This window comes from Glycine soja, chromosome 3, assembly GCF_004193775.1.
Source record: "Glycine soja cultivar W05 chromosome 3, ASM419377v2, whole genome shotgun sequence".
NCBI lineage: Eukaryota > Viridiplantae > Streptophyta > Magnoliopsida > Fabales > Fabaceae > Glycine > Glycine soja.
In genome coordinates, this window is record NC_041004.1 from 42,696,783 (window position 1) to 42,768,324 (window position 71,542).

The following is a 71,542-nucleotide window of genomic DNA, read 5'->3' on the forward strand; positions in this document are numbered from 1 at the left end:
TTAATACTTCGTCTAATGAATTTGACCACGATAACAAACACTATAATTACGTTTCAAATTTATTAATTACACAACAATTTATTAAATGCCAATATGAAACTCTTTTATGCTTACGTTATATAAAATTAAATTCTTCACTTAAATGAAGTTCTCTAATAATAATTATCCAATACTTACGTTATATAAAAAATAATTTTGAAAAAATGATTGTTTAACAAATACATAATATTTGTTTTCTAAAATGAGTAGAATTTTTTTAAGTAAAAAAAATTAGACAAACAAACTTAAACAGAAAATTATTTATTTTATTAAATAAGTGTTTTTTGAACAAATAAATTTATTAAGCAAATTGACCCAATGATCTCACAAGTAAGAAAAGGAACAAGCTTGTCGATCCCTCTTATTTTATATTTGTCAAGAAGAAGGTGTGTCTAAATTTCAAATTGAAAATTAATATGTTCAAATGATCGAAATATTGTAGAAATACTTTGAGATTCTATTAAAGAATCGAAGACTATATTAATCAGAGTTGTTAAAAAAAAGTGATAAGTGAGTTTTCTTTTTTTCTTTTTTCAAAGTCTTCCGATTTTTCAATTCAAATGAAAGGCACGATTGGTAAAATGGTTCAAACGGAGATACGCGTCCTTCTTATTTGTATGTCATCGATGAGATGCTGAACTTTAAAGAATGGGAGTGTCTATTTATAGTAAGTAGTAAAGCATCATTTAAAGAATGTTTCATGAACCCATGCCACGTTGACTAAAAAAATTCTACATAGAGAAAATAATACTGCCCTTTTACAATTGATTTTCTCTCTTCACCAGATTTCATTGTTTCCTTGACCTAGATTCAAAATAATGCCAAGATAATCACAAAAATTCACACGCAACCTTTCACGTTGTATCGTTTTAAACTGATAGTAACATTAACGTTTATTTGCTAGAGTATGAACAATGAAGAAATAAGGATGTGAAAAAAGAAATGGGTGAGAAATAAAACTGGAGTTATTTGATTCTACATAAGAATAGATGAGAAGGAAAAAATATATATAAAACTAACTTATTCTTATTTCCTCCCAAAACAGCGAAGAAATTTAACAGTAATGACATTTTAACTCAAACATAATCGTTTATGACAATTTTTTTATATATGAATTGATCCATTTTTCAAAAACCATTGATGTTCTTCATAATCGATTATTTAACTTTAAAATTGATTTTAATTTTTTTTTTATTTTAAACTAAACATTCTTATTTCTATATATTTCTCACATATTTTCATTGTAAAGGACAATTTTGATTTTGAATCTCAATGAGCTGTCACCTAAGAAAGCAAACCCACACAAGCTATTTAGAAGTAAATTGGTTATTAATTTATCCTAGCAGAATGGGTGAATTCATTTAATTAAACTCTCTTAATGTTTTTTTAATAAATAAAACTCATAAAAATTTTATGAAAACAATATTGGCACCAAGACTAATATTTTTTTTTAATTTCTATCATTTATTGCTTAAAATAAAACCATTTCTTCATTTTTATATTATTTAAAATTTTGTAATTTTGGTTCATCTTTAGTTTATCGTCAATTTTATAATACAAAATAATGAGTACACATCTAAGTAATGATATGACACTAATATGCTAATATGATAGATATTGTGAAAATTTAACACATGTGTTAACATAACATTAATAGTCTAAAATTTAGTTTCTATTGTAATATCAAGGCATTGTTACCATATTAACATATGTGTTAGACTTAGACTGTTATGCAAGCAGTTAGTGTTATGACATTACTTATGTCACGCCAACAATTTTTTTTGTTGAAAAAGTAATGACATATTAAATGTAAAATTAAAAATGCTAACTTTAAAAAACTTAGAATTAAATGTGTAATAAATTTTTGAAGAACTAAAATTACACTATCATAAAACTATACTAACCCAAATGTGAATTTAAGCTTCTTTTTTTAAATATTAAAAATTGTTTAAATACCTTTTTAATTCTTATAATTTAATGTTTTTTTCATCTTTATAAAAAAATTGTTTTTAAGCCTTATAAATTGTATTCATTTTATTTTTTCGTTATTTTAAAACTTTACATAACATTTTAAAAAATGATAAAAGTATTATTTAAAGCATTAAAAAAATAAAAAAATAAAATAAACATAATTTATCATAATTAAAAAAGTATAAGAACAAAAAAGTAAAAAAAATACTAAATTATAAGTACTCAGAAAATATTTAAATCTGTTAAAAGAATTAAAATGTCGGGTTCTTAGTATACAATTTAAAAAATAACTTGAAAATAATATCAGGGTTAAATGTTCCTTCGCGATCAATGTGAATCAACAGTGATCAATGAGTAAATGTTCCACAGCCCTCTTCCCGGCTCTGTCGTTGCTTTGTTAAATCACGAATCAAGATTCATGGCAGAAAACATTCTTTACTTTGTTTTAATGGTGACAATAATGTCTTCAGAAGAATCAATGGTGCCGTGACAATAACACCACGAGATCCTGTAATGTCTGTTGGACGATGGACATAGGTTGTACTTTCCAAAGTAGTAAGAGGGAACTTAGTCCACGGAAAAACCCTCAGGAACTCAGAACATGAGAAATTCTCTAGCAGAAGAATCATGATTCCTTCCATCGCTGGCCTTAGCCACAAGCCCACAACAACGTTTAAAGGAAAGGACCCCATACAAAAATCATTCCGTAACAACTCTATCCAAAAAATAAACATTTTAATTTTGATTTCCTTCGTGAAGATCATATTCAGATAAAGGGGTGCTGAAAGACCTAAATGGTAGACACGCATGCATTTTCTTCGAACATAAAAACTAGTATGAGGCTTGCTTTTGTATTCATTTCAGCTTGTGAGGGTGTCGTGCTGTCATTCAGATGAGATCCCATTGAACATTGTCATTTCATTTAATTTGCTTTCCTTTTCTCGGGGGGCACTGTTGAAGTATTTAAATTTGGGGCAAGGCTGTTACACTTGGTTTTAGTTTCATTGCTACGATTTAATAAATAAAATGGGGCTTATAATTACTACTACGTGATATTAAATTTTGTTGGTGAGGGGTTGGATTTTTAAATAAGGGGGGTTTAGCTTTAACAGTTGTTGGATTTTCTCTTGCGATTTGTTGCTCCAAGACTTAAAACACCGACTATCCCTTAAGCAATGAATGAAGAAAGACCATCCTTCTGCACTTTGTAATTGCAGTATTTACTCCAAATTTCCCCTTCCTGCATACTCCTTGGGATTTTTCCATTCAATTAATACATTTCCTGGCCTCAATTTACAATCTCCTTCTACCCAATACTTCAATTCAATTCAATCCCATCACTCTTTTTTTTTTCTCTCTCCTTCCACCCAATGGCTTCAATTTATACAATCTCCTTCTACCCAATATTTAAAATTGAGGCATGGCTGTTGCACACAGTGACACACTTGGTTTTAATTCCATTGTTACAGTACGATTTAATTAAACAAAAAGAAGAAGAAAAAAATAAATGGGACTTACTACTAGGTGTTATTAAATTTTGTTGGTGAGGGGTTGGATATTTAAAAAAGGGGTTTAGCTTTAAATTTCTCTTGCGCTGTGTTGCTCCGAGAGTCTTAAAACACCGACTCTCCTCCCTTAAGGCAATGAATGAAGAAAGGTCCTCCTTCTGCATTTTGTAATTGCGATATTTACTCCAAATTTCCCCTTCCTGCATACTTCTTGGGATTTTTCCAAACAATTAATACATTTCCTGGCCTCAATTTACACTCTCCTTCTACCCAATACTTCAATTCAATTCAATTCAATCTCTTTCTCTCTCTCCTCTCTCCTCTCTCTCTCTCTCTCTACACCCTACCCCCCTCCACCTCTCTCTCACAATTAATTTAAGCCTTAAATCACTCCCTTCGTTTTCCTTATATAAAATGGCCCTGATCCTTCACCAATTCTCGCAACAACAAAGATCACCAACACTTTGCTGGTGCCATTCTTTCTGACCTCTCTTCCAAAAACACTTCCTCCACCCACCTTAAAGTGAGTGATCAAAATCACCACCACCTCCTTCTTCTTCCAATTTTCTTTCTTTTTGATCATATGATTAGACCTTTTTGTTTATTATTTATATTTGCGTGCCTTATATATTTTTTTTGTTGTTTTGTTTTTCTTGTGTGGTTGCAGAAAACAGAGGACAGCCATGAGTCGCAGAAACGAAAGTGGTCCAAAGCTTGACTTGAAGCTGAACCTGTCCCCACCGAGGGCTGATCGGAGACTGGATTCGCCGACACGATCGGCGACGGCGTCTCCGACGTCACCGCCGAGCTCGTGCGTGTCTTCGGAGCTGAACCAAGAGGACAAGAGTTACTCTAACAGCCCTGAAGCCACTTCCATGGTTCTTGTGGGTTGCCCTCGCTGCCTCATGTATGTGATGCTCTCTGAGGATGATCCAAAGTGCCCCAAATGCAAAAGCACCGTTTTGCTTGATTTCCTCCATGACACCAAAAACCCCACCATAAGGAGGAGTTAGAGTAATAGAGTTAGGGTCCTCTGTTTGTAGCTCCGTTTTCATCTGTTCCTAATAGTAAGACATATTATATTAGCTTGCAATGCTTAGGAATTAATCTCCTTTTACTGTTTTTAACTATTCCCTCCTTTTATGAGTAGTGCTATGTGCGCTCCACTTTTACGCTCTTTCCCAACAATTTTGTCAAAGCAGGGGATGCAGAGATTGCAGAGACAGAAAGAGGCAGAGTGGAGCGTGAATAGCACTATTTTCAATCACCTATAGAAAGTTACTGGGAAATTCGGAAATGTTAGGTATCTATTATATAGGAGCTGGGTGCTCTTTAGCGGTTAAAAAAAAAGTGTTATAGGGGGCTTATAATCTCAGGTGCCCTCCCTCTTAGCTTGCTTGTTGAAATTTAAGGTGAAATCATCAAACCTTAGTTTCCCTTGACTCTCTTTTGCTCTGCATCAATGATGTTATGTTAATGTTACTGTTTCATTCAACGTGGCGCACATGCTGTTATTTTGTTAACGTTAGCCACCATAAAAAGTAAATATAGGCCAATTAAAATTATAAAAAAAGTTAGATGCAACAAAAGCAAAATTGTATGACAGAATGTAGATCCTCTGTACTTTGTAACAGTTGGAATGGTTTGAAACTTAAGAAGGCCCACCAAACCGGTGTTAACTGCAGCATCTACTGCACTTTGTGAACTTGAACCACTCATGTGCACATCAGCATGCTTGAAAAAAAATTAATTAAAAAAGGTTCAATTAGGTTGGCATCTAATTGAATTAGTTTAATATGCTAGTTGACTTTATTTTAGATTGCCTTCTAAAAATTGGGGATATGGTAGTACTAGTATCTAATATCAAATGGCTAGTAATAACAATATTTACATCATTGAAAATCTAGTTTTCTAATTTCATTCAGATCCCCTGACACGATCCAAGGTAGTAGTAGTCAATGGAAAGTTTTTGCATGCGATAATGACTTTATTTTATTTTATTTTTTTTTAAAAAAAGAAGGGATAGTTCCAACTTGCATGCTACAAATTTCAAGTGTCCACGAGCATAATGAGAGCAATGGCGTGAAAGTCGTATGTCGTGTAGTATAAGAAAATTATGTTGTGCTGTGGGTTAGGACGAGAAAGGATGAGTGAATCAAGGGATGGTGGAGGGTGGGTTGGGTAGTTCCGAGCATTGAAAAAAAAAGGCCATTCTATTAAGGCCATTTAAATCACATAAATGCAAGAGTAATTGAGACGGTTGAGAATAATGTGGGAGATATTACGTCAGATGATAAATGCTGAATTTTTATTTTATTTTTTTCCACCTATTTTTATCAATACTTGCTTCTAATCTGCTCATGATCTTTATCTTTGTTGCATTTCGCCTTACCTATTTCTCAACGAAAATTCCTTGTTCACACCTATCTGCAATTTTGCATCCATTTGTGTTTATATCTATTTTCCTACATAGTATATGCAGAGACCATTATTGCACCAATTAAGGCTCTCCTATTGTCAGCTTTGTTAGTAAATTGACCGTGAAGGTATGGCAGAGTATTAATCAGTAGTAGTAATTTATAACTATTAGATTGAAAACTTCAAAACAAAAATCAGAATCATTATTATTCAAATATGTAAATTTATAGGTTAAATCAGGTGAAAACATCGTGAGAAATGACAATAAATCGTCTGTATGTGTCATCAATAAAATATGGGCAAGTTGAACAAGGTACACAGCTCATGGATAGAGAGGGATTGATCATCAAAATGAGAGGCCAAATCAAAACCGTGGAAAAAGGACAAAATAAAGCAAAAAATAAGAAACGTTGAGTAAATTCGATTATCTTAAAATCAGGCCTAAGGAATATCCTGAAAGAAGGTTAGGCATTAGTGCATATCATCTCTCTCTTCTTCTTTTTTTTTCCTATTACATTATAGATATCTAAGGAATATTTATCAATTTTGTTGATAATTAATTTTTTTAAAAAAAATTAACCAACAATCTTTAGTGAAATTTTCTCATCTCAATCATGTTTTTTCATCAACAAAACTTAAATTCAAGACCTTACTTAATATTAAGTTTAATACCATTTGAACTAACAACTCATTCATAATTTCTGGGTTATACTCCAGACATAATATAACTAATATTTTTATATTTTTAACAGATTGTAATTAAAATATAAAATTCAAATTCTGCATTTGAGTGTACTTATCCTTTTTACATAGTAGTGATTCTCCGTTACTTGAACACCTGGACTTTTAGTGTGTATATGTATTTGAATTTATGTTGGACCATAAAAAATGTATTAAAATATTTGTTAACATAATTTTAGATAAATATTTATCTTTTTAGTTTTACATTGAGAATTGAGTTTAGGTCTAATGTTGATTATAAGTTGAAGTAATTTCAAGTATTGTATTTTTTTAAAAATTGAAAAAAATATTTAGACTTTTAAGTTTTACCACTAACTTTTTTAAAGAGAAATATTTAAATATAAATTGTTTCATTTCAAAATTGACTTTAATTAAAATCAGTTTTAACAACATTTATCCAAACAGATAAAATAATTGTGAGATAAAATTAAGAATATTATTCTTAAGCTTGCAGCAATAAAATGTTTTATTGATGTATGATACAACATTTATTATGATTATCACTTATCTTTTTGTTGTCTATCAATGCGATCCATATCTTCGCGTCATGTATTGCATTACATTGATCAAAGTAATCAATTAGTCATTATATCTATTTCTATTTTTCATTGTAGTTGACTATGTCCTCATCATATGGGATATGTATGCATTACATGTGTGCACACACTAAGTCTGTTTCAATCCAACCCTTGCCCTTCTAAAATAACCTAGGAGACAAAAAAAGAAAAGAACAAAAAAATGATTGTCTATTTGCTACAAGTCAACCAAGTAACCTAACTTGATGATTGATGAGTGAACCCTCCTATACTTTTGTTGGTCATACTATGATTTAGGTGAGTATAAAATAGGATAAACTTAAACTTACATAAACCATTTGATCTGATATGAACGGTAAGTCATTGTTGATTAGTGATTATCTTAAATACAACTTGTTATCTTTGTAGTAAAAAATGAATAGAAAATTTAAAGTCACTTAAATATTATTGATATAACGGTTGACCACATTTATATTAATAATATTTTTTTTATCGGTCAATGTTGATGGAGTGATGCAAAAAGATTTTTTTTTCATTACTTCATGCATATTCGGTACAATATGTGTTTATTAGTCTATTTTGGATGAATCACAATATCTCTTTATTCGTAATTAGATACTAATATTTTAAGGTACTAATATTTATTTAAAAAATTAATTTTTTCTAACAATACTCTTATATACAAAGAGATCTAAAGATCAAATCTTAGTCACACGCTTTAAAAAAATATGATTATTTATCAACTATACAACATGTTAATTATAAATAAACGTGACAATAGTCAACATCACTATTAATTTGTTTTAAAGCTGAAAAGATGAAAACTTAGATAAAAGTTAATAGTAAGTATTTTCTTCCACAGGGCCAACAATTATCCCACTTACAAATTATTTGAACAAAAGTCAAGCATGTAACACCCATTTATACAAAAATATTCCAATGAAAAGTTATTTTTCATGTTCTCGTCAATTTGTAAGCGTCAAACTAAATTAGAAGCACACCAAGCAAAGGGGATAAGATAGAAAGGAAAATTCGAGGCTATGTAGTGCTCTTTTTCAATTTATTGAAAGAGGAATTTTGCCAAACACGTAAAACACGTGTAGAGCCAACAATCTAAATCTAATGGAAAGCGTGATGCAACGCAGAGTTGAGATGTCTGTGTGATTTTTTTTATTAAACACAAATAATTAATCAATATCATATGGTGGAAGAACAAAAAATATTGATTTTAGATTAAAAAAAGATGAAAACAAAAAAAAAATAAAGATTAAAACCAAGACTTACTTATTCTACAAATACTAAATACATATTTAACCTAAAGATTAAAGTGTCATTGCATTTATTTTTACAAATAATTAAAATGACGATAAAAAATATAAATCATTTTGTATTTTTATATACTGATCAAGTGATCGGTAAAAAAGAAAAAAAAAACATCAAATGACTGATGTAATAATAATTTGTGAGAGTTTGAATTGGTGTAGGGGTTCGCTATTGGTCCAATTGTCTTTGCCTTTTCTTTAACTTGTTTTGATCCCTTGTCTAAAATAGGTAATTAATGAAATGAACCAAGTCATTATAAATGGAAATTAACTTTCCGGCAAAATGTTAGTTCACAATAAAATGAATTGTCAAAAGAATCAACATCAAGCCTTGCATTAATTAAGGTATTTTGTCTGAGTACATTTCAGTTTTGAACTTAATGTAATAAAAAAAATACAAATACAAATTCCTATTATTGAGAAATTGATTAAGAAACTAAAATAATAAAAAAATTAAAATGTATAAAGTTGTATTGTTCATAATTTTTTTTATGTTCTCTAGTAATTTTTACAATAATATTATTTTAATTTTTTAACCAATATCTTCGCTCTTAAGGGCATGTATCAGAAAATCCTAAAAAAACCATCATATTAATTTTTTTAAAACATCACGGCCTTCATATTAGTCTTTAAAATTTAAAAAATAAACAAACAATCAAACAAAACTTCACTTTTAGTAACATTACAATTAAATTTAATCGTGTAAATCTCATGGGTACTTGTCTGACTTGACTTTAATGTTTGAATTTTTTCATCATAAAAGGAAAATTCATTAATATCATATTTAATTTTTATGGATAAAAAAATTTGAAAGTTAAGGTTGGGTTGAATTGAGTTTAATCATCCCCAAAATTTTTAAAAGTGAGATTAAACTTTAAAAAACAACTTTTAACTCATAGAATTAACACAATGATATAAGATCTTATTATATTTATACGTGGGAGAACAATCTATTTAATAAAAAAATTTGTATTTAATTTTTTTTGTTTCCAAATTTTTTTTGAACTAATAATAGACATACGCCATAAACGAGATTAATCTCTAACTTAATAGGGTGAGAAACCCATGATATTTTTATCATAAACAAAACTTAAAAAGTAACTTATGTTAAATCAAACTCAAACTTTAAATAATTCAAGGTAAAGTCTTATGGGAGTTTATGTTAACTTAGTGAATATAAATAAGAAATAGTAGAGATAGAGATTTACTAAATTGAATTGTCTTCATAGTATGAATAGAGTGAAAATTTTAGTGACATTCACAATAGATCACATGACAAAGGATTTATATGGGGTTCTATTTCTGCAAGAAAATAGTGATTTATCGCATGATGAGTAATAAAAATCTTAGCACAATGCTTTACATCTATATCAAGAATAATGTCACTACTCACTACCATTCGAAATTAAGGTCACTCATTCAACCTTGCAAATTGTGGCAAACTTAAAAACACCAACCTACTTTTTTCGTTTATGAATGACAATACAAATAGAATTAGGTATATATATTAGTCTAGTTTCCATAAACTCAATTTGCATATAAGTCTACAAATAAACGAGCTTGCTACTTTTGGGCCCACATCTACACCATAGGCTTGTAAACTGGATTGTAGACCAGCATGTAATCCTTTTATTTTTTTAATTACTTTTTTCCCATTATTTATTTATTTTATTCAATTTTATCTCATTATTAATTTAAGGTTTAACATATAATTTTTAAAACCAAGTCATTTTACCCTTTGTTAGTTCAATTAGGTCCGTAATTTTTAAAATATGGTTACTTCGACGGAAAGAGTAACATTGACTTAATTTTAAAAATTATGACACCTATTTTTTTTTAAGGAAATTATGATACCTAATTGAAGTAACAAAGGGTAATATTAAATCGGGTTTAAAAAAATTGGGCATAAATAAAGCCTAGTTATATATAGAGTGACATTAAAGTCCTAGTTTAATAATAAATTATAAAAAAAAGGTTAACTACATTTTATCTTCATAATTTCACATTTTCATAATATGTTTCATAGTATTTTTTGTCATCAAATTGTTTACCATTTGGATTAAAGTAAAAAATATTATAATTAATTTTTCAATTATAATTAAATTAAGAAAATGTAAAAATTATTATTTTTTACTTTATCCTAAACATCAGGAAATCTCACCTAGAACTATTAAAAGAAATTAAAACTATGACATTTTTTAAGGGAAAAATTTCAATTTTTATTTAATCCTTACACTCATACAATATTTAGATTTTAGTTTTTATATTTTTATTTTGATTCTTATAGATATTTTTTTAATCTGTTCTAGTTTCACTAAAATATATTAAAAAACATATATGGATCGAGAGACTCAGGTAAGTAATTTCTAAGTATAAAAAGTATAATATAAAAACTATACAATCAAACTCGTATCTCAACTGATATAAAATTATTTTATTTAATCAGTAATTTTATGTTAGAAATCTGAATATATAATTACAGTAAATATTTAGAGAGAATAATTTATTATCTATAATAATCTTATGTTGTTGAAATAGGATTTTCTCTGGTAGATAATACTACCATAGTACATGTGCTCTAATCCAAAGAAACATGGAAATTGTGATGAATAATTAAAATTTCACCAAAAAATAATAATAATTAAAGTTAAAAGCATTTTTTTTTCCCACAGAAATGCGAAAGGACGTATCGATGCGTTTGGTCCTCATAGAAGAAGCGTCGACCGACGACCGAGACCGAGAGAACATGTGTGATTACGGTAATACCCTTCCCTATTACAGCAAATCGCTGTTGTGCCATTTTCTTTTTCTTGGTTATTCCAACATTAATTTTTGCAAACACACAGCGATTCCCCTCTTTCTGAGATATTTCGAATTTCGATACTTTGATCAGATCCACAACACTCCTTCATCCATGACGCTTGGCTCTTCAGGATCCAGTGTCGTGGGTTAGTCTCTCACCTATCACCGTCCTCTTCTAACATTTTTTTCAAAAACCGAAAATCATGCACATTTTTCTGTTACTTACTTGTTGCCTTGATCTATAGCACCGATGAGGTTAATAATCGTTTGTTTGCTTCGTTTTACCGTCGTATATTTTTTGTTGTGATTTTGATGATGGAAACGGCGTGGGGGTTTTCAACCCATAGCTGCGGTTTCGGATGATGAATTTTGCGTAAATGCTGTTTTTTTTTTGTTTTTGTTTTTTTAATACCCTAATTATAATTTAAATCACTTTGGCTTGCTTTCACCTGTGTTTAACTGTTTATCATTGTATTGTATGCTTCTTTGAAATTCGTATTTCATTTCTACTGCTGTTTGAATATGAAAGCCCAGGTGAGTTGTTTTAATTGTCTCTGTTTGGTACCTTTAGCTATGTCCTCTGCTATTTCTTGTTGTATTGGAGCTTAATCCAACATGTGGGTGGGTAAGCGTGTTCACTGTTCACGATAATTTCATAACACATTTTTGTTCCTAAGCATGGTTATCATATGACAAACCATGAAAGAACTAAGACTCTTTTTGACAATTCTAGGTTTAATATTCAAGTAAAAGTTTTGACATTCACAGTCTTGGTTTTGGCTTTTGAAATGTAAGCTAAGACCTTTCAGATTACATCTCTCCCTTCTTAGGGAATTCGGATAATAATTACCATTAGTAGTCTTTGGGACTTACAAATATGACACTAGAACTCTTTAACTAGTAGCATTAATCTGACATAACATACTGCTTATAAACAGAAGCTACAAAAATCAGATAAAATATCTTAAAATTATGAAGCTATAAGCCAACTAATTATTATTTTCTTTGGTACTGCTCATGCATGAAGATGCTCTGTGAACAAAGAAATGTGCCTTGCCATCTACTGGATAAAGTAATGTGGAACACTTTTGCTGGCTCTGGTCATAAAGTTGTGTTATGAAGCTAAAATAGAAAAGAAGTATTTTAGACAGAACTAAAGAGAGGAACATCTCCTTTAATGGTTTCCCCTTTCACACACAGCTAATACTAATGTTTACATTTGATACCTAACAGAATGATCCCCTTTCCCTTGCATCCTCTTATTTATATCAAATTAAGTGATTAACCCCTTTAATTAACTAACTATCAGTTCTAACTATTGCTAACTAATTTTTCCTTCCCTCCTAACTCCTAATATCATGACTAAAATTTGGTTGAAGGATTACATATGTAGCCATTCTTGATATTTATTGAAGATACAATGTTAGCATGAGTATGTAGTTAAAGGCATTTGTACTTTAATGCAGTTCCAAGGAACTTCAGATTGCTGGAGGAGCTTGAGAAGGGAGAAAAAGGAATCGGAGATGGAACAGTTAGCTATGGAATGGATGATGGTGACGACATTTACATGCGCTCTTGGACTGGAACCATTATTGGCCCCTATAATGTAAATATTTATCTATTACTGCCTTGATTTTTTTTTTCTATCAAATATGTGCATGCTAAATGAGCTGTATTTTATTTGAACCAGCGAATTTTCATGTATCGATGGAAGTTATGCATTCTAAAATGAAGTTTTTACTTTCTGGGTAATAGCAACTGAGCATGTTAATCTTTAAACAAACTTCTGTGTCTCTGTATGTACACCATCACCATCATAGTGTCCAAGTTCATGTCCAGACAGTTCAGTTTCAAGAATTAAGTTATATAACATAGCACAAACTTCCATATATTTATAAATGTACACTTATATTATTATACAACTTTACTGAGCATAGTATTGACAGCTATTAGAAATATAATTGGAAATGTTATTATGCTTCTGTGATTTATCTTGTGGTTATAATAATGGAAGCAATTTTGGCTTTTTTTTTATGTCCGTCCAATAGTCTGCTGAATCTTTACTTGACTTGATTTATGTAGCGTCTTTGCATCATTTTTGAAAAAATCTGAACTCTGAAGTATGAATTGCTCTACTTAAAACTGAAAGTTTAGACTTATTATCTCTTTTCCAGATAATGTGCTTGTTTTTTTATATGCTGCATGAATAACAGGCTATATGCAGGTTCAGTAATTTATGCTTTTTGTGTTTTTCTACCAGACTGTACATGAAGGAAGAATTTATCAATTGAAGTTGTTTTGTGATAAAGACTACCCAGAAAAGCCCCCAAGTGTTCGGTTTCATTCACGAATCAATATGACTTGTGTTAATCATGAAACTGGAGTGGTATGATTCTTAGTTTTTAACACGCTTTCAGCTATTTACATGTTTCAATTCATTGGGTGCTGTGGTAGGAGCCATGAGGGGGTATACACAATGCTAACTGCTGTGTTTTTCATTTTGCTTTCTCAATTGATGTGGGAAATAAATATGAGATGTATGCAAGAGTGTGTTGGGAACTCACGTTGACTTGTAATGTGGCCTAAATAGTGTATATAAGTAGGGAGTAACTGATTCGGGTTAGAATGAAGCTCCTTTCAAGTAGGAGTGAACTCCAGAAAAATAAGAGAGAAAAGGTAAATTAGAAGGCTAACTTTGCATGTAAATTCATTGCTCCCTTTCTATCATTCATTACAAGAGTATATATAACAGTATGCCACACCGTAGAACAAAAATGCAATAACAGAAAGCATATCAGAATGCTCAAATGCTTTCTAGAACCCTACTGACTTATATACTTGTGCCTAACAATAGACACAACTATTATAATACTCTATTGGGCCTAACAATAGAACTTGGGTCGTAACAGTAACTCTTACCCCGATGAACTAACTTTTGAAGATTAGTAACTCTCACCCCCATGAGTCTATCCTAGTGATTGTTGTTGGATGTAATGATCTATCAAGTCACTTGTAATCAGTTGTTATTGGACAACCTGCAGTGGCAGATGTTTAATCTTGCAAACTTCACGTTGCCCAGTTTTGACATGAGGAGTGTGTGTTGGAGATTCTACATTGATTAGTGATATGTCAAAATAATATATATAACCTTGTGAGCTAGTTTTTGGAATTGAGTTAGGCTCAAACCCTAATTCTAAGGGAGTAATTTGAACTCTAAGAAGGGAATAATATGTAGAGGGGTTTGAGGAACACTCTCTTGTTGGTTAAAATTATTGAAAACTTGGTTGATACACTCTTCCATGTTGGTTAAAATTTATTGAAAACTACAAAATCAAGAGAGGTTATTATCATTTCTCATGTATGTGTTGATTTCATCATGCCCTGATGAAAAAAAATACAGGTTGCTTCATCTACATACCATTGCCATCCTACTTTTCTTAATCATAACATAAAACTTGGTTGATACATCCTTATTCCAAGTCTACTAGAAATTTGGAACTTTGGAAGAGTAAGCATGGGTTGAACTTGAATGGGCCCAGAAATGTGGTTGGATCACTCTTATATTCAAGGAGTAATAAGGGAGAAATGTGGTTGGAAGGCTTGGGGAGATGGAGGGAGTAGGGATCTGCACCAGGACTTGGGACACAGATTATTGTTTGGGGAGATTGGGAGCAAAGGGTTGAGAAGTTAGGCAACAATTGAGTGCTCTGGCACTTGGAACCCCTTCTTATCTTTCTCCAGATCATTTCTTTTTTGTAGTTGTTAACATTGTTATGCATTTTCCCAGGTCTCCCTTGTATTCATGAACTAGTTTGCCAATACATATACTCCTATTATTAGTCCCTGATACAAACTTGATAATAAATTCCTAATTTAGATTTATGGATTTGTAATTGAAACAGGTTGAATCAAAGAAATTTGGTCTTCTTGCAAATTGGCAACGGAGGTTTACCATGGAAGATATACTGACCCAGCTGAAGAAGGAAATGGCGGCTTCACATAACCGCAAGCTTGTCCAACCTCCTGAAGGTACTCACTATTAGTGTCCAAGATCATACCGATATTGGATCATATTGCATTTGCAGTATGCAATATATAGTATGTATTACTCTTGATCCTTCTAAATTCAAGAACATAATGGGGAATGCTCAAAAGAGCTTCATCTTTACCTCCATTGAGTTGTTTTGTTGCAATACATTTTCAACTGTGTTGAAGGGATGCTCTTTGATTTGTCCTAATTATTGAAAGCAACTCTTAAAGTAGTGTTCTTTTCTTATTATAACAGTTTTTCCCGTTTTGACCTTGCTTCTTTCTTAATTCACTTGCTTTCTGACTTTTAATTTAGCGGAGGCTATATAAAAAAGTGACAAATGCTGTTTGGATGTGTGCATGTCTTTGGTTGGTGCATGATATGTTCCGTGTTTTTAAATGTCAACGTGATTCTCTCTTGAGGATTTGGGTTCTTACATTATCTAGTTTTGGTATTGATTGAGAGCTTAATATTATACCCTTGATTTCTTGGACCAGCACCTGTGCAAAAACCAGTAGAGTATGTTTGTAGAAAATTATTGCCAATTTTAATTGGGAACCCTCTTCAGTTCCGAGCACGGTTGGCATAATTTATGTTGGCTGGAGCAACCTTAAGCGTTGTGAACTGCTATCAATATCTATTTTTAAGATGTCGCTTGATGAATTTTGCTGGATTTGTATATGTTAGAGACAGAAATAAAAAGTAAATTATAAGAAAAATGTTTTAGAAAGTGTGTGTAGGAATAATATAACTATTTTTGAAACACCCGTATTTGTCAATCCTTTTAAATTGAAAAAAATATATATTTGCGATCATCAACGAAAAATTTCACAACCTCGATTACATGTGTATGATTTCATGTGCTAATAACAATAACAATTGAACTAACAAGTAAACAAGATTCAGGCATTAAATAAAGGAAGGGTAGGGTGTCAACGTCGAAGTAGCCGATACTGTCACCACATATAAAATATGACCTAGGCAAAGACCATAAAAAGTTAATGACATAAGTCAGTTTACTCGATATACATAAACATAAGTTGGCTAGTGGCTATCCGTAATTTCCAGTAGGTTTGACAGGGATAATGATTTATTTCAATGCGCCTTTTAGTTGTTACCAAAAGATAAGCTTGACTTGACGCCCAAGTTGTCAAGTTGGAAGTGACTTTTTTCTTCAAATTATTGTGATACATTAATAAAAAAATTACTTATATGGTTTAACTATTATCGTAATTCCTACTTGAGAAATGTACATCTGTACTGAAGATGAAATTTTGATTGATTAATGCATAAAGTAAATATCCATTTCATTTTTAACAATTGAATGGTTGTTTGAGAGTATGATTTATGAAAATGCTATGAAAACTACGTGAGTAGGGCCAAAACAAATGTTCTTGTTGTCCTTTTATAAATGCACTATGCTTACTGCATCTTTGACCATAAAACAAAACATTTATTTGTCAGGCTATGTTTGCTTAGATATTACAAGTAATCTATAACTTATTTAATTAATTTATAAGTTTATTCGACTAAAATAGAGATATTTGATAGTAGTATTAAAATTTGACTTTTGGATCCTTTTATGTCATTGAGTGATATGATATGATAATATTAGAGGAATAAACACATGATTTCAATCAAACAAAGATCCACCACAATTGGTTGAGGATCCTACTAATTAATTTTTGATAAAAAAAAGTATGTCTTTATCATTCTAACATAAATTATGTTTTGTCACTCAACAGTATAAGAGGATCTAAATCTTTCAAGACTCATCATTGTCTTTCTTCCTAGTTCGATACAAAATTAATTTTAATGATAATGCATTGTCTTCACAAATCATTGTACTATATTACAAGAATAAAATTCAAAGCCCAAACATAAAAGCCGAAAACTAAAGCCATCATACTCCCGCAACACCACCAATTCGGAAACAACCACGCATCAGAAGATCTCAAAACATGATATCTACACAGAATATGTCCCGAGTTGGCAGAGCATAATAATATCACCATATATCCAAACAAGCCTTAAGAGTAGTGATCCAACACGAAAATGAATATTGAAATTTGCCCAATAAGTGATCAACTGCCACGAACGAATTTGCACCAGCTCCAACATTTTGTGCAACTCATTTTTTCTTTGAAAATATCATCTCATTTATACACTTTCAAATGGTCCAAACAGCAGCAAACCAAAAAGATTGCCACATCACACGCTTGATTTTCTTTGCTCCACATTGCACCAATCCTCCGAATTGTAAAAAATTAGGAACCACCTGATTGTGAAATGATAATTTTAAATCCCACCACTTCAAACACCTTCCCCCACAACTTAGAGAGAAAAATTCACATTGAATAAACAGATGTGTCATGGATTCCTTTTCTTTTTTTGCAAATGCTCCAAAATCACATTTCTTTGCATTAAATTTTGCAGGGTAGGAATTCTGATATCATTGTCACTTAAGCATGCAATGATACTTGTTTTCACGCACACACACAACAAAAAAAAGTTACTAAATTAAATTCTCAAAGGTTTTTTTTTTCTTTTTATTATCACTTATTTTTCCATAAAGATTAATATGGTGATACTTCATATATTTAAGAAATCAATTTGATAATATTTAATTTCTGAAGGATTAATATAAAAAGGAATTTAATCTTCAATCACGATTTAGAATTCGGCAATTTAATTCGGTAAACAAAGTTTTAAAAAATATAATTCTGCCCGACTAGATAAAGTTATATCTTAAAATAAAAAAGGTAAATAAATTATATTAAAATCTAAAGCAAATATATTATAGATCTATAGTCAGTGAAAAATTAGAATACAATTTAGTAATTTGCAGAATCTGCAGGGATTTGAATAATTAATTAGAATATAACTATTTTTCTTTGCTGATTAGAACATACCTAATTGGTTGCCTTAAAAAAAGACAAGTAATTTGCTAAAAATAATTAAATAAATATAGTATTCACCTAGTAGTATCATTGAGATAATCAATATTAATAAAAAAAATATCAATTTATCAAATTGGAACTTCCACTCCGTATAAAGCCAATTTAACCTAACTTGCTTTACAAGTCCATATCAATTGGCAATTGGCAATTGGCAACTGGCAATTATTCATTTATTCTTGTATTCGTGTTATTCTTTTTCATTGTTATCACGAAAAAAAGCAAAAAAAAAAAAAAAAAAAAGGACTAACGAGAAGAAAGAACCTTCCCCTCACTGTTTATAACAAGTTGTCCATAGCAGTGGCGTTCTCTCTTCCCCTGCGAATCTTTTTCTTCTTCTTCTCTTCAAACCCTAAATCGTGGCCTCGTAAATTAACCACCAAAGTGATCGAACTCAATACCCTAAAAGCCATGGCCCAATCCCATGGATCCATCCTCACTCGATCAGTGTGGTCCTCCAATCTCGAATCGGAGTTCGACTTAATCCGATCCGTCATCGATTCGTTCCCTCTCATCTCGATGGACACCGAGTTCCCCGGTGTCGTCGTGCGTCCCGACGCCGGCGACCCCTCCTTCCGCCACCGCCAACCCGTCGCGCACTACGCTGTACTCAAAGCCAACGTCGACCGCCTCCACCTGATTCAGATCGGCCTTACCCTTTCCGACAACGCCGGAAACCTTCCCACCCTCGGCACCTCCAACGCCTTCATCTGGGAATTCAACTTCAAAGATTTCGACGTCGCGCGTGACGCCCACGCTCACGACTCTGTGGAGTTGCTGCGCCGCCAGGGCATCGATTTCGAGAAGAATCGCGATTTCGGGATCGACTCGTTCCGGTTCGCGGAGCTCATGATGTCGTCCGGTCTGGTCTGCGACGACGCCGTTAGTTGGGTGACTTTTCACAGCGCCTATGATTTCGGATATTTGGTGAAATTGATGACACATCGCACATTGCCAGAAGAATTAAGAGAGTTTCTGCGTCTGGTGAGGGTGTTTTTCGGAGACAGAGTCTTTGATGTGAAGCATTTGATGAGGTTCTGCTCAAACCTGCACGGTGGATTGGACCGTGTTTGTCAGTCGCTGAAGGTGGAACGTGTTATTGGAAAAAGTCATCAGGCTGGTTCTGATAGTTTGCTCACTCTGCACGCGTTTCAGAATATCAGAGAGAATTACTTTGACAAGGCTGACGGACTTGTTCAGTACGCTGGTGTCTTGTATGGTTTGGAGGTTTTCTGAGCTTTCTTATATATGAAATAATAGTAATCAATTTGGCCTAGGTTTCTTTTCTCAGCTTTAAATTGTAAAGCTTACACATTTTCTCTGGCTTATCAATATCCATTAGGAATTATTAATTCTTTGGGTTCTATTTGCACCTGCGAAAGATAGTAATGTATGAGGAGGCAATGCATTTGTTGACTTAGAGCGTGTTAATATATAGAATTAGAGGATAATGTTTTTAAGTTATCAACAGAGTGAAAATTTTCTATCATCCACCTTACCTATACTATTATTTTAGTAAAGTGGTTTTAATATGTAACAGAAATGATTTTGTTCAAAGTTTGCCTGGTTCATGTTCATTGATTCAGTTGCAAAGTGTCGTGCATCTGGCTATTTCCAGTCAAAAGGTAAGGATAAGGGATACCCCTGCCGGTTTCCTCCATTTTGGTTTAGAGTCTATTTGAATGATTTCTGTAATTGGGTTGCAGATATTATATAGTTGAAGATCACAGATTGCATGGTAGGTCGTAAAATTAAGAACCAGTGCTATTTCTGCTATTTTTCATTTGCTGTTTCTTTTGTTACTTTATCTAGCATTCTTACTGTAGGAAAGTTTTCCTTCTCTCTCTGTCCCTCTCACAAGCACACATACACACGTTTAGTTAGTTGGAATGAAGCCAGAATAGGTTTTCAAAAGAGACAATGGCAGAATCTTGCCTTAAGTGATTTGAGTATGTGTGGAGAAGACATGTAGAAGTCTCCAGTCTTATCAATGGAAGATGGCAGAAGGTCCAAATTCCGCCATATAAACAGACCATGGCAGCCTATGGTGGCGCCATAGCTGACCTCCTTTCACAATTGTCTATAGCAGTTGGTAAAAAAGCCACCATGCCATTCTGCCATAGCGGCCAATGGCGCCACCATTTAACAACAACGCTCAATAAGGAGAGTTGATTAAATAGTGTAATCCAATCCTTAAAGGCAAAGGAAGACTAAGAAAACTATAGGCGAAACAATTAAGGACTAAAATGATTAATATTTTTGTCTTTAGACATGATTTACAACATATGGCGTTTTTTGATTCATTTAAGTTGGCTTCCCTTAATGGTAAAAGGCTGGGTTGTTGTTGTAGACTTGCTGCTGTATGCATTTACAGTTTACATTAAGCAAAAGTACTGAATGATTGCTGTTAGGCCTAAGCTAAGAGTATTATGGTCCATGATATTATTGGAATATTTATTTGTTGAAAATTAAAGTCTTGGATATTGTATTTATCTAGCTAGAAACTTTCTGAGGATATAAGGGGAAGTGGAGTTTACAATACTAGTACTTCCTAGCTAGTTAGGGGTTTTGTGAGTTGGATACTTGTTTAACTTGGAGAATGTAAGGGGGAAGGAGGCATTCTATTTTGCTATCTGTGAATGAAGAAATCCTTGTGAAAGGAAAAACCCTTGGAAGAGAAGTATCCTTTCTCCTATTTGCTGTCAATGTCACTCAATAAAGTCAGTATTTTGATTTATAACATTTGCTCCAACTCGGATCCTAATTTTGGGTAGAAGGAAAACAATCCCATGGATGGAGATCATTGAGTCAAGAATCATAGACCATGAATCGTTGATGGAGTTTCTCAAGAAGGGGCCAGAAAAATCAGTTATCAGGTCTCAGAAATGAAGGTTGAGGGAATTGAAGAGATCAAACAAATGCTTCAGGTTTGATGAAATAGTGCTTCTCATTCTTAAGAACATTTTTTTATGTTCTTGGATTGGTCATAAATCTGAGAACATAAAAAATGTTCTTAAGATAAGGGTAGTGAATAGACTGGGGATGATGAATATAGTAGAAAACCAAGAAATATATTCTTTGACAGAAGATTCTGTTATCCAATTCCAATAGCAGTTTAGATAAAACAAAGGGGAATTTATCTTCCAAGAATTTCATTGCTGGGCAAGGAAGATCAAATTGCCTAATTCAATGGTAACGATCCTTTGGTTGCAAGAATTCATGGTGAAGCCATCAGAGGGGAGGTACTAGAACACGATACAGAATCAGAACCAGATACTAAGATCAACAAGTATGACCGAACAGTAGAGATGGTCATGGTTGGGAATAAGGGTGAAGTAGAAAACTAGAATCTATTACAAAATCGGAACCATATACAAAGATCAACAAGTATGACCAAATGGTAGAGATGATCAAGGACAGGAATACAGGTAGAGGAGAAAAAATGTTGGGAGACAAAGGATGAGGTGCTGTCATGTTTCACAGTTTTGGAGCTTAGTTGTGACTCATATGACAAAGAACAAAAGGTGAAGCATCAATGACCTCTGAAACATGGATCTCAAACTGGTCGTTCAAGCCTTTACTGCTGGACAGGATGTATGCATGATTATGAAGCAGAGGCAACCTTGGATCAGGGTTATATGGAGTTTGACTGTGCCGTCACCACCACTGCTGCTGGACACAAGCTCGTAAGTGGTGGCCACTACCTGCAGAGCCACTATGGATGTGCACAAGTGAGATACGATGTGGTTTTGCTGGCATTCTGCCTAAGGAGAATGGAAGAAGGGTAGACATGACATTCTGATATTTGTCTTAATGGGCCAAGCCTAAATGGGTATGAGCTATTGGATTCATCAAGAAGGTATGTATGAATTGTAAATCCTAAAAGATTTAATGAGTCGAGCTCAAGCCCGCATAATTCAGAGAGTACCCACAATCATTCCCTTGTGGTTCCAGCAATATCAAAACAACATTACTTGGTTGCTACCATCAAAGTTGGCCTTTGTAGGTTATCAGGATCTCATATTGGAAATTATAAGGGTCGAGCTATACACCTACTGTGCATGAGGAGTTTTTTTTTTATGAAGACATTAAATTGAAAATTTTTGCCCATCCTCCTGTAGCTACAACAACAACAATAATAAAAAAAAACCCTTGGAAGTGTTTCCCTTATATTTTGCTTTTCAGATTCCAGCCTAGAGGACAGGAATTTCAGGGGGGGTGGGGGGGAGGTGGTATTGTTAGAGGATACAAGGGAAAGGGGAATTAGCGAGATAAATAAGAGAATGTAAAGGGGAAGGAGGCATTTTATTCTGTTTGTGTAGATTGAGAGCATTTGCTTTTTTTTTAGAAAAGAGAAATCATTTGAGAAGGAGGAAACCATGGAGAAGGATTTTTTTTGTCCCTCGTATATTTTTGTTCAATTTCACTCGAACAATAAATAGTATTTTGGTTAAAAAAAGGGAAATCCTTTGAGAAGGAGGAAACCCTTAAGAATGTTGTTTTCCCCCTTACTTTGTCTTCCTTAGTTAACTCACCTGACTAACTAATATTCTAAACTCCCCTTCCTCTTATATCCTAACAAAACTTGTACTACTCTCTGCTGCTACTCTTTCGAATGGTCAAATGGCATTATGATTTGACATCAAATTCATCGTGTAAGTTCGTGCTTAACACTGAACTTGAACTGGTTGATGGTAGATAATTAACTTAAAAAGTTTTCAGTACATCTTGAGACATCGAGTATGAGAATGGCTGATAAAGAAGGTTAGACATCGATGTCTGTGGGAACATTAGATGGGATATGGTTAATCAGAAAGTGTTTTTATGTTTAACGTCTGGTTGTATTGTTTGAGGATCCAGTAGGTTAACTAATACATTAACAGGTATCATCTTTCTTATGCTTATGTCCCAATGCAAGTATTGTATCTTTCTTCGTAAAGCTGAGAACCGCGACAGTTCTGGAAGGGCTATTGTTGTGTTAGGCAAGCTGCACTTGTATGGAACTTGACGAACCTTGTATGGATTGAAAATCCGGCTACAGCTTGATTGGACATGATGGGTTGATTTAGATTAAGACTAACTTGCTTTGCATGCATGAATGCTAAGATGAATTTTATATGAATTATGAACTCATACATTCATGTATGGCATAGAAAGGAAACTTGAAAATGATATTAGCATGTCACTTTCAGTGTGGGTCAGCATGTCATAATCAAGCATTCATCAATCCTCATGCTCCATGATGTGTGATAGTGTTCAATATCTATAGCTGCTGGTCCATTGTATTTGTTTTGATACACCCCGACCACGTGATGACATTAGCTTGAGAATGTTTCACGGTCTTTCGCTGTTAAGATAGTAAGATCCTTAACAATGCGTAGCCAAGTGAATGATGAAAACACATAATATACACAAACCGGACGGTTCCGCACCAATGGTTCCTCTGATGTGACATCTTATACAGGAGAAATTTTTTGACACATTTTATGAAATTTATCGTGCTAGACTTAGTTTAGAACCCAACTCAAATTCGGCGTAACCATATTTTCTGACAGTCATTTCTGTTTGAATGGGGATGAGTTTGGGAAATGTTTCAAATTCTAGGATTGAGTAATTATAAGGTAAAAATATAAGTCCTCAAAATTGATCGTACAAGTTGCAAATAATAGTATCCATAAAAATTTCGTGAGGTGGTGTGACTGCATATATTTCCCCTTCTTTACTTTTGTTTCATTGCAATGTGGATAGGATTCCATAAATATAATATGATTCATGTTCTTCCATACAGGAGTTGGAAAAAAAGGAGGTCCCCCACTTTTATTTCTGTCGGAATAATATTATAATCTAATCAAAATAAAAGCATAGGCCGAATCAGGGTCCCAGTGCATTCATTACACACACGATTGTCAAGGAAAATGGTAGTAATATCAACCCATGTTCATTAGCAATAGTTTAACCACGTCGAATTGGCATGCCTTGGTCAACCGCATATAAACAAACATACTACACTTAAGCTCCTGAACTGGCTATGGAAAATAATCAATTTCAACTATTTTGATTGTGACGGACCTTTGGAGGTTTTGGAGACACCCAAAACACAATTAAATGAGACGATGAACAAAATAATGAAGAGAAGAAGATCAAAGGCCATTGGTGAAACCTTTGTATATATCTACTGGTCGAATATCAATCAGTTAGTTTATTTCTATGTCTGTGACTGTCTCAAGGGTCTCCATCTACTCTCTGGACCTTTTTTCGTAAGGCACGTGAAGAGAGTTCTATCTTAACCAGTTACACAATATTGTGCATCCCCACATACCACGTGTGTTACATATCATATTTACGAACCAGGTACCTTTTGATTGATTTACTTTGTCTTCCTCCCAGAATTAACCTCCCACTACTTATAAATATCTTTTCTTGTCAACGGCATCTTTGGGCTTTTTTATTTTTGTATTTTTTATTTTCTATAATTAAGAATTTTTTTTTTAATGGATAAATTGATATTACATGTTCGAGCAATTGAAAGTATATTTTACTCATTAAATTTTTCCTTCAGTATTTGGGTGATCTAGAGTGGAAACAGCACTTCGAAAGGAGAAGAACTAATGCAGAGTTTTCTATGGCCAAAACTTTTCGTAAAAAAAAAAGGGGATGAACTTACATTGACTAATACAACTATACAAGAGTGTATCTGTTTATGCATTTACTCAATTTGATTTTTTTTAATATTAGTGTCGTGTTAGACTGTGATTTAAGCATAGTTAGTTTTAGCTTTGTTCCGTTATTTAAATTTAGTCTTGTATACAGTTAATTTTCAACTGAGTTTCTATATGCAAAAACTTATTAAATGGGTTCCTATACATACAAATATTTTCAGTTTGGTTCTTGCTGTTAGGACGCTATCTCTAACGATCTTACATTGACCATTAACTCTCTTGTGTGTTTTTACTTAGTGCATTCTTAATGTAATCCATATAAATGACGAATGTGTAAGGGATTTAACAATGTTTTTTTCTTTAAAAAAAAGAGAGGAGTTAACAGTGACAACTGACAATGACTAAACTAAAAACATTTATACGTATAGAAACTAAATTAATAAATTTGATGTATAAGGATCAAATTGAAAAATCACGATGCATGTAGTGACTAAATTATATGTTTAACCATTTTTTTCATGTGAAGAAATCTTGTCTTGCTTTCACTAATTAAATTTTTTGCACCATGAAAAATACGTAGCACTCCAAATGTTACTAGTACTTTATATTTGAAGTACATGAATGATGTGTGTTAAGTCGATTAATATTTAGTAAATTTCTAAAGTTTTGAATAATATAACAAGCATTTGCAATAAAAAAATATATAAGGATTGATGATTAAGATTATGTTGTGCAAGAAATTTTAAGTAGTTTGGTTCGAAAACTTGTTTGATTATTTGGTAAATAATTTTTAGTAGTTGTAGCATCTTTAAAATGCACTTTTTGTTTCTAATTTTATATATATATATATATATATATATATATATATATATATATATATATATATATATTTTATCTTCAATATATATTTTTATATTTTTTAAATAAATGACAATTTTATTTTATTTTTGCTATTTATACTTTTTAATTATTTTAATAATTAATTTTATCGAATAAATTAATTTTTTAACTTTTGACTTCCGGTTACTTTTTTTATTTAGCTTGCATTTAATTTTGTCCAAGATAACTTAAGTGATTATAATTATGATGGTCATGGTTATGCATATTAGTTTCTAACAAATAATTGAATAAGTAATTTTATATTATATTTTTACATGGCCAAAGTTTTATATTTATTTATTTCTTGATATAATTTTTCAGTTTTTTTTATAGAGTCTTATTTGTATAGTCTTTATCGAAGAAGAAATAAATATTTTTTTCTTACAAAGTCTTATCAAGTGAAAATCAGAAAATGTCATGTAACCTCTAGAATCCTAAAATTTAATTGTCAGAACTTGATGAAATGCGTGCACCACTCCTCCTTCCCGCGCAAAATATATGGGTTGTTGAACCGTTTGATTTCTGTGTGGGAGTTTACATTAAATGTGGTCATAAATGAGATGTGTAATAGATTCAAAGAATTGGTTGATAAGGGAGGAAAAATAGGGCTGAATTTTTATCCGAAATCTAAAGCGGCACACGGCTGAATTTTTTTTCCGTTTTGTTTTTTCCAATTATACGTGGTTGAAATAGTTTTTAGAAATATGTTATTTGTGAGAAGTTTAAATTTTTTTAATTTTCTTTAAAAATATGTTTTTAATTAAACAAAAAAAAATATATTAGTATCTACACTTGGAGCATTGATTAAAAGACTAAAAGAAAATTTTTAAAATATATAAAATTATATTACTCATAATTTTTATTTACGTTATTATATGATCTTCACAATAATTACATTGATTCCTTAGTTATAAATTAATCACTTTCCTTTTAGTTTCTTTTATGCACATATGCGTATATAAAACTCATTATAAAGAATTAAATATTTTTTTTACTGAAAAATATTTTTTATATGGTCTCTTAAAGTGAATTTCGGTGTAAGTTATCCTCTTTTCTTTTTATTTGTCTTTTAAAAATTTTATTTAGAAATCAAGAAATATTATATTTTTTTATTCTAATAAAATATTTGTTGGATTTCCTATTTTATCCTATTCTATAATAAATGCATATGTGAGTTAATTAAACATTAAGTGAAAAATATGATTTTAATTTATAATTGATTAATTAAGGTGATTTTAAATTTTGCGAATAACAAGCAAATAAAAATATTTATTTTAAAGAAACAGAGAACAATGAGAGTTCACATGTAACAAAGAGCGAGGAAGGATGAAAAAGAGGTGTTAAGTAAGACTTTAACAGGTCCGGTGAAGAAAGAATTAGCTTGTTAATAATTAAAAAATATTGAATTATCTTTACCCAAAAAAATGAATTATTATGTACACCACAAAAAATATAAAATCCAAAAATGCATAACTATTAATTAGAAACTAAACTATGTTTTTATTTTTTAATTTGAACCAACTTACTAGCTAAATGTATTGTTATCATTTAGCTATAGTTATTCAAATGATTAAGAGATGAAAATTAAAAATATTTGTAATAAAAACAAAAATAATTATTTAACAATTGTTTGTTGCATTAAAAATGTAAAAGTTATTTGAAAATACAAACCCTGTGCACTAAAGAAAATCTTAACAAACCGTAAATTATAAAGAGAAATAGAAATATTTCCTATTAAAATAATAACTATTTTTTATGTAAACTATTTTTTTTAAAACTCCGTTTGAATCAACCATGAATAAAGATAATCTTAATATCGTTACGTTTAAGATACTGGTTCTAAATGGCGACCCTTTCATGAGAGACATTCGATCCAAAAATTAAGGTTTGAAGCCTTCATTATACGAGGTATGATCATTAAAATCTTTGGGGCCCCTAAATCAATTGTTATACAACTAGTTTATGATATTATGGGTATGGTGGTACCTTATTAAAATACTGTAATAAGTGTAATATAATTATATTTGAAAATATAATTAACTTGTTACGGACAATAGGTAAAAGTTTGCAGCTGTTATCAGTAACGTGTGTTATTCACTACAAGATGTTACAGTCATAATTTTAAAATTACGATCAGCAACCATAATTAGGACCATAGTATGTTTTGGAGATTTTTACAATTTATTTATTGGGACTGTAGGTTTGTATTTATTTGCAATTTCAGAGTTTTTGAAGCTAGCCTTGACAATATCGGCATCATCCCCGATTGGGGAAGTGACTATGAGGCAAATATTGTAATCCTAAAGCAAATTAATAAAAGGAAATATTTTCTTAATATATTTTATATCAACTTCAGATTAAATAATATTATTTTATAATTTAAATCCGATAAGTTTGAAAATGATGATGCAATAAACAAATTAGTTTTAATTCCTTTAATAGTGAAACGCAGAGCTTAGTTGTGAGGATAACATGGTTTATTTGAAAAAAAGAGAAAAAGAAAAATGTGATGATAGAGTGAGGTGAGGGAAGCAGTCCTTTAAAATCTTCCCCCCACATTAATGCCTCCATTTTAGTTCCTTTTCCTCTTTAATTCATTCTTTTCTCTGCAATCCCATGGGCAAGAAAATGAAGCTCCCTTCCCTACTACACAACAAACCCTCTTCTTCTTCTTGGCCCTGCCACCAACCGCGAACCCTCTCTTTCCGAACCCAAAACGACGCCGCATTCAAAACCATCAACGCCGCTTACTTGGACACGCTGGAGAGCTCCGAAACTTCCTTCTTCACAGTCTCCCCTGACTCCGGAAGCTTCTCAACTGCCTCAGAACAAGATTCTAGAAGACCCCACTCACTAGACTCCGTCATTCGCGGCTTGCGTTCCGACCGCTTATTCTTCGAGCCAGACGAGACAAGCTCCATATTAGAGGCCAGACCACCACCACCACCACCACCACCATCACCACCACCACCACCAACAACAACAACAACGTTGCCGTTCAAAGACAGCGTTGTCATGTCCGTGGACTCTCAGGACCCTTACGTCGATTTCCGCAGGTCCATGGAGGAGATGGTGGAGGCGCAGTGCGTCAAGGACTGGGAGGGTCTCCAAGAGCTTCTGTGTTGGTATTTGAAAGTCAATGGAAAAACCAACCATGGCTATATTGTTGGCGCTTTCGTCGATTTATTGGTCGCTTCTTCTTCTTCTTCTTCCTCTTCCTCTTTCTCGGTTTCTTCTTCTTCTAATAATAATAACAACTCCCAAATAGTATCTCCTTCTTCCCCTTTATCTTTTTATAGCTCTTCTCTCTCTTCCTCTTGCAGCACTCGCTGTGTTTCTTGTTTGGAAGCTGAGGTCGTCGAGGTTCATAATGATATAGCCACTAGTACTCCTACTTCTTCTTTCTTGTTACAACAAGTTAGGGAAGACCAGCCATCATCTTCTTCTTCTTCTTCCTATTTGAATTAAATATTACTTTTTTTTTTATTTGAACCTAAGGGAAATCAGTTATTTTTAATTGTAATATTTGTTCTGTATTATATACTTAGTAGTTTATAATTAGTAGTAGCATTTTTGTTTCATATATGGCGCGCGAGCTTCCATGGCTCTGTTAATGGAGGAAATTAATACTGCAACCGTACGTGAGAGAGAGAGAGAGAGAGAGAGAGAGATTGTCAATTTTTGTTTCCTTTATCCCATGGGAAGCCAACAAGGAGTAAAAATTTCTATATTTGTCTTGAATTAGATTATGCTTACAAGATTTGTAAAGTCATTATCTCTTGTCAATCTATGTATATGTGGCTAAATGACATCAAATCCGATCTATATATTGCTTTCGTTGAGATAAGACATAGACACTCTCTTTCTCAATCTGAACATACTTTCTTCTGGCAAATATAACGTTGTTTATAGTAATTAATTAATGTATATACAGTGGTAAAAAAAACGAGGTAAGTTGGTTAGGTTTGGTTTGCTTCAACGGCATTCTACAAATTTATGACACACTGTTCCATGCGGGTTTCAAACCAAGCCTCCTCAGCTGAATATGATTAGAAAATGTTACAAAATATTATCAATATACTCTCATCTTAATTTTTAATTTAAACTTTTTATTTATTATTTTTGAATCAATATAAAACTCTCCTCATCACTTAGCAGGAACAGTAATTAAATTTGGCAAAAGTAATGCAGAGTAGAAACAAATTTCAGACACCAAAAAATACATATTTACTAATCGAGTCATCGAATTTAAAATTTGTTTGCATTGAAAATGATTGATTCCTATTAAATTTGTTTGCATTAAAAAATGAACTTACATTTATTAAATATTTTAATTATGATAAACGTTTTCAATAGAAAATCATCTTATTTCATCAGACAATATTTCAATAACATTGGTTAATATTTATTAAAAAAAAAAGTACGTATAAATCAATGTATCTAACATGACTGAATGAACTGTTATGCAATGCATCCCATATATACACGTGTAGTGAAATATCCACCATAGGATCCATTGCACTTGGGGTTCATCAGACCTGACATGGTGAAGGGAGATCAGACCCGTTAGTTTTTGAATTAGGCAGTCATTATCAAATGATGGGTACAAAGCCAGCGCAGAATTTTGGCGTGGTCCTGCTGAACTCATATCTGTGTGCCTGCACCAAGCTGCATTATCATGGTGTTTGGCCAGAGAAAACTGAGAACATCACTTGTATTGTATGTATACTTATCTACAAATCATATGCTTGTGTTGGAAAACATTGTCTTTATATGCCTCTTTGTATTATACGTGCAAATTTTTTAATATAATGTAATAATTCGTGTTTTCGAATCCAATATTAGCTGCCTGCAAGATTCGAAAAGGGTACAAATTAAAACCTTTCATTTAACTTTGCAAAGGCTAAAATAAATAAATTATTCAGTTCAAGCTGTGTATTTGAAAAATTCATGTTCTCACAATAAATGTATTATCTTTTTTTTTTTTTCGATGTAACTTGGTAGGACATCTTAATCCCTAATAAACCACCTAACAGCACAAAAGAACTTAGATCGTTGTCACTCACTTTCAAGAATACTAGTGGTTGTTAGAAAAAACAAGAGAGGTGACATGGTGACATGTTGAGGATGAAGAGAATGTCAAGAATGCACCTCAGTCTATCATCCCTAACGAATTGAATTAATAGTAACAAATGAAAAATCTTATGTTAAATCCGGGTACTACGTACACAAGTCACTCTCCTCAACATTGGTCCCAACCTTCTCGAAATGGTAAAAAGAAAATAGAGAAAGACGAGCATTATTGTTGGACTTCACAAATAGGCAAGTTGTAATCAAGTCATCAACTGTCCTTTTTATAAGTTAAAAATAATATATACCAAAAACTTTAAAAAAAAATTAAAAGAAAAGTAACCACGAATTCTTTTTTACTTTTAAAAAATAGCAAATATTCATTAGTAGCAAATGTTCAAAAATAATGATTAAGAAACTAAAAATAATCCATTATATAAAATATAAAAATAATTAATACTTCTATCTTAGATGATTAAAATATTTAATAAAAAATTTAAATATACATTAACAATTATTTAAAATATAATACTCGTTAATTGTATCTTTACGAATATGATTCTTTTGCTTGTGTGGGTGCGCTTTGTTTTCGAGGGAGGGAGGAGGAGAGGGTTTGTAGCTAGCTAGCAATGATCGTTATACAAATTAGAAAACAAAATCCATATTGATGTTTGATTATTTAATAATAAATATATTAAATTAATTCTTACAATTATAAGTATTATTTACTTTAAGGTTATTTTATATAAACTTCTTATCAAATATTTATAATAACATAAATATATATTTTTTATCAGTAAGAATTAACTTATGTATTTTAATTTTAAAAATTTTCAAATTTATCTTCTTTAAAAGTTAAAATACATAATTTAATGAAAAAAATGTTTTATCTAGTTTATTTTGATATAAATATTTGTGAAAAATATTTAAATTGGACATTAATCTCTGAGATTATAAAAATATCAGTTTAGTTCTTGAAACCTTAAATATAAGTTATTTTAACTCTTATTATTATAATTTTAGAGATTAAAACACATTTTATTTGATAATATTAAGAATCAAACTAATTATTTTTTAATCATTTGGAAAACTAAATGACATTTTTTTATAATTTCAAGAATTAAATTAATTGGAACTTATGGCATTAAAAATTAATAAAATATAATATATCATTCTTACTTAATTAAGGTTTATTTTATAATTGGATCTGTAACAATGACATTACTTGCCGTGAACTAATAAAAGATTCCATATGCTGTTGCTAACTTGTTATTATTCAGTGAAATGTCACTTCAAAAACCTATAATGGCATTCAATATAAACACATGTATGGATATACTTCTCATGTTTATTATATGATTTTTTTTTTACATACATGGTGCTGGTGTATTGGGTTGGGCATCTTTTCGTAATCAAAAACAGAAAAATGAGGAAAATACGTATTAAAAAAAAACAAAAGTGGCCGCTTTTTATTTATAAAAAAAATCAAATGGTTGGGATGTTTAAGTGGGATTCTGATTATCTTCACTTATCGATCACCGATAAGAGACCAAGAAAATCGAAGCCTTTGCCTCAGACTTACTAGATATTGATGAGAAGGATTGGGACCAATTTATAGGAGACAAACTTTGCACTAGTAGTAATAGGTTTGTTAACTATAAATCTATAATTAACTAATAATACTAATAGGTTGCTAAATCCCCAAACTCTCATGTCTCTTTATAGCTGCCTGAACTTGCTTAATTTGTTTTGACGTAACACACATTTTACAAAGGCAAAAGGAGCTTGATGACAATGAAGCATAGATAATAGATTCCTCCTCGCCTATGATAATCTTGTCTATAGCACCCTGCACCGAAGCTTCTAAACCTGCACATTATCATATTTTAAATTTTCATTTCCCGGTTAACCAAGTAAATTAAATCTAGGCTTTTAGCATAGTAGTTTCTAGTATCCGTTGAGACAAGCACAATTTTAAATACTACTCTATGTACAGTTTAATTTATAGCTGATTATTGAATTGTTAGCTCGAATAATTAAATCGCGCGAAGTAGGGGAGCCTAAGACAATCACATGGAAGTTTAAAACATTTCTCAAACATTATCAACCTTAAAGCAATTGATTACTCATCCCAATACTTATATCCCGCTTTATAGATTAAATTTTAATTAGTCATAAAAAACTAGGAAATAAAAATTCATGCTATTGTTATAGCCTATGGGACTCATTAAATTAATATTTTAATTTAAAATAATTTACTTATTCTCATCAAATCAACAACCATCACATACAATAAGTAAAATTAATTTATGATTTAATGAGTTAGGAGTCACATGCGATCTCTAACTTAAGAAAAAAATGTGTTCCTCTTTTTCAACATTAATTCTTAAAAAAATATTTTAAGTAGTTAGAAATAATAAAAAAAATATTAGAAAAATAGTTATTGCAAATAAGTACTTGTTAAACAAAAAAAAATTAATTAAGGATAAAATTTAAATACAATTATATAAGTATTTTTGGTAGAATTCTTCTATTAGATTTGAATTTTAAATGGACCTTTAATATGTAATTTAATAGTACACGTACTAATAATGCAAAACTTCAATTTTATTTAACACCACCGAAAATATATAAATAATTAAACAATTGGAGTACATCTAAAATTTGTCTTATAGTACCGCCTTATCAGCCCTAAACCCTAGTAAATCCGTTTTTATTTTTCCTTTATTAACCCCTATCAGACCAATAAACAGACACAGTGCAGGTTTTAACCTGTCTTAAGAGCCTGGGGGAAGCCAATCCGGAATGCAAACTTTAAGACGATAATCAATGTGTGTTGAGTAATTTAGTGAGATAATGACCATACAGTGATACCCTCATTTTCCGAGAAATTTAATTTCCATGAGAAGTGTGACCAAATCAAATACAAAATTTACGGAACTTGGTGTTTCTGGGCTGTAGGCTGTAGCTCATTGCTTTGTGTGGTCTTTGCATTAAATGCTTTCTCAGAGAGAGCTGAGGCCAATTCATTATCCCAGGTTGGTCATTTTGTGTTCTTGGAAAACGCGTAGCAGACCTTCAGTCATTGCATTACTTGCACTGGGTGTTCAAATATGTGTAAAATGGAAAAAAACTGAAATGTTAATTTTGATTGTTTACGTTTTAGTGTTTTATTTTTATTTTGGTATATTAATTTTTAAAAATTTTATTTTATTATTTTATATTTTTGAAGGATTTTATTTTTATTTAACGTAGATTGAAACGATTATGTAATATGTTAATTGAAACAAACTTAATAAATCAGTCATTTGTTTTCATCAAATTCAATCTCCAATTTCAAATCTTTCCAAGTAGGATATGTGAGACTTTGGCTCTACTTGGCAATATTTGCTTAGAAAAGTGTCTCCTAGAGTTATTGTATAGGTGTTTAATTGATAGAATGTACTCAATTATATTCATTGGATCTTAACATTATATATAATTATTAGATATAACTATTAGGATCAAAATATATTATTTTACAAGTTTAATGAATTAAAATAAAATATTTTGAAAAACTTAAAATACGAAAATAAAATTATTTAAAAACAAAATTAAAATAAAATTATTTAAAATAATGTTATTTTAAATAACATGTCACATCATCATTTTTTACATCATTTTAAGTAACATTAACAGTATAATCATTTATATAAATAACGTTGTTTTGTTAACGTTATTTAAAATAATCATTTTTTATACGTCCTACTTTTCTTTCAAAACATATTTAATGTTTTATTAAAAAATAAAAATAAAACTCTTTAAAAACCTAAATGACTAAAATAAAATAAGATTTCTAAAACTTGAACGTATAAAAAAAAACTAAAACATAAAAGTGTAAAAGTAACATTTAGTTAAAAAAAACACATAAAAGCCTACGGTATTAAAATCATTATTCAAATATATTTAGAATGCTAATTAAAATTAATAATAGAAATATTTTTAAAAAAAGATTGTATTAAAAATTAGATTTATATATCTTTTTAGTTCTTGTAATTTAGTATATTTTTTTTGTTTTTATAATTTTTTTAATCCTTATAAATTATGTTTATTTTATTTTTTATTGTTAAAATATTTTAAATAACATTTAAAACAGTGAAAAATGCTTTCTAGAGAGCCTTTGGAATCACCATCTGAGTTGCATTTCAATCAATTACAAAGTGATGGGTACCACAAAACTTCTTTGATACATGAAGCTCGCATTTGATGACCATTACCACAAAATTGCTTTAAAATTTCAAACTCAACAATAGACGAAGAAGATGATTTACCAGCTGGTAACACATCGGATAAAGAACTCCAGCAGTTATGAGAGAAATAACCTATTTTAGGAGATTAGTTTGTTTCGAAATTTAAAGGTGAGACTTGATTCAAGTGTTTATTTTTATTTTTAAGTTTTAAAGATTTAGAAAATATATATCAAGAAATAGTATGGTCAAGTTTTTGCTTATTCAGAAAAATTAAAAATATTGATTCGTTGTTTTTAATTTTGATTTTTTTAAATATTTGCAGAGAAAATATTTTTAAATTTTAAACAAATGTATTTTTATTTTTTAAATAAAAACAAAAAAAAGAATTCAAACCAATCAAAATAAATATTTTTTGTTCTATTCAATATTTAATTTCAAACCATACACTTAATTTAAAAATAAATACAAAAAACAAATACTCAAACTAAACGTGACTAAGGCTTCGATATCTTTCATTCTCACACCCACACAACTAGATGCCTCTTCAATGACATCCATAACTGACTTGCCAATCATCGTTGCCATACTTTTCGTCTCTGTACGTACGTCACACCACCCTTACATATTTATCATTCCTTTATTTATAATATATATGAAATTTAAAAATTATAATCCTATTATAAGTTATTAAAGATAAATTTAAAATATTAGAAATTACATATATAAGTTTTGTCAAATACACCCTTGCTAGCCCTACTCTTTAGTGATTCATTATTCATAATGCAAATGAAATATTTTTCTACTGAAGTTGAGAATTTTAATTGATTAATGCAGTGAAATCAACGTATTTCATGCATGTTTGGATTTGATAAATATTGCAGGAAAATATATATACCTTTTTGAATCCTTCATCAGTAAAACTTAATCATTAACTGTTTTAAAAATATAATAAAATAATTGAAACAAATAATTTTTCTGTTCATTTTAAAGTTCAATTTCTCATTTCATCATATTATTATAATAATTACTATTGTAATTGCATGTATACAAGATTTTGATATATCAAAAGAAGAATCAAACAAGGCTCATTTGCTTCAAGATTAATACAAGATTGTTTCAACAAACAAAGTATTGATTTAAGATTTCTTCAAGATCAAACATTGCTTTAAAATGAAAGGTTTCAAGTTATCCAAGACACATGTAATCGATTACCAATACATGTAATCGATTATCAATGGTTTGAAAGTGTGTAATCGATTACACATTATATGTAATCGATTACCAAAGACTCTGAACGTTGAGAATTCAAATTTTAAATGAAGAGTCACAACTGTTCAAGAAAAATAATTGTGTAATCGATTACACTAATGTTGTAATTGATTACCATAGAGGATTTTCAAGAAATATCGTCAACAGTCACATCCTATCATTTAGATTTTGAATGGTCATCAAAGGTCTATATATATGTGTGATTTGGGATGAAATTGGGAGAGAGTTTTGCTAGTCCAGGACGTCGTATCCTCTCAAAAGAAAATGAGAGATTCTAAGAGAACTTCATTGTCAAATGCTCTCTCAAAAGAAACTCTTGGGCAAACACCTGCAAATCCATTAAGAGTTCATCCATGGACATCAATTGTAATATCCTTCTTTTCAAAAGAGAATTATTCTTTCTTTTTTCTCATTCAAAGAAATTGTTTAAGGGACCGAGGGTCTCTTAAGTTGTAAGGAATGCTGAACACAAGGAAAAGGTTGTCCCTGTGTGGTTCAGACTTTATAAACGGATTTTTACAAAGGGAGTGGAAAATCTCAAGTGGGTTGCTTGAGTATTGGACGTAGACACGAAATTTGTTACAATCAATTATGTCTTGCATGTTTAAAGAACATCATTAAATTGATTGGTGCTTCTTGTGCATTCTAAGTCTCTCTTTTAATTGAGGTTAAAAGTTTGTTACTGAAAAATTAATTCACCCCTTTTGAGACCACATGTCCAACAGCTATTAATGCATAACTTTAAAACACTAAATAAAAGATTAACTACCATCTATAATTTATTTTAACTAATGGATTCTATCAAATGAAATATTAATTATCAAATGAAGGAAATATTGATTATTAAAATATTGAAAATATTAACTACTTATTTTTTTTAGTTTCTTGGCATGCCCTTGACAACACACGTGCAACACAACACAAAAATAATACTCTTACTTACTACACTTTCCTAATTTGAACTTTTGTGGACGTCCCTACTCATTAGCCATGTTCATCACTACCCAAGATTCAAGGACCACAAGTATATATGTAGATATCTCGTACGTTGAGATGGATGCCATCCAAATAGTGATATATTCATAAAGTTTTTTTTTTTTCATTAGAAATTTACATTTACTGCATTCATTTTGTGTTTGTCATTTCTCTTATAAAATTACTTCTTTAGACAATTAGTTACATCTCATATAAAAAATATATCTCGTTTGCCTTTTTCATGACTAACTAAGATTCAAGGACCACAAGTATTTTGTAGATAACTCGTACATCGGGATGGATGCTCTCCAAATATATAAATTTATAAACCTTTTATTTTTTTCATTAAAAACCTACATTTAATGTACTCATTTGTGTTTGTCATTCTCATATTTATAATAAAATTACTTCTTTGGACAATCAGTTATATTGATACATCTTACACAAAAGATCTTACAGATTTAGTTTAATTTACGATTACAAAATTTGAAATTAAGTTTTTTTTTCTTAATTATAATATACTACAATAAAATTTAAATATAAGACCTTGTATAAATTATTCAATTTGTTAGTATAAATAAAACTCATGATGCTGTATATTAATGGAACTCTTTCAACAATGTCAATCCCAACATCTTATCATTCACTCACCTCCTTTTTTTTTTTTTTGCCAAAAATGAATAAGTTCTAGTAACTCTTTGACTCGGATGTTGAATTTCTGTACTGCACACATTTGGATTATTATGATGGTATAAAACAATTGTGATTAAATTTTTTAAAATTAAATGATGTCACTTTCATTAATACTGACTTATATATATATATATGCACAAAACAAAATTTATTATATAATTTGATAAATATCTGCACTATTATGGCTTAATAGTCTACCAAATGACTATCTATTTGGATAGCTGTTAGATATAAAATTTGTTGATTATCTTATTTCTAACAATAGTTTATTCAAAAAATTATATTCCACTTTTGCATTGAACACATTGAATGAGACTTGTGCAGGGAGAGCTTTCAGTCAAAGTATGAACTGATGATACCAGGAGCAACCTATGCCCAGATTAGTATCTATTAAGAATCTGCTTCTCATAAAAGACAGTGATATATCTATCAATAAATTTTCAGAAAAGGAAAATTACAAAAGTTAATCCTTTGCTAGTTTGCTATATAAAGATAGACAGTGATCTTTCAAGCCATGCCGACGGTGACCTATGCATGAGAATTGAGACTCTCACTTCTCAAACCAAATGTAATCCTCCTCAATTACTGGTCATGAGAAATGTGATTCACCAAACAATAAGATCTACGGAATAAACTGCCTTTTGCTTTTTAATAAACTGCCAGAAACATGCTTAAATTACATGATCTTTGTCTTTGTTTTAAAAAATTATATTTTTCGTTATATAATACTTTAACGTCTTTCACGTTCTTATAAGAAAGATCAAATTAAACTTTTAATTTGGTTCTTATTAAAAGAAACATTTAAAATTTCATTTCATCTTTTAAATTATTTTTTTGATGAAATATTCCATCGCATATAGGATATTTTTGTGTATTAAAATGAATTAAAGGGTGAAATTTTAGCTTTAAGAAAATATAATTTTTCAAAATGATAGAAGAGTCTAATTTGAGGTTTTGTCAAGGAATAATCCTTCTGATAAATACTAACAACACACTTTATTCTTTTTATATTTTAGGGAGTCATTTTTTTAGTTTTTTTTTCCTTTTTCACACACACACACATTGGGCTTTTACGACAGTCCAAACTCCAAAAAGATTAAAAAGGGCCGTTTCAAAAAAGGATTTTCCTTCCACAATAGTCAATAGAAGCTTCCTCTTTTTTTTTAAAAAAATAAAATAAAATATTCCTGGGCCTCTTATTTATCACGTCTTATCGTATTTAAAATTTTAAAAAATATATGCATGTATATTTAATTTAAACATCAAACTATTTTTGAAAAATCTGAGTGCAAATATCTATACAATTATAAATGACTTTTTCTTTTTTATGAAGATCAGCCTAATAATAGAGTTTGAACTTTGACCAGTATAAAGAAGATAAATTCAAACTTGTTGCTGTGATTGTACACCAAAAAAGTAAATGAGATTCTTTATAGTTTTTTGTTTTAAATTTATCATTGCTAATTCCTTACTTAATAAATTGAAAAATATTTTTTTAATAATATCTCTAAAAATTTAAAAATATAAAGAGACGTAAAAAAATGGTAAAATTATGATTTTTTTATCATTTCGTATCTCTCAGACTTTGATTACCTAAGTAATTATAATTTATTTCATATAAATTTTAAGAAAAAATAATAATTTTATCTCCTAATTTTATTATGATTTTTAATTTTTATTTTTACTTAACAATTTTGGTTCACCATTAGTTTATCATTATTTTTTTAAAGATAAATACTGATGTGACTTCGATATGTTGACATAATGAATAATGTGATAGTTTAACACATATGTATGTAATACTTAATATAGGTGATAGTAAGGATCAATATCATATTATCATATGTTAGATTGTCACATTATTTACCATGCTATTATACGTTTTAATCTTAAGTTGTTTTTATTCATTGTACTTTTCAAGTATGTGAATGTGTTAAGCACCAAAAAATTATGCTATGTTACTCCTAAAATCTATCATTAAAAGAATAATATTTTTCTTTTTGACAAAAAAGGAGATGGATACATAAAAAGTATAAATTGTCATTTCAACTATGTTAACACTTCAATCTCTACAACTCCAAACAAACCCAACTCAAAATATATAAATGAGGAACATTACAAAGCATATGGAAGGACCAAACCATACCCATGAATTAAGAAAATCTGTAAAAAGTGAGCCCCTATCTATACCTAAGGAGTTCTTGAGAAACAAAAGATGGTGAAGAATATCCAAAAAATTGTGCACCAAAAGAGACAAGCCTATATGTACAAACATTATTCTAGGGTGGGTGAAAGCCTGAACAAGGGGCTGAACAAAAAACAACAAAGAGATATAAAACTGATATTCTTCGTTGATAATCCATTACTCAATATATATCCAATATTAAATAGTGATTTACAAAAAAATATCAACCATATAAGTGACATTATTTAGTAATTTTAAGAAAATTAATAAAACTAAATAATATCAAAAGATAGCATATAAGTTTAAGCCACCTATTAGACCTATATAGGCCCATCCTATCAGTATGTGTTAAACAAATACTACTTGGTCATTATTTTTCTATTATGTGTTTGTATGTGAGTAAAAATTTCTTTACTCGAAAAACAAAACCTATCTTAAATGATGATGTTGACCTTGGAAAGAAATTGAGCTGTTAACAATAGCTGATAGTAAATGTTATTTTTTTTGTCTGCAAACGGATGCTAATAGCTTCACATTGATTACTCTAGCACCGTGCCTAGTAAGTGGCAACCTTTGCTCCTAACCATGGGGACCAAAATAACTAAAATTATGAAGAAAATATTACAGAATAAAGTTCATATTCTATCTTGCAAAATGATGTTCACTAGTCTATATAATATATTATATACACGAACTATGTAAGATTTAATATTTTTCTTGGTTATGTAAGATTGAGGAACACAACAGGAATGAATCTTTAGGAAGTATATATATGTGGCAATCATCTTTCAGTTTTTTCTTGGGTGTGTGAAAATCCAAATGCCAACTCATTGAATAGATATACATTAGCAGGAAGTATATGTTCTTTATATGTGGACAAGAACAACGTCTTTTTGAAACTTTTTCAGCTCTCACTGTTGATGATAAGTTATAAGTTATAACACAAATTAAGTTTCAGTTAAGAGGCAACAAATCATATCAACTCAGGCCTATATAAGGACAAAGGTGTCCCCCATTATCAGAAGGAAGATAATCTGATAAACTTTGTGATTGTGTCTGCTAAATGATGCTATGACTCCACAGTGTCAAAGTGATATGATACTCGTTCAAACGATGGAAGGAATATCACTCACGTTTTTTCCGTCCCTCCTTGATCAATTTGTTGCTTATCCACCGTAATAAACAAAGTATTATTCTTTTCTTTCAATTTTTTAAAAACTAAATGGGTACCAATTTATTTAAATGCACTAAGTAAATTCAATTAGATATAAACAACTCATGAGCTATTAAATTTAAGTTTAGTTTTGGAGATAATTAGTTTATCACATGATATCAGAAGCTTTGTGACCCTGGTACACTAAAATTTTTCACAAATACTAGTATATTCTTGAAGAGATTTCAACCTTGATTGGCTGTAATGTGGAAACCTGTTATTAAGAATTAGATTCTTATTGTCTTTATTATTTTAAATATAAAAGTTTCAATACAAAGCAAGATAGATCTGCATATTATTTATGCTTTACGTCCTAAAGATTATTGTGTACCAGTATTAAATATAAAATCATTCAAGCTCAAAAAGAAAAAAAAGGTCTTAATACAAAGCAAGATAGATATGCATACTATTTTGTATGTGAGGTGATAAAGTCTTCAAATATGTTTACGCTAATTGATAAACATAACATAATTTGTTTGAACATGAATGAAACATTTGCCTTAAAAGCAACAAACATGTAGCTTATCTCTTCATAGCAATTATTTGACAAGACTGAGTTGGACAGCTTGCTAACTTGGTTACAAACCTTTATCTAAGATTGAGTTGTGGTCTGATACTTGCTCTCAATGATGGCCCGCTGTGTTTCCATTGCCACGAATAATGAATATGGCACGGTAAAGAGTTCATCATCATCTAAAAGTACTACACCACATGTTGAACTACTAATCACGAATTAAAATTTTTGAAGGCATAACAACAGACAAAGATTCAAAAGAAAAAAAAATGTTATTTTTAGATTGAACTCTCAGAAAACTGCTTCTAAAAAATCTGCATCTATGTTTTCCCACTTTCTGTTTAACAAACTCAGAACAAGCAATGAAAAGCAAATTTCATTTTTGTTTAAAATATTTGTCATCTTTTTTAATGATAAAGCAAGATTCCACCTTAGGAACCTTTACTCGCAAGAAATTTCATCAGCTGCCTATCTAATTGGCTCCTTAATGTCATGATAATCACATTCTTCAAAACTATGAACAATGTTGGAAATTTAGATATTTAAAAATAGACTTTAGTTCAATTCCCTTCAGCCATCCGAAATGCTTGAAAAGGGACTTGGCTCTTTATACGAAATTTGATATTTTTTTTATTATATTTATTTTCTCTTTTCATGTGTATACATCCGTTGAGGTGTCCACAAAACTAAAAATTGTTCATTAATGAAGGTGATCTTCTGAAAACTTCTAATAAGCAATTCCAGCAAGTGATCTTCTGTCAAATGTCAAGTTTGAAAGAAACTTTTTACTCCATTGATGAAGAAAATAAAAGTGTTTTTCTGCCAAATTTAAATGCATGCTGACTTTTACCCTCCATCAGAGCCTACCTCCATCGAGAGGTTTAAATACAAATTAAAACTGCCTGCGGCCATGTTATCAATGCCTAAGTAAATACAAAGTGGAACTGAATGCATGCACTACAGTAATGAGTGCTGTACTAAAGAAATAAATAAGAGAAATACTACTACAGTACAGTAATGAGTGCTGTAGTATTTCAACATCATGATTTTACAACACGTTTCACAATAAAGAGAGTAGTAAAGAGAATTCAATAAGATAGTAACAATACTCCTACAGGTAATGTGAGAAATACTACTACAGTAATGAGTGCGGGAGTATAAAAAAGAAATAAAATGAATTATAAAACAGTAAAAATAACATTATTCAATCAACAATATAAAACAGTTACTCACAAATAACAACTAAAGTTTTTATTTATTTATTTAAAGCAACTAGAGTATTTACTTATTTAACCAGTTTTTTAATTTTATTTTAAGAAAATCTAGCAGGTAATGTGCCAACTATGTTGGCAAGTTGTATCCTAATACTACTGAAAACAGAGTAGCGAACTTCAATACCAACATTGGAAAATGCACTCGAGTCAGTCATGAAAGTTTCTATTCTCATCTATTGAAAAGAACTAAACTCACTGTCTCTCTTCATGAGACCACTCTTATTATTATAATTCAAATCCCAATGTCTCTTTTTTTCCACCACCATCGCCATAGTGCCATACTACTCAAAATTTGGGAACTATTTTGACCAAATTACTCAAACCAAAGCCAACTTTAGGGACCATACTCAGTGCATTCAGGTCCTCCATTGTGATTTCTATTTTCTACCAGTACTACAACATAACGCAGCAATTATTTCTTATGATCAGTCATTTTCTAGTGAAATTCAGTTCATCCTTGTCTTGTGGTGAAAAAGAAGGAAAACCAATCCAACTCGGGTGTAATTTGATTAATAATAATATTGCCCGAGAAATAGTAATACTACTACTCTTACTAGATAACAATAGTTCCCTTTTTACATTTGGTTGATCAAAATGTTGTACTACTGTTTACTAATACAGTAATACAATACAACGTTAGCAACCTAATTAGCATAGCTCAACAAAGTTTGTGCCTAAGTTGGACTAGATATTAAGCCTAGGAACATAGCTCTTAGTGCAGCTACTACTACATATACAACTTGTTAATTAACCTTAACACCCCCACGATCACGTGCAGTACTTAGAACTCACGTGGCTTAAGGTGGATGTGAGAACTGGACCTCACAGAGAAAACACCGTTCCAGATCTCAGTGAAAGCTCTGACTATAACACCATGATGATGCGGTGAATTCAGCTGAAGAAAGCAGTTCAGAAGCTCTCTGAGATCCTGCTTGGAGTATATCTCGTTCTCCAATATCATTTGAAGCATGGAATGTCTGAAATCAAGATAAGGGTCATCAGAGTCTTTCTCCACAGCCACACCTTCTTTCCCAGCTCTGCCTAAACCCCCCACAGCCTTCACGTAGGAATCTGAGTCAGAAAAGTGTGAGGAATCAACGTAGGGTGAGAATGTGGTGTTGGTGTTGGTGGGGGTGGCGCTGGTGCTGTCACCCCCCCATTGGCTTGCAAAAAAGGAAGAAGAAGCAGAAGAAGAAGAAGAATGTTTGTGCTTTCGGTAATTGGTGTTGTTGTTAAGATTCTTTGGTTTTGGCTTTGGGTGGAATATGCGACGCAGGCTTGGTCTTCTGCAGGTGCCGCAGCCTAGTTTCACGGACACGGTGTTCAGAAGAAGCTTCTTTCGGGAGCCAGACATTGCTGTGGTTTCTGTGTTACTTTTCCGTGAGTACTTGCTAACATGAAAAGGGAACAAAACAATGAGCTTATTTGCCTTAGTCAAAGGAAGGTGTTTGTAAATGTGTAATGTGTATGGCTTTGTAAAGTGGTTTATTTATTTATTTATGGGGATGGCTTGGAAATGGGATGTGATGAGGAGGGTCTTATTAATTGGGTATGCATGTGACTTAGAGTTAAGAGGTCCCTACATGTACTTAATGGGTCTAGTTTGTGATGATGAACTAATTTGACTACAGAGTGATCTGGACCGCAGATTTGGTTTATGTGAGTCGAGATATCTACAAGATTGTCCATATGATCACATGCATTCAGAATCAGAGCAATTTGAGGTTTGGTAATTGGATATTCAACTTTCTCGTTTGTCTAGTTGTCAAGTATTGGAGATGGGGATGCAGATAGACGAGAGGGGGAAAAAAGTATATTATTCAGATAGTATTTTTTTTAAATATTCTATATTATGTTTAGCGTAAACTACTATTTTACTCTTTGAAAGTATATAATGTTGTCACTTTAATTTCTAAACCTAAAGAAATTTTAAATTTGTTTATGAAAGTTCAATCTCTCAACCACATTAGTATACAACAACAACAACGCCTTATCCCACTAGGTGGGGTCGGCTACATGGATCAACTTCCGCCATAATGTTCTATCAAGTACCATACTTCTATCCAAATCATTAAGTTCGAGATTCTTTTTGATAACCTCTCTTATAGTCTTTTTGGGTCTTCCTCTGCCTCGAATTGTTTGTCTTCTCTCCATCTAGTCTACTCTCCTCACTACAGAGTCTACCGGTCTTCTCTCTACATGCCCAAACCACCTAAGTCTATTTTCCACCATCTTCTCTACAATAGGCGCTACTCCAACCCTCTCTCTAATAGTTTCGTTTCTAATTTTATCCTGTCGAGTCTTACCACACATCCACCGCAACATCCTCATCTCCGCTACACCTACTTTAATCCTGCCTAGGTTAGCTTTGCTATTCTTAGCCGGTCCCAAGCCCGGATAAAAGGAGAGGGTTGTGTTAGGCTTTCGACAGCCAACATTAAACTTTGTCGAATCTCTATGACATGAACCACATTAGTATACATTTTTTTTTAAATGTTCAGAGAGACCAAAATAATGTAAATGATTGAATTTAAAAACTTAAAATGAAATAACAAAAAATTTCAAGTACTTATTTGAATTTTCCTGTGTAAAGAACTAATGTGATAGTGTATTGCTTATTCACTTTAGATAATAAATTTTAATTTAGTTCAAGAAAGAAAAATGTAAATATGAATTCAATCTAACCCAACATTTGACATATTGAATTGTTGGGTTGAATTTTTTAATCCAACTTAATTCAGTGGACATATTAGATAAATCGACTCGTTCATCTCTAAACATGTTAATTTCTAAACATGATTAGATTAACCTAATTTCTTAATATATTATATAACTTTTAACATTATATATATATATATATATAATTAAATTAGAAAATTAAAATTAAGATATAATTTACAATATATACTTCAAAATAATAATATGAATATAAATATATTATCATGTTACATTGAATATTATAAATTATATAAAGAAATCTTATTATTAATGCATAATTATCAAAAGAAATTATAATTTTTTAAATACCATTGCCTAAGCCTTCGCCATTTTTTTGTGTTGGCTGAGTATGTATTATCGCTTGGCAGACAATTTAGAAACCGTCCTTTTACATTTTATTTTTCTTTTGGTTTGATTTACAATTTTCAAGATGTAATTCAATTAGTAATTACGACTACATCAGGTCCTATATATATGCCAAACAATGATTAGTTTTTTTAAACTCATGCAGAATTAAATATTTGTTATATCCTTAATTTATTGTGAATTCTATTTACTAGACATTCAGTGAACTATGGGTGTTAATATTAAAATGAGGTCATCACTTGTAACATTTAAACTTAAAGGTATTTTTAAAATAAAATTTAAATTTATGATAATATTAAATATAACCATCACTTTTTTTTAGTCTTAATTATTTGTATTATGTTTCTTACTTATATATAAGGCCGGAAGTAGTATTATGTATTAGTCCCGAATGGAGCATTTGCTCTTGAATTTGATCTCAAGATCCACGTATATAAAACAGGACCGTTGAGATTTGAGAAGAGTCTCCATTTTAGCGTGACTATATTCTAAGAAAGAAAAAACATTGTAGTTGGGTTGTTTGTGAATCTTAACTCGCAAAATCATTTCTATTACTTTCCATTTATAAAAAAAATAACTTGAACAAATTGTAATTCATCAATGAAGGTAATTTTTATCACTTATTTCATGCGCATCAATAAAAAAAATTGTACCCTTTCTCCCTTTGTATAATTTTCTAAATTCTATATAGAAAAAAAAAATAAAGGAATGAAAATAAATATTATGTTATGATCACGTTGGTGTTTTTTCATTGGTAGTAACTGGTAAGTAACAAACAAGGTTTTCAGTATGTTGATTTCAATGTTAGAGTTGGCTTCTCTTGTACTACAAAAAGTCGAAAGAAAAGCCAATGGTGTACCCAACGTGCTGGGATTGGATGTTTGTTTCAAACTTAAAAAGCGGATGAGAAAGTTAGCACTTGCTATTTCTCAAAGGTTAAAGTTTTGGAATTTTTATTGATCAATTAAAGATGGCAACGCAAACTACACTTATCGTAAACAACTGACAACAAATTAAATACTAGTTACTTGGAATGTAAACGCGAATATAGCCAATTGCTTTCAAGAAGATATTGGAATCAGAAGGGAATCCTCCGGTAATATTAAGAAAAAAAATTTAAAAACTAGATCGGTAATCACGGGGGCAGTTACAAGCTTACTTAGATTAACGTTTCTGATAGACACTCGTGATTTCGGTGATCCTCATCACCGATTTTACCTTTGTCATTGATGACAATGACACTGTTTTCATCATTATTATAATTCATACTTTTACCAGGTTGGTTTATCGGTGTCAAAATAATAAACTAAGAATATATTCGAAAGGAAAAGTGATACCAAATAACAAGGATCAATAACTATCTCTAAACGTGTAAATAAGTCATAATGTGGTCTATGAAAGAATAAAAAATTTGATCTAGTCCTTGAATAATAAAAAGTGCAACAATTTTATCATCTCTCGTTTTCTGAGACTATTTTGTCACTATACTATAATATTCACATACAATTTTGTCATGAAATTGTATTTTTCAAGTACCAAATAAAGTGAGTCTATTCCACACCCTCAAATTACGAGAAAAGAAAGTATAGAATGAAACTGATTCCATCTCTACCTTATTTTAAACAAACCATACAACTACAACAAATGCTTTTACATTCTATTTCACTTCACTTTTTCCCCTATCCATCTATCCATCAACGATGAGTTCCTGACAAACGTGTACTAAGTTTCTCGAAAAAGAGTGGGGAGGTTCAACGAAATGAAGTTGGCAATTGCTTTTACTTCTTATAACTGGGAGATGGGTGGTATAAAGTCAAACAATGCAGTTGGCGATTATTTACTTTGTACTGCTGGAAGATGGGTGCTAACTAATTAAGTCATAGAATACAGTTGGTGATGTTAAAACTGTTAAGTGAACTAGATGCATTGGTAAATAAATGAAACTAAGATTTTTCTCAGCTATCATTGTTTCAAATTTATTAGTGGTTCAATCCTTTCTGCAATTTACATTAACTAAGAAAACTCACATAACACAAGCCAATAGCAAAAGGGTCAACCTTATTGGTTTGAACAAACCATCTGATTCTTGATCAAGTTTACCACATGTTGAGCCACCCATAATGAGCCAGCCTCAGTACAACAGAAACCATGGGTGTGGTTTTCTCTTTCAATATATGTGGCCATACCGGGAACATGCTTTGAAATCTGTAAACAAAAGAAACCATAACTTCAGAAATTACTAGGGAAACTTTAAGAAACAAAAACATCTTCATTGTGGTTAACTAGTATTTCAATCAATCTTTATTATAAAAACATTTACCTAGCTCTTTTCCCGTAATTTAATGTTAAATATGGTATAAAGAATTTGTGGTATTTCAAGTCCACTTAGGATAGCACACATACATAAGCTGCATGCTAAAACCAGTGTTAGGAATTTATCACCACAAAAATTACTTGATAGCATCACAAACAAGAAAAATTTATAGAAAGTCTATATTGCAGACATTGGATGCCCAGTTCACTCCAAGAACATGCAAGTTAATATAGAGCAAACTGGAAGATCCCCCTAATAGCCAACGTAGTCCACTTTCTGTGGGCAGCTGGCTGTTAGATTTTAGTTTCTTTCAGCAGTCCGTTGTTTTCATTTTTCTTTTTTAAGCTACAGATAGTCCATTGTTTTGAAATGTCAAAGAGAACGAGAGAATAAGAGTGAGCTTCAGGTATATCTTAAAAGCCAAGGTATTGATAGGTCACATCATAATCTATTTTATTTTGCTCATTTTATCACAATACCTGCTGTCTAAAACATAAATCATGAAAATAAAGTAAAATTAATATCAGAAAGAGAAATAAAAGATCACTGAAGGTTAAATTAAGTATCATATCTTTATAATCAAGGTATTGTAAATTTTCCCCTCGGTTTGATTTTGATACACTTTTGTTTTCTTCTTATTAAACTAAAACAAGAGCAACTTTATAAACCTTCTGCTTTATTTAGAGTAGAAGGTCCCCAACATAAACTGGGGGATAGAGAAAGGGGAAGAAGGTAATTGCATATTGTAGTTCATGCTGAGATTCAAACACAAATCCAAACCTTCAGCTTAATGGCTCGGCCAAACTTACAACATTATTTAATTTCTTTAAAGTAAATAATTTGCAGCAATAAAAATTATCAAAAATAAACAAATATAAGGTTCTTCTTGGTTGTTTTATTTTTAATTTATAGAGGAAAAATTACTGCAAATTTTGATACAAGATCTTTCATTAATGATAAAAGGAGGGAATTCAACTTTGTTAATAAACTTAGAACATCTATTGCACCATTTTAGGATCATAAATGATCATATAGACTAGGATAGAATCTCAAGCATATCATTATCCTACACATGCTCTCCAGTGGAGGCACTCACAGACTTAAATGCTTGTGGTACAAATCTTATTTCATACCTTCAGATGATGCAAAAGCTTTCCAGATAATAATAACAGTAATTAAAATAAATAAAAAGATACCTCTTCAAGCAAATGAAGTGGTCCCCAGTGATCGTCAACACCAAATAAAAATGCCAATTGAGCCTTCCTTTCTCTCATAAATATCCAATCTGGTGCCTCTGAAAGCTAGCAGGGGAAGCACGTGATTAACGTTGCAGTTTAACATGCTTTCATTTCCTATATATTTTCTGTTTTCAATTTTTCCAAGTGTTTTCACCATTTCCCGTACAAATCTTTAAAAACAAAGTAAAAATAAAGTAACATGTTTGTAATTATTACTAAAAGCAAAAAAGATTTCCACAAACCAAACACATCCTATGTTGGTATGAAAAAATGACTATTACAAGAATCATATACAACAATAACTAAAGCCTTTTTCCACTAGTGGTGTCAACAAAATACCTACATTGATTAAAGGGTGCCAGCATTTAATTTTGAATGAAAAAAATAGTTACAGATAAATAATGCCATATGTAAATGAAAAAGTTGCTAGATAGTAAAATGAAGTGAAACAACTTTATTATAATTTATAAAATCTGAAAGGTATATTCATAGATACGAATTGTTACCTTTCTGAATTCAGTCATGGCCATATAGAGGACATTCCGCATGGTATGATACTGTGAGTTATTAAGGTTCGAGTTAATACAAAAAAAAGGTGCATATCAACCCACACTAAAAAGCTGTAAGTCAGCATCAACTAAGTAGATTTTTTTGCATTGGTATGCTAATATAAGTAAAGGGATCAATAAGAAGAGCGACCAAAAGAAAAAGAACTAAATTACAAATTTAATGTGATTTATCATTGATGTCCTCTTAGAACAGTAAAGCTAACCTGTGACAAGTGAGAGCATGCTGCCTCAACTGCATTGGCTGACCATGACTTCCCAAGGGATTTTCTGACAAGAAACCTCAAAGCCTGGACAGGTAACAATCCTAATGATGCTGTCAGGTAACTAAGAGCAGCAGCTAGAACTTGGGATCTGAAACCCCATGTACCATCATTAGTCATTTCAGATAAACTAGTCTAAGATTTTCATAAAAAATTTAGCAGTACAAAGCTTTCGTGCTAAATATTTAGCAATAACAAATAGATAATTACCATTATGTAATTTATCTGAAATTTAGGTTCAGACCAAACTAAAAAAATTGTTTTTATGCTTAAGTTGAATCCCATGAGGTATGAAATAGAGTGAACCACATCAAAACTATGATATCTAAGCTCATAACGGCACTACTAGTTCATGTCATCTCTAACAAAGTAGGCAATGTCAAAGGTATTTGACTTGGGGATGGGGGGTGAGACTAACTTGGCAATTTTTCCAATAACTAACTGTGTTGTTGAGTGTGGGTTTAACGTCAAAAATGGATAAAGTCCAATGCAATATTTCACCTACAGAGCCAAGGAGAAAATGAAAGTTAACAATTTATGGAGATCAGAAGTGATTGACAGAAGAGATGATGTGTTCGCAATTAATTAAATATGCATTGTTCCCATCACCTTCTCTGGCGACTTCTTGAACATTTCAATAGATATGTATGAACCAATAGAGTGTCCAACCTGGAGAGAAAACTCTAAATTAGCTACCAAAATTTTATTTCAGTATGAAATTTAACTTTTTTGTATGCAACAGGACTTTCAGATAACACAATTTTTTTATTCAATAATTTCATGCAACCCTCTTCCAGTATGTAATGAAAACACAGATAGTTGCTTTCATGTAAACTAAGCTTTCCCAAATTGATTCATTAATGATCCTTCAAAATTGTTCGCTTTTAGTGGACAAAAGGATGTTTGGCCTTACATGTAAACTAATTTTGAACTTAGTATCTCTAATATCATTCTTACTGTCAAAGGGGAAGGGAAGCTGATTAAAGTCATGTGTCATGGCAAGAAATTTATCCAGATATGAAACTATTAGTCAGACTATAATATCATGGATTTCTTTCTTTAACAGCAATATAACAAATTATTTCTCTATGCACATCCGAAACTCCACACACTGGCATTTTTTCTACTTTAAGTCGCACATTAAATGTCACTTGTTACATAATGTGGTCAACAAAAAATCTGTGTAAGATGTCAACATACTTTCTCTGACATCTTTTGCATTGCAGCACTAGTGGCAGCAGGTGAATACAAAATAAATGAAGTATTCACACCAAAATTTTAAACATCAAAACACCATCATTGAACAAGGAGAAAATATTTTAAAAGAACCCACCAGTAATATAGGAATCTCAACATTTTCCAATTCCTCTCTGATGAAGTCAATCTACAAACACACAAGAAAAGTGAAGACTTAGATTACTATCACACATTAATGCACTGTTAAATAAAATGATCCAAATCAAGAATGATGAATGTCAATCATAAAAGCATGGAAGTTTATGAAATGAATGAAAAATGTAAACATGAAAAAGAGAGAGAAACAGAGGAATATGCCAACACAAAAGCCTGCACATGACATACTAGAAACAATCCCATCATGACAATTCTTCTATCTATTCAACAGTTGTGCACAATATAATATGAAATGAAAATTTAAATACTCAACTCAGCCACACTTTTCACACCTTTCAGCAATGCATTAGATAAATCTATAATTTTTCACGGGAGATCCAAAAAGAATGAATTCTGATTCCTTAATTTACTTAATTTTTTATAGTAGGAATCAAAGGGGCAGGGGAGGGCATCCCATTGTATAGCACACCAAGTATAACCAACCTATAAATGGACATCAAAATAAACCACTCATCAGACTGTTTTATCCTAAAACCAGCAAATGATCTGTTAAGATCAAAATATAAGCATTACATTACCTTGTGATCGATTTGTTCTTGTAAAGAAAACATGCGTCCATGTTCCAAGTTCTGGAAACAAAACTGTGTGAGAAAAATTCTAATGCCACCCAGGCTAATCAAACAAAACAAAATGCACATACCTTTCTTGAGTGAGAAACATGGCCAATAGCTGTTAGGCCACAGAGAAACATGACTAGTGAGCATAACTGCTAATCAAATAAGTAACCAGAAGACAGAAAGAAAGAGCTGCCATTACTTACCTGTGACAGAAGCAGTTCCCTCCAGCAACTCATATAGAAATTCCACAAAGTCCTTGTAGAATAAAATAACACCTGCAACAACCAAAAGTACCAAGAGCCGCAGCTAAACAAATTTAACATGGAAAAATAAGCACGCGAACACACAATCGAGGCCACACCTGGGTTTCCAGGAACAAACAGAACATGCAGTGTAGGAGCATCAGATTGAATCTCCAATACTTCAGAAGTGTAACTAAACAAAAAGTACACATAAATGATGAAACGAATAAATACATAAATAAATAAATAAACAAAATCGTCGTCAAATTCAAGGTTCGAGATTACATTACATACCATGACACATTGCATAACCGAAAATTAGCACGCCTTCTAGGTTTGGCAAGCAAATTATTGTCCACGCCCATGTTCTTATTCAAACACTTGGCAATAAACCTTGTCCAGGAAGACAAAAAATATTAGGAATGTAATTGCTTCTAATAAGTCTTAAATCTTATGGACGAAAATTAAGGGAAAATGGAGATCCTAATGAAAATGAAACAGAAATGCACATCTGCGAGAGTGAGGGAAGGTACCTGGTGCTGGAGGTGGGAGGAGGCAACAGCAAGGAGTGAGAGAGGGATCGACCAGTCCAGCAAGCCAGACGAGGAAGCATCGGAGGAATTACAGAATATCAACAATTTTCAAATTAGTTACACGTGTAATTGCCTTCCTCTTTTAATAATTGGGCATCCTCGTTTTTCTCTTTTTAAATATTTTGAATAAAAATAGTGGAAATATAATAATAAAAAGATGATAACATTTTTATAACTATTTATAAAAAATTAAATATTTTCATAAACCAAACAAACTCTTTTTAGTTAACAAAACATTACAATATTTTTTTTTTATCATAGTTACATGGAAATAAGATAATCTCTTTGTGAGATGCCACTATTTCCTACATATGATATCTTATTTTATTAATATCATTAAATTAGTCCTAAAATTTTAATTTATTATCAAATTTACTCTTTTAATATTATTCAATTAATTATTTTATATTATAATTTATTTTTTATAATAACAAATATAATTATTTTTTTATGAACCAATTTGAAGATAAAATAATTGAAAAGTAATAATAGTGACATTTTATATATGTTAAAAGACTAAATTAGTAATTAATCGTTTCAAATAATTAATGTTGCCATATATGTAATTGGAAAATAAATCATTTTGAGGGTTTACTCTTTTCATAGTGACTATACTATAATAGATGGCGCAGCAGTTGGAGAGAATTGAATTTAAGTTTATAGTTGTTTTACAATAGTTGTATGAATATTTTTTTAGATATGAGTGAGGGATATTGTTCTAACAGAGTAAGAGGTACAATATAAAAATTAATTTAAAAATACGTAATAACAACACTCAACCACCAGATCATTAGTATAGATTTTTAAGTTTTAAATATATGTCTTTTTTTTATATATAACTTCAGTCTTTTTAAGAAGTTTATAATATTTAGTAGTCACCAGTCTTTGATTTAATAACTCTTATGTAAGATGTAAAGATTGTTTTTAGATTTTGTTTTAGCCTTCTTGTCATTTTCGTTTCCCTTGAACTATCAAAGGAGATGATGTTGAGACAAATTTAGTATTTGTTGGCGTCTTGTCAGAGATGAGGGGGGGATAGGGTGTATATATATGCTCTTCAAGCACCTCACCCCTACTCTAGATTCTATTATTTAGGATTATCTTTCACTAAACACCATGCTAAATTAAATTTGATTGCTTTTCTTTCATCTTGATTAAAAATGGAAAATGCATCATTCATATACTTATTTATTATTTAACAGTTGGTATTTAAGTAAAATTAAAATAAAATTAACATGAATAATAAAACATCAAATAATAAGATGCTTTGTGGGGTTTATTGAGAAACATTAATGAATTTTATGGTTGAAAAAAATTTGAATGAGTTTCTTAAAGTAAGAAAGATGATAGGTATAATGAAAAGTGTGAAATATCAGTAAATATAGTATAATAACTCATGTAAGTTTTTCTTAGATGCCCTTAGCAAATACTTAAATGTAAAAATTGATACATGTTTCACAAATTTCAATTAAAACAATTTATAGTTTAATAATTGTGAATGCTTAATTTTGTCTAAGTTATATATAGTAGATAGAAATATGATTAAAAATAAATAAAAAATATCTTCAAATGCTATATTTGGTATATAACTTAAACCTTGTGTAAAGATGAAATATTTTTAATGAAAAAATATCAGAAATTATTTTCAATTTTAATATTTTTTTTCACAAAAAATATCCTTTCAAATCTTAAATGATCTCTCTTTCTTAAAAATAAAAAGCATCTTTTCAAATTTAAAAGATAATCTTTTTCATAATCTTTTCAACACTCTACTTTCCTTTCTGTCTGTTATCATATTCCATCAAGCTCACTGCACTCAGTTGAAAGCTAAAAGGCACACTGATGCTTTTAAGGAGCTACCTGTTTTGGGTTTCGATCAATCCTTCTTTCAATACATAATAAGCTACCTGTTTTAAGCCAAACAAATTTAGTTCAGCTGATGGTATAGGATGCCTGAATAATTATAAAATCTGATATTATCTTCAATTTCAACAAATAAAAAAATATATTAAATCAATAAAATAAACCATTAATTATCTGATTGACATTTAATTTTGGACATTGTGAAGGCTCACTACCTTCGTTGCAAAAAGAAAACATATAGTCTTTTTCTCTTACTTTCGCTAACGGCATCGCCAATATTTCCGACCGATTCCACACTATAAAAAAATCTTCCATTAGACTTGCTTTCCACTTTGAAATCACTTGATTATTATTTCGTGTAAGCGTCGCATTCCGGAAACACAATGATCGATCGAGTCAAATGGATGAGTGCAATCCAAAGCCAATATTAACTAAACTTTTACGTTATCCATATAATTTGATCACTTTGGTCAGTTTGGTAATTCATAATTTATTATTTGCAAGCTGGGTGGGTACGAGACTTATACTTACGTCATTACTAAAAACAACTTTGGGTTAAAATATAATTGTGGTTTTTTTTTTAATATGTTGTTTTAGTTTTTTATTTTTTAATTGAAATATTTTATTTCTTATTTTAAAAAAATCTTGTAATTTTAGTCTTTTTATTTTTTAAGTGAGACATTTTTAAAAAATATGTCATTTTAGTCCCTTTGATCAAATTCTTATTTTTTAATTAGGATATTTTGTCTTTTAAAAGTTATTTTGAAGAAACCAAGAAATACAATAAATTTTATTGATTTTAATAAAATAATTGTGAAGTTTCAAATTTCATCCCTTTGTCTTTCCACTTTATAGTAAATACATGCCTAAATTACAAGAAAATAAATAAGGATATAATTGATAAAAGAGTAATTAATGTTATATATTAAATTTTGCCAACAATGGATAAATAGGAACAAAAGTTCTTCCAAACTTTGAGAATTAAAAAGGAATAGAAGGAATAATAAATTAAGCTTGTTAGTAATTAAATAATTTTAAAAAATATTTTCATATGAATAATAAATAAATATATGTCAATCAACCTTTAAGGAGTATATAAATTAATACTTGAAATTAGTCACAAAAACAAAAATTACATATTTTTTAAAAAAGTGGGAGACAAAATATCTTAATTAAAAAATAGGAATTAAAATCACAAATTTTTTAAAAATGAGGCATGAAATGTCTTAATTAAAAAATGAAGGAAATAAAATTACGAATTTTAAAAAATAGGTGGAGGAAAAATACAATCTAGCCGAGATGCTATTAATAAAAGAAAGAAAACAAAGCTTAATTAGTAAATTATATTTGGTTTTAAATGCGACTTCAATAAAGAAGACTCCACAAAAAAAAAAAAAAAAAAAGAAAACAAAGCTTAATTAGTAAATTATATTTGGTTTTAAATGCTGCGACTTCAATAAATTTCACTCCTTTGTTTTTAAATTTATTAATTTCTGTGCTTTCACCCAATTAAATTCACAAAAGCTTAATTTAGTAAACATATACTGTTGAGACTGAATTTTAAATGAGTGAGAAATATAAACATTAAGTTGGGTCTTGTTAAAGGACATTGACTAGGTTATTCTTCTTTTGTAACTATCAGTTTTTTTAATATTTATTCAATCCTTTATAATATTAGTCTCCTTTTGTGACGATCAGTTTTTTTCTTTGACATTGCATCGTTTTTTTTTTTTTTTTAAGTTTGAGAATAAGAATCCGTTTTTATTAACAAGTTTTTTTGTGTGTGACATTGACAAGTTTTCTAATATTTTTTAAAGAATAACATTGATATATGATCAACATGTTAATGCAAAATAGTTTTACATTGATATATGTTTGATAAGCAGAAATGAAGGAAGGGGAGGAGCGAAAAAGGAGAAATAAAGGGAAGATAAGAAATTTTACTCATTTGGTACCATCCTGAAAATAGAGGAAGAAAGAAGTCCCATGTTATTTAATTTGTTTTTTCACTTAATTAAAATGCCAGATTTTCAATAATAAACATATTTTCCTAATTGATTATTTTTTTTCCACAGTAACTATTATTAGTCATTTCCCATAGCAAAGACAAATAATTTTGAAGTTTCATAATTAATATTATTAGCAAAAATCAATTTTTTTAACTTACCTCTTATTTTTTTTCAAATCAAACATTCCTAAAATTCACTTTTATTTCTCATCTATTTTCATCTAACATATTTATCTTTTCTATATTTGCATCCACTCTATTTCTAAAATACTTTAAGAAATTGAAATAAATGCATCGAAATTAAAAGCATTTTAAATAACGTTGTTAGTTGTCTAAATTGACCAAACAAGCTAGGCATCGTATTTGATTACGTCGCATATCTATATGCATACATGAGATTTATTTTGTATATAACTCAAATTTACAGACAGGGACAATAAATTGTTGATTAATCTTGGTTGTTTTATTTAAAATCAGAAAATTTGTTATTGATCACTTGTATAACTATCCATTCTATGATACAAGCAATCACTCTTCACCTGTATCAAGTTCGACGGATAAGGTGAATGGACCCCTCCCCATTTTTTTTTCTTTCTTTCTTTCTTTTTCTTTTAATAGACGGGGACTTAAGAGAAATAACAATTATATTCACACATGAGTGAATCATTAATTTAGTCCCTGTATTTGTATTTATTATTTTAGTCTCTGAAATAAATAAAAAATACTCAAATAACTTGTTAAAATTAACGTATTTTTTTTCTCAATTTGATCGCTAGTCCAAAAATTTAGATACACATTAAAAATTTCAGGGACAAAAATAAAATTTTAAAAATTCAAAGGTTTATTTAAGTTTTTCTTACTTTTAAAATCTAAAATTACATTGAAATATAAATTTAGGGACTGAGTTAGTCATTTATTCTTCCTATTTGTTTCTTTTTATCTATATCTTTCACTATTTTTTTTTTCTTTTCTGCACTGCTGTGCATATCCGGGCTAAAATTACGTTGTACATTCAACGTTTTTCTAAGAGAAATTTCGTCGTCAGATCCAGTAATTTTTATTCGGGAGATGGAGGCCAGAAAAGAAGGGAATAATGAAATAGAGAGAAACTGTTAAAGATCCCTGACCCCTAATAAAAAAATTACAAGGATAAATGCCATAAATTGGTAAGACACACTGAACACCTTTTCTCTAACTAAAACTAAATATTTGAGTTCTGTTAACAAATGTCAAGAGAGTAGATATTCAGTGAAGCGAGGAGATACCAAAGAGGAGGGTCTGCTGCTGCTTGTCTCTCTGACCACTACACAGCTCAACCATTATTTGGTCAACTTTCAATTTCGGCTACCTATGGAGACAAATTCTTGTTTGACAAACGAGTTTTTTTTTTTTTTGCATAAAAAGTTATATAATTAATTTTATCAACCTAGTTGTTTCGTTAATAGAGTATTAGCTCAGGTATTTTATTTTAGATATAATAATCAAAATCTTAACAGAAGTCACCCAAGATCTCTCTGAACTCAATGAACATAATGTAATGAAAGTAATAAATTAATCATAAATGAAAAACCTTTACCTCGCTTGTGCTGAGAAATGTATACATGCGCCTATCATATATATTCGTGCACTTATATATATATATATATATATATATATATATATATATATATATATAGTTTCATGAGAAATTCAGAGGAACTTGACTCCTTCAACGGGTAAAATCAAGAGTGTGTTTCACTAGAGAATTTAAATGTGTGTAATTTAAAATTTATTGGTTGGATGTTTTTTTTAACGAAGAATTTGAATTTTTAGAATTTTAAAACAGAATTTTAAATAACTAAAAATGTGTAATTTCAATTTCCTTTTAAAAGGTAAGAAATTGAGATTCTCTCTTTGACAGAAGAATCTTTTAAAACGTTCTCTTATTTCCTTTATAACCTTTATCCTCTAGTCTTCGATATTATGTTCTTGAACTTGTGACTTTTTTCTCACGCCAATGATCCTCTTCTTCAAGAAGAGATCAAATGTGGACGTAGGAGGACACATAGAACCGTACTCACCAGTCAGGAGAGCAGACGTCGCTATCAATCACGCGGCGTGGAGGGCCTGTCATGTCTTGTGTCGTTAATTGAATATTATGGTCGAGTGTGTGGGTGGATTTCATCCCGATTTCCCTTCGACTTCCCATGCTGTATCATTATCATTCTCTTTGGAAGTACACCAACCATATCTTTTATTCTATTTGTATTCATTTTCTTTAACTCTCTTAATTTTAATATCTTTTATCCAAATAATTTTTTTTAAAATAAAAGAATTTCAATTAAAATATTTAAAATTCTTAAAATTTAAAATTTATCAGAATTTTAAATTTTCTCATTTAAATACACTCTAATTGAATTATTCAAACAAGTATGATATTTGTCATATTAGTTCCTCATTTTAATTAGTAACCCGGAATAGGTTAAACCATCGATGAAAATTACTTCGCATCATATAATAACTCAACGAATCTGTTCGCTTCGTTTGTTGCACCTCACTATTACGAAGAGTCCTAATTGGCTAATTGCAACAACCGTGAGTGATGACGAAACATGTAATGACAAGAACCAGTGAACAGTTTTGTTATTGAATGTATCATGCAGTTGGGTCAACAACCATCATTCATAGTCATTACTCATTAGATTATCTACAACTAAACATTAACTAATCTATCCAATTCCTATTTTTTTCTTTACTTCTGTCTCCGAAAAATATTATTCACCTTTTTGGCACACATGCACTAATCATTTTAGTCTTGATCGACCTAATCAACTAAGTAAACGATGATACACCAAGTAAATTTGTTGACTTTTATTTAAAAGTTATATTTAAAACAATTTTTAATGTTAAAAATTTAAAAATCTTCAGGTTATCTTGGCATGAAAATTAAATTAATTTTTATAATGTATCCAAAATGACGTAAATGGCCTTAATCGGTGTGCCTTAACTTCCAAACGGTGAATCGTTTTACTTTCAGAAGCATCCCCGTGAGTGGCGTCCGTGACAAGAAATCCCGTTTGATCATTCTTTCTCCTCTGATCATTTTTTTATTTTTGAATAACATTTCTGCGATAGTTCGTTCGTATGTCTGCGTTTCTTTCCTATATATACATTCGCAAGGCTTATTCAGTTATTCTCCATTCAGTTTTTCATAGACAAAAATGGTCAATTCTTCTAGAGGAACAAACTAAACCCCATCAATCGACCAAACTTTAATTATAAGTCTCAAGTCTCGAACTTGTTCATTTTTCCTAAGCGCTTACGGGTACCCCAATTCCCTGTCTTCAACTTCGGGTGTCTCTGACTCTGTCAAACGCGGTACTCAGAAACCAGGCGCAGGTTTATTGGATTCTCGTAAAACGACAGGTAAATGCTGAGCAAATGTTTCCCGTGTTTTTTGTTTTCTTAAAGAGAAAGAAAGACATTGTGTCACGCAACCGCAACTGCCGCAAGTTCCAAACAAAGCTTTAACATTTCAGAATTTTGATGGGTTGCTTGCTTTTGTTTCAGAGTTTCAGCGGAGATTGTTGATTCAGTAGGAATCGGAAATGTTGGGGGATTTCATCATTCGATGTCTTATGTAAGTGTAAACCTTTTCCTCTTGTTTCAATTTATGATTCTTCTCTTCATGTTCGAGGGACTGTTATGCGGTTCAGACTTCTTATATCTTCTTGGATTTCAGACTGATTCTGGGGTATGCGTATCCTGGATTTGAATGCTACAAAAGTGTGGAGCAAAACAGGGGTGACAATGGGGAACTTCGATTCTGGTGTCAATACTGGTACGGGAATCCACGTTTCTTTGGCAATAATATGGTTCTGAAATGCTTTATTTGGCTTTTAATTGTTTGTATGATTGTTATAATTTTTCAGTCATAATGATTACATTTTAATTTTGAAGATTTGAGAGGATGGAGAAGATACAAGCATAGATCTTACTAAGGATTAAGAATTAAAAAAAATAAGTGCTTGAGTTTTTGCCAAGAAAGGAATCTTCTTTAGCAATATACAAAGGGAAGTCAATACTTTGAAAGGTGGAGCAAACAGAGAACCATGTGCACCTTTATGAACATGACTAATATTTTAAGCCCATTAATAGTTGAATAGATAGTATGATACTGGTATCCAGTATATGTAATCATCCTATCAGAAGTTTAATGATGAGTGTCCTTTTTCCTACAAAATGAAAATGATATATTGCTGCTGTTGCTGATTTATGTTGAGTTTTGCAAAATTCATAGGGGGAAGAAATATTATCGAGCGATACGTTGTCAAAATTTATGTTAAATTATTATATATCATTGTCGAAAGAGCCTCTTATTCATGTATTTGTGCATCGTCAATTTGCAGGGTCATTGTAGCACTTTTCACAGTACTGGAGAATTTTACCGATGCAGTTATTGGATGGTGGTGAGTGCTTAACATTTTAACCGTTTGAATATTGCCGATTTTGATTTAGATATGTATGGGTGTGTAAATGTGTAATTGATTTAGATTTGTGCAATAATTTGACGCGGACCGTTTATGAAGGTTTCCCTTATACGGAGAGTTGAAGCTTGCACTCTTTATCTACTTGTGGTATCCCAAAACTAAGGTAAGAATATAAAAGCGAGGATGCCACTTCGGCTCTTTTTAACACTTTATTTTGTTGCTTTTAATTTCTTTTTGTTAACTAAGGAAGGTTATTAGATTTGCGTGTAAGTCTTGTTTGAAGAGTGTGTAGAAAGGTTATTAGAATTTGCGTGACTCTTGCTTCAAGAGTGTTACAAGAATTTAGTTTGAGCGACCTTTATGTCCAAAATTTCATCTTACTTGTTTCTAACTTCCCAACTTGGAACATTTTCTCCAATAAAGGTGAAGCACAATTGGATGATATAAATGTTTGCTTAATGCAGGGGACGGGATATGTATATAATACTGTGCTGCGGCCTTATGTATCAAGCCATGAAAATGACATTGAGAAAAAGTTCCGAGAGTGGCGAGCTAGGGCATGGGATTTGGCCATTTTTTACTGGAAAAACTGCACAGAGTTGGGGCAAGCTACAACTTTCCAGATTCTCGACTATTTGGCTGCACAGTCTAAAAAATTCTCCAGCAAATCTTACTCTGAGGTCAATTTCCCTTTTCCATAGTAACATCTCAACTTCAAAACTATCTTAAGTTGACTATACTATTAGAAAATTGTTAATAAACTAAGTTGCAAGTTGCAACGGAATGGTTACAGGCTTACTACTATAGTTTTCAAAATGAGTGGCATGGAACTCTCTAATCACCTAGCACCAAGAAATAGTGGCACGTGAAACAAAAATTAAGCACTCTTAATAGACAGCAATGATATATTGATTAAAGACAAATTGACAACAGCAAAATTGTACTCCATTTCCTAGTAATTAAATCACATCTTTATCTTAAATAAATTAAACTGTGCAAATATATCTCTACTAGTACTACTGTTACTGAAAGATATGTTGTTACATTGCAGAAAAAAGACAAGCTGGGTCCAACTCCAAGTGCCCCACCATTATCTTCACTTCGAGAAACTCTCTTTGAGAACAACCAAAACAAATTCCCAGGCCGCAAGAACAAGTAAGGGGACTGAAGCGCTTTAAATAAAGGGAATCTCACTACAGAAACTGTAACATTTTTGTACATATACTTACGTCAACTCCATAATTAGCCTCATTCTGTTTGTAATATATAAAGAATTGCTTTGTCTTTTGTTCCCCCCCTCTCTTTTGAAACACTTAATTGATTATTAATTCTTTTATTCATTCATTCGTATATACTTTGAGCTTGAGGCCACAACAATTGAGAGGCAAAACGCAACGCTATAAAAATCCAATACAATTTTATTTTTTTTTTAAAAAGAAGAGCATATGCATATCCTACTCTTCAATCAAACACAAAAGCAAAGGATTTGCTATTATTGGAGTATAAATGTATGATTGTATCGGTTGTCAAGAGTAGAATCGTGTGAACACGTGGACCCTGAGAGCGTGGAGCATTCGACGGAAAAACCGGGTAACGACGGGGAAGAAGTGGTGGTAGAAGAAGCCGAGGCAGGCGGCGGAGAGGCGGCGGAGGAAGTTGGGAGTGGAGGCGCCGCCTTGGGAGGCGGACATGGGCTGAAGGTAGGCCCAGGCGGCTTGCTTAACGAGGCGGTTGCGGATGGAAATTTCTTGGCCGGAGTACACGGAGGCGGTGGGGGAGTTCACGGCGGCGTAGGGCGAAGGGAGCATGTCTCGGAGGGAAGTGTAGGAGGCGGAGAAGGGGGACATAAGGGATACAAGTTCGAAGCTTGATGTGCGCTGCGGCGGCGTGGCGGGGAGGGAGAGTTTGGGCGCCGATGGGCCGGTGATGGAGTTGTGGCGGTGGAGGGGCGGCGACTCTGGCGGCGCGTGGGTGGTGGTGGACTCTGTCTCTGCCATGCTGTGTTGTGGTGTGACTTGTGGTGGACTAGTAGAGATGAACACGCGGTGGAAAAACTCGGAGTTTGGACCAAAAATGAAAGTGAGAGAAAAATAATAATACACGCGATTCGATGTGCGCCAAAAAAATGCTAAAATAAAACAAATTAGAAACGGTCCATCATTATTGCAATTATTGCTTATGTTTTTCTTTTCTTTTGGTTTGTCTTTATCTTTTTCCCAAATTCAGATCCTCTTTGCTTCTTCACCAACTTGAACCAATCCAACTCAAGCTCATGAGTCATGGGTGTTTATGAATCTTACTGATCGATTGCCCTTGGCTCACTTCTTTTCGAACTTATTCTTAGATTCTCAATCTACTCGTACTATCATGTATTTTTTGGTTTAAAAATGTTCACTGTTACTTCTTTTTTCACTTGTTATTTACGGTACTTGTAAGAAATTAAGCAAGTTATCGAATAAAAATAATCAAATACAATTATATTAATTTCCAATCTCATTTTATTTTAATAAAGACACGAAACTAAAAATTACTAATATCTTAATTACCCTCAAAACTAGATGCATGAAACAGGTGCCATATTCAAGTTAAGCACAATTCATTCATGTCACATGCTTTTGTTAGTTGAACTTAACTCATTCACTAAGGGATTGTTTGGATGGAAAGAAAAGAAAATAATAAAAGAAAAAAAAAGAAACGTTTGAATTAAAGTAAAACATACCATCAAACACACCCTTAAACACTTGATTCCTTAGTGATGAAGTTATGGTTTAGTCCATAATATAAATTTATAACAAAAGTTTTCTTATTTTGAAAAAGACCATTGGGCTAGCCTATTTGACATATATGGCCGACAAATAATTGGGTTACACTGGTAAATTTTTTGTCCACAATAAATTAACTGAATCCAATTTAGTTAATAAAAAAATTGCCATACAATGCTAAGCTATGAGTAAAGTTAGTCGGTTTTGACACTCTAATTATTTATAAGATAAAACATTTTTTAGTGTAATCTTTTTTTTTAGTTTTAATCTTTTTTTTTATAGTTATTATTGTCAAGTAATGACATTAAGCCATCACCTAATGATATAACAATAATGTTGACCATCTATCGACTTTATATGCCATAAAAAATTGACAAACTAAATATTTATGTATAATTTTTTTCATAAATTATGTTTTTAAATATCTTATCAATTAATATGATATCATAAAAAACACTTAAATGATTAATTTAAGTACTATATATAATTTAAAAATTAAAATTAAAAAAGTTAGGGGGGCCAAGGCCCCAACCCCTCGAATAAATCTGCCCCTGGTTTCAATGATAACAATATAACGAAAGCACGTGAACAAATTTTATGGTTTAAAGATGTTTTTAAAATTGTAATATATTTGTTTTGGTCTTATATATATATATATATATATATATATATATATATATATATATTTAAAAAGTATTTTTATAATTTTTTTAATCCTTATTATTTTATTTTAACCTTTATAATATGTTTTTTTTGTCTTTGTAATATGCATATCATTGATTTTTAGTTCCTATTAGATATATTTTAACGAGTCTAACTCATGTGAACAAAATTAAGGATTAAAATAAAAAAAACAAGGAAAATAATTAAAAAGGAATCTTTTAAGAATTAATTTTTTTTATAACATAACAAACAGAATAAGAAAATAGCATATAAGTATTATAATCAGCAAAAGTAAAGTTTTATTTTACTAATTAAAAAAGGACATAAAACAAGTGCAGCGGGGGTAGGTCTCAGCAGCATGAATACTAATTAGATGCTGTTTTCTCCGTCTTCCATTTTGTTTAACTTGCTCAACGGAGGTCACAACGTCATCCAAACACGACCTGGGAACCCTTCCTTCTTTCATTTCTTTGGCGTTTTAAGCTTCAGTATCGCGTTATTTTTCCCATTTCAGAGGAGGAAATGCAAGTGAAGTCGCCACCGCGCCAAACACTACCCCCCCCCACACCTAACACCACCCACTGCCCACTGCTGCCACCAATTCTCAAGTTGTTACATTTTGCGCTGTGAAATACTAGTTCTTTTTTTATATTTCTGTTGAAGTTAGTACTTGTTTGCTTCCCTCTGTTTTTGTGCATTTGTCTCTCTTGTTAGGGGCTCTCGCTAGTTTCTCTTAGCTGCTGAATTTTATTGGCCTTTGTGGCTCAACTGTGAACATGAGCTACCATTGATGATTCTGATTGTGGTCATGTTTAAGTTTCTGTTTCTGTTTGTGGCTTTCTTAAGCTTATTAGTTTATACTTGATAGACATGATACTTGTTATTGCAGAAGCACAAATTCTTTGTTAATTGTAATTAGTCAAACTATGCTTTAAAGCAATATGGGAATTTTAGACTCTTCCTCGTTGAAGGTTATGGAGATTGTATTCGAATTTCTAGAATATATGGTTCATGTGTACCGGAGTCTTTGTTTTTCTTTCTGTAAGTGTTGACAGTTTTAACTTCCTTGATGAAGCTGAGAACACAAGTTTATACAGCGTTTTTTAACCTTTTTTTTTTTTTTTTTATCTAGCTTGACCTCTGAAGTTTTTTTTTTTTGGTTGGTTTGTTTGTTTTAAAAGAGTAAACTTCCATTAGTTGGGAACACCGCACCGGATTTTGAAGCAGAGGCCGTGTTTGATCTGGAGTTTATCAAGGTATTTATTACACAATGCCATTTTGAAAAGCTGCTGAAGAAAATGAAGGGTGTGTGAAGACTTGGCCCATTTACAATCTCCCCATAGTTTAAGGTCTTAATGATTCATTTGTATGAAGAAGCTATGGCCTATGACTGAGAGTTCTTAGCATAATTGGCAGAACTGCATGGATTCTGTATTTTTATTTTTCTCTGAAACTTGCTACAAAGAATTAGAATGTATTGAATAGTATGGTTAGAGGAAATTACTTCATTAGTAATGGAAAGTCAAATATTGGACAATGATTTCATTCGAACTTCGTTGATAATTGAAATGTCCTTTTCTTGACCTACAGATATGATGTTATTCTTAATATTTGTGAAGGATGTGACTTTGTGGAGTGAGACACAATATTCCCACTTGTAACATGTGCACATGCCCAAGAAAACACAGCTTTTTATCCTATGATCTATTACTATTCCTTTCTCTACATTAACAATTATCTTTTTGTAGCCTTGTCCAGAGGCACCTCTGATTCTGAAGTTTGCTTCTGCTTGATTAGTGGTGCTATTGTTATCATTGCAGTTCTCGCACCTTGCATGAGTTCAAACCGATAGAAAGTCAGGTGGTCTTGGCCACTTGAAGTATCCTTTGGTTTCTGATATCACCAAATCCACCTCGAAATCTTATGGTGTTCTCATTCCTGATCAGGTATTTTTGAATCATGGCCTAAACTATGGCTATTCATTTTCCTTTCCTATCAAACTCCAATATATTTTGTGCTTTAGTTTCAAATTATCTGGAGGATGTTGACTAGGTAATATCTTTAGCATTTTGTGGCAAGTGGTGACATGTTGGCTGTGAAACTATTGCTTTGCATTCCATTTTTTTGAGCACTTTTCACAACAATTCCAAATGTTTCCAATGATTCAGGGGATTGCATTGAGAGGATTGTTCATTATTGACAAGGAAGGGGTTATTCAGCATTCTACCATTAACAACCTGGCAATTGGTAGAAGTGTTGATGAGACGAAGATAACACTCCAGGTAAATTATACGTCTAATTAGGACAACACCAGGATTGAAAACTTTTTAGTATATCTCCCAACTTTTTGTTTGTTTCTTTTACCTTTCTATCATTTATTTATATAAATTCTTTGCCTCCATTTATGTGCATTGGTCTTGCAGGCTTTGCAGTATGTGCAGGAAAACCCCGATGAAGTTTGCCCAGCTGGGTGGAAGCCTGGTGAGAAGTCCATGAAACCCGACCCTAAACTTAGCAAAGACTATTTTGCTGCGGTTTAGGGAGGATAACACTCGAGTAGCAATTGCTCATCTGTATCAATTAATGGTGTACAAGGATTTAGTTAGTATGTGCAGGAAACCCCCGATGAAGTTTGCAAGTTTTTTAAAATTTTGACTGACAGGGTCTCTGGTTAATGATTAGGAATGCATTCTATTGTTCCATGATTTTAGAATGAATTATTATTATGTACCATTAGTTCTGTTTGTGATGATGTGATGTACATCATGATTGCATGCCTTATGACTTAAAATGGATTTTCAGGTTATCCATTTAATCAGGTTTTATAACACCAAATTCACTTACTCATGGAATTCCAAATTCAAAGCAATTCTAATTCTTTGACTATTAAAACTGATTTTAGATGTACTCAATGGTACGTATAAGTATCCTTGTAATGTTTTCATGTTTTTACCATTACTTGCCCATTGTCCAAAAGTTAACATTCGGAATTGCGGTGTGCAAGGATGGAAAATAGCACTGACCACAACAGCACAGGACAAGAGTGACTTACGACTGAATTTAAGCCAAAGTTAATTTCTGAATGTAAAAATACACATCGCTTTTATATTCTTAATTTATTAAATAAATATATACACATTTTAATAAATATTTTATTACTATATTAGATATTAATAATTCTATTAACGAATGTTAAGAAAATCTAACATTACTCAAACTGCTAGTCATGCTTCAGTTGTGAAGGCAAATTCATTTATACGGGAGGGTGCCTCGGTCTGCACTTAGCCCATAATTGGGATTTGGGATCACTTTTTTTGAACATAATTGGTTATTTTATTTTTAAAAAAATGAAAATATATTTTCTTAAAATACTTTGTAATTTTGAAAAAAACTAAAATTATTTATTCATTGCAAAAAAAAAATCTTAATTAAGGAACTTTTTTTTCTCCTTAAATAAAAGGTCTAGGCTGTCAAAAGCATGTTTTTTTATAGAAAAAAATATTTTAGGAGGAGTATTGGGTCGTTGGTGTGTGTCTATCCATCCATATCCGATTCTAGATAGCCATGAGAGCACAGTTGACAGTTGACAGTGTTGCATTCTGGGCGAGTCTTAGAAATTGAGGCAATTGAACATCTTCCACACTTGGCTTTAGATTGAAGGAGTATGTCCCTACTCCAGAAGGGCCTGTGCTGTGTCTTTGACATCCGTAACCATAATAATGTAAGCTCACTGAACCTCTCAATCACAAATTACCATGCCGCAAAACCGCTATCCAAAACAACCACATATTCTCCTCTCCAATCGTTGACACGTGGCAAACCACGGAGGAGGATGCTGAAACCTATATCCGCGGCTCTTCCCGCTCCACCGCCGCTTGACCTCACAGAAAATAACGTGAAACAGGTTTTAGACGACGCTCGAAAGGAGCTGGGTCAAATCTTTGACACCTCTGTTGGTATGACAGGTAAGTATGAGTTATGTTGGTTGGTGGTTTAGGATGTAATGATAACGGCACATAACTCATAACTGTAATCTAATTTCAGGAGTGGTTGAACTAGCTGACTTGGATGGGCCTTTTGTGAAAATTAGCCTCAGTGGTCGGTTTTGGCACAAGCGTTCCACTGTCCTTGCCAGAGTCGCTAATTATCTCAAACAGAGGATCCCTGTAAGTCTCTTGTGCTAAAATCTATCCATCTTATTTTCCAATTCTATGGCACTTATAGTTTTCTTTCCCTAAACTTTCAAGTTTTAACTTTTAAGCTTATCAGTTACATTACTTGTTCCCTTCTTGTTGCGTTCGTTGGTTTCAGGAGATTTTAGAGGTTGATATAGAAGACGAGAAACAATTGGATGACAGTCCTGAGAATTTTTAAGAGCTTGCCGCTCTTTGGATTTTCTTCTATTCTTTTGTTTTGGTTGGTCTTCTACTAGCCGATTCCCTAGATAAGATAATTTGTTTAGTGTGGATGAGAATCTGTAGAAAAATAATCACTATGGGAATATCTGTGTTATTGTGCTATCTTTGTTACATGTTATTGTTACTTACTCATGGAACTTTCTCATTACTATCGCCTGTTTCTCTTTCCCTCCTTTCCTTCTATTTCAAAATCAATGGTGTACATTCCGTTTGTCAAATTATATGCACCAAATATACAACCAACACTTCGGTCAGAGTCACTAAACAACCCAAACTATCATAGGGAAAATTCCGGCTTGAGTTGTACATATCCCCATCAGTTGTCAGAATATTGCAGTTTCCATTTTGTCCAGTTCGAGATTTCAGTGATGAACAATAAAGTGGTTTGGTAGATGATTAGGGAAACAATATTCTTAAGAATTTGAGTCTTGATCGAGTTCAATAACGTCATGTGATCTATATAATCAACTCCACTTAGCAAGATACGGTTATTGTTGTAGTTGGTAAATAAATTGGGGAGAGATCAGAGGAGCTCCACTTTGTTTCTTAATAGTTGGTGGCACTCAAATGTTAGATTACAAAACTGCATCGCGTGCTGATTTGTTAGTTGATATTATTGTTTACATTGTTTTAGAGTTCATTTAACTGTCCTTACATATGTGACTAAAATTTCCTGCACTTTGTTACAACTTTGTCAGTTGAAACACAAGGAATGCGATAAATGAACTTGTTTAAGAATTGCTTGCATTCAACTCAAAATAAATTCGATACCCCTAGTTTTCTTAAAACTCGCCATAACTGCTAGGGGCTTTGGTTTCAATGGTCTATGATTGTTCAATTAACTTAGTTTTGGTTTCTAAGGATATCCCCACGCCTTTTTGGCTTGTGATTAATCATTTGACATGGAACAATACAGTTAGGCCTTTCCCACTTTGTTTGACTTGATTAGAAATGGTAAGGACTTCACTGTTAGTAATGATAAAATAACTCTGATACCCTTATCCAAATTTATTCAGGGTCTTAATAAGTTTACTTTTCTGTCTTTCTCTCCATATGATCCTTTTATGTTATGAATCCAGAATAATACATTCAAGAAACCCATGTTATTTACTTATCTATTTTATTATATTTCTAATGGGTAGTGTAGTAGAAAACTGAATCAACTATAACAATGTCCCCTATCTTGACCCGCCAACAGTTAGAAATGCTGTTTCAGGTTGAATTTTTTTTATTTTTTTATTTGGTTTTGATCCTTGGTATAATCTGTGTGGAACTAGGTGAATCCGTGTAAGGGAGAAAAGCTCTCCCAAAGGCTCTAGTTTAGATCAATGAAATTAGTTAGCTTCTTCGAGTTAATTTTCTTGGTCGTACGTATATCATGGTCGATGACCAAAATTTTCCCAGCAACTTGGATTAGACCCATCTGAATGATTTCACTGGATGCAATTAGTAGTTTAGTTGCTAATCATTTACATCAATGTATTCTATTATTCAAAAGCATTTTACACCTTTTTTCTAGGAACTATTTTATCTTATTAATTATTGAAATGTGCACACATTGTTCAGAGAAAAAGGGAATGTCCCATTCATCAAATTGTTTGTACAAGATAGGAGAATATATACAATGAAAAACTAAGTAATTGAAATCGATACTTACTTGATTGAGTAACTAACACATGGCTAACTAACTCATTAATTATTAGCTGTAATACCCCTCATGGTGGGATGGGCAAATCAAGGATTCCCAACTTGGAAATGAGCAGTAGATAATGGCTTAGTTAACAAATAAGCAATCTGGTGGGAAG

The 71,542-nt window shown here is 31.4% G+C and overlaps 9 protein-coding genes and 1 pseudogene across 10 annotated transcripts; 7 read left to right on the forward strand and 3 right to left on the reverse strand.

The window, feature by feature from the left end:
- The first annotated feature begins 3,596 nt into the window (after positions 1 to 3,596).
- Positions 3,597 to 5,013, forward strand: LOC114407243. Of its 2 annotated transcripts, none has more exons than XM_028370278.1 (2): positions 3,597 to 3,667; positions 4,186 to 5,013. In XM_028370278.1, the coding sequence occupies exons 1-2, from the start codon at positions 3,654 to 3,656 to the stop codon at positions 4,529 to 4,531; spliced, it is 360 nt and encodes a 119-aa protein (XP_028226079.1). In that variant the 5' UTR covers positions 3,597 to 3,653; the 3' UTR covers positions 4,532 to 5,013. The 2 variants fall into 2 exon arrangements, with proteins under 2 accessions (XP_028226079.1, XP_028226080.1); XM_028370279.1 differs by having other exon boundaries at positions 3,663 to 4,041.
- A 6,204-nt stretch (positions 5,014 to 11,217) lies between these two features.
- Positions 11,218 to 15,641, forward strand: LOC114407244 (ubiquitin-conjugating enzyme E2 variant 1C-like). Its single transcript, XM_028370280.1, has 4 exons — positions 11,218 to 11,483; positions 12,804 to 12,943; positions 13,598 to 13,723; positions 15,240 to 15,641. Exons 1-4 carry the CDS (start codon positions 11,228 to 11,230, stop codon positions 15,378 to 15,380), a joined length of 663 nt encoding a protein of 220 aa, XP_028226081.1. The 5' UTR covers positions 11,218 to 11,227; the 3' UTR covers positions 15,381 to 15,641.
- A 2,908-nt stretch (positions 15,642 to 18,549) lies between these two features.
- On the forward strand, positions 18,550 to 19,813 carry LOC114407245 (probable CCR4-associated factor 1 homolog 11). Its single transcript, XM_028370281.1, has one exon. The coding sequence runs from the start codon at positions 18,736 to 18,738 to the stop codon at positions 19,558 to 19,560; it is 825 nt and encodes a 274-aa protein (XP_028226082.1). The 5' UTR covers positions 18,550 to 18,735; the 3' UTR covers positions 19,561 to 19,813.
- Positions 19,814 to 28,343: 8,530 nt separating this feature from the next.
- Positions 28,344 to 29,711, forward strand: LOC114407247 (transcription repressor OFP13-like). The gene has a single exon (XM_028370282.1). The coding sequence runs from the start codon at positions 28,479 to 28,481 to the stop codon at positions 29,328 to 29,330; it is 852 nt and encodes a 283-aa protein (XP_028226083.1). The 5' UTR covers positions 28,344 to 28,478; the 3' UTR covers positions 29,331 to 29,711.
- A 14,052-nt stretch (positions 29,712 to 43,763) lies between these two features.
- On the reverse strand, positions 43,764 to 44,802 carry LOC114407248 (transcription repressor OFP6-like). Its single transcript, XM_028370283.1, has one exon. It carries the CDS (start codon positions 44,636 to 44,638, stop codon positions 44,066 to 44,068), a length of 573 nt encoding a protein of 190 aa, XP_028226084.1. The 5' UTR covers positions 44,639 to 44,802; the 3' UTR covers positions 43,764 to 44,065.
- A 3,460-nt stretch (positions 44,803 to 48,262) lies between these two features.
- Positions 48,263 to 53,622, reverse strand: LOC114407249 (lipid droplet-associated hydrolase). Its single transcript, XM_028370284.1, has 13 exons — positions 53,495 to 53,622; positions 53,256 to 53,354; positions 53,081 to 53,154; positions 52,923 to 52,994; positions 52,803 to 52,831; positions 52,681 to 52,731; positions 52,083 to 52,133; positions 51,359 to 51,418; positions 51,168 to 51,250; positions 50,693 to 50,840; positions 50,427 to 50,477; positions 49,879 to 49,983; positions 48,263 to 48,573 (listed from the first exon to the last, which is right to left on the reverse strand). Exons 1-13 carry the CDS (start codon positions 53,572 to 53,574, stop codon positions 48,427 to 48,429), a joined length of 1,050 nt encoding a protein of 349 aa, XP_028226085.1. The 5' UTR covers positions 53,575 to 53,622; the 3' UTR covers positions 48,263 to 48,426.
- Positions 53,623 to 60,440: 6,818 nt separating this feature from the next.
- Positions 60,441 to 63,187, forward strand: LOC114407250 (HVA22-like protein j). Its single transcript, XM_028370286.1, has 7 exons — positions 60,441 to 60,830; positions 60,975 to 61,044; positions 61,147 to 61,245; positions 61,814 to 61,873; positions 61,994 to 62,057; positions 62,359 to 62,574; positions 62,946 to 63,187. The coding sequence occupies exons 2-7, from the start codon at positions 61,013 to 61,015 to the stop codon at positions 63,051 to 63,053; spliced, it is 579 nt and encodes a 192-aa protein (XP_028226087.1). The 5' UTR covers positions 60,441 to 60,830; positions 60,975 to 61,012; the 3' UTR covers positions 63,054 to 63,187.
- Positions 63,188 to 63,420: 233 nt separating this feature from the next.
- LOC114405301 lies at positions 63,421 to 63,891 on the reverse strand. The gene has a single exon (XM_028367896.1). It carries the CDS (start codon positions 63,889 to 63,891, stop codon positions 63,421 to 63,423), a length of 471 nt encoding a protein of 156 aa, XP_028223697.1.
- Positions 63,892 to 66,260: 2,369 nt separating this feature from the next.
- LOC114405302 lies at positions 66,261 to 68,134 on the forward strand (annotated as a pseudogene).
- A 677-nt stretch (positions 68,135 to 68,811) lies between these two features.
- Positions 68,812 to 69,886, forward strand: LOC114407251. The gene is made up of 3 exons (XM_028370287.1): positions 68,812 to 69,284; positions 69,364 to 69,485; positions 69,631 to 69,886. The coding sequence occupies exons 1-3, from the start codon at positions 68,984 to 68,986 to the stop codon at positions 69,691 to 69,693; spliced, it is 486 nt and encodes a 161-aa protein (XP_028226088.1). The 5' UTR covers positions 68,812 to 68,983; the 3' UTR covers positions 69,694 to 69,886.
- The last annotated feature ends 1,656 nt before the right edge of the window (positions 69,887 to 71,542 follow it).

Excerpts from the sequence above, each read along its gene's own strand:
- LOC114407244 (XM_028370280.1), top strand. The coding sequence starts at position 11,228 with ATGCGTTTGGTCCTCATAGAAGAAGCGTCGACCGACGACCGAGACCGA. Across the intron at positions 11,484-12,803 it reads TTCAGGATCCAGTGTCGTGG|TTCCAAGGAACTTCAGATTG; the intron begins GTTAGTCTCTCA and ends ACTTTAATGCAG. Across the intron at positions 13,724-15,239 it reads TTAATCATGAAACTGGAGTG|GTTGAATCAAAGAAATTTGG; the intron begins GTATGATTCTTA and ends TAATTGAAACAG.
- LOC114407245 (XM_028370281.1), top strand. The coding sequence starts at position 18,736 with ATGGCCCAATCCCATGGATCCATCCTCACTCGATCAGTGTGGTCCTCC.
- LOC114407247 (XM_028370282.1), top strand. The coding sequence starts at position 28,479 with ATGGGCAAGAAAATGAAGCTCCCTTCCCTACTACACAACAAACCCTCT.
- LOC114407248 (XM_028370283.1), bottom strand. The coding sequence starts at position 44,638 with ATGTCTGGCTCCCGAAAGAAGCTTCTTCTGAACACCGTGTCCGTGAAA.
- LOC114407249 (XM_028370284.1), bottom strand. The coding sequence starts at position 53,574 with ATGCTTCCTCGTCTGGCTTGCTGGACTGGTCGATCCCTCTCTCACTCC. Across the intron at positions 53,155-53,255 it reads CGGTTATGCAATGTGTCATG|TTACACTTCTGAAGTATTGG; the intron begins GTATGTAATGTA and ends CTTTTTGTTTAG. Across the intron at positions 48,574-49,878 it reads CACTTCATTTGCTTGAAGAG|ATTTCAAAGCATGTTCCCGG; the intron begins GTATCTTTTTAT and ends TTTTGTTTACAG.
- LOC114407250 (XM_028370286.1), top strand. The coding sequence starts at position 61,013 with ATGTTGGGGGATTTCATCATTCGATGTCTTAT. Across the intron at positions 62,058-62,358 it reads TGTGGTATCCCAAAACTAAG|GGGACGGGATATGTATATAA; the intron begins GTAAGAATATAA and ends TGCTTAATGCAG. Across the intron at positions 62,575-62,945 it reads CCAGCAAATCTTACTCTGAG|AAAAAAGACAAGCTGGGTCC; the intron begins GTCAATTTCCCT and ends GTTACATTGCAG.
- LOC114405301 (XM_028367896.1), bottom strand. The coding sequence starts at position 63,891 with ATGGCAGAGACAGAGTCCACCACCACCCACGCGCCGCCAGAGTCGCCG.
- LOC114407251 (XM_028370287.1), top strand. The coding sequence starts at position 68,984 with ATGTCCCTACTCCAGAAGGGCCTGTGCTGTGTCTTTGACATCCGTAAC. Across the intron at positions 69,285-69,363 it reads CACCTCTGTTGGTATGACAG|GAGTGGTTGAACTAGCTGAC; the intron begins GTAAGTATGAGT and ends ATCTAATTTCAG. Across the intron at positions 69,486-69,630 it reads ATCTCAAACAGAGGATCCCT|GAGATTTTAGAGGTTGATAT; the intron begins GTAAGTCTCTTG and ends CGTTGGTTTCAG.